The sequence below is a fragment of the Tamandua tetradactyla genome, chromosome 15, assembly GCF_023851605.1.
Source record: "Tamandua tetradactyla isolate mTamTet1 chromosome 15, mTamTet1.pri, whole genome shotgun sequence".
Lineage (NCBI taxonomy): Eukaryota > Metazoa > Chordata > Mammalia > Pilosa > Myrmecophagidae > Tamandua > Tamandua tetradactyla.
This window is the reverse complement of record NC_135341.1, coordinates 56,000,230-56,072,318: the sequence shown is the minus strand read 5'-3', so window position 1 is coordinate 56,072,318 and position 72,089 is coordinate 56,000,230. Positions and strand designations below refer to the sequence as shown.

General features: G+C 37.4%; 2 pseudogenes; both read left to right on the top strand.

Annotated features, from left to right (window-relative positions):
• Positions 1–12,447: 12,447 nt before the first annotated feature.
• LOC143657994 (zinc finger protein 350 pseudogene) lies at positions 12,448–13,982 on the top strand (annotated as a pseudogene).
• A 27,102-nt stretch (positions 13,983–41,084) lies between these two features.
• Positions 41,085–70,495, top strand: LOC143656829 (large ribosomal subunit protein eL24 pseudogene; annotated as a pseudogene).
• Positions 70,496–72,089: the final 1,594 nt, after the last annotated feature.

Genomic DNA, 72,089 nt, shown 5'->3' with positions numbered 1-72,089 from the left:
ACCAAAAAGACAGCGTACCCCATTCTGGAACGGCTGAACGGGCAGGGAGAATCCGCTGCGGTGAGATACCCGAAGGGCGCGCGTTTTCCCGGGCCGGGGCGGCTGACGACCGGGGTCCCTTCCACACACGTGGCTTCCCGGTCCGACTGGGAACGTTGGATAGCGGGGCCCTCCCATCAAGCTTGGCATCTCAGGCCAGCTGGGCAATTTGACCGGCACTCCCCCAAGCCGCGGTGGCCGGCGACCCCCCCTCCACGCGCGATTTCCCGGGCCGACTGTGAGATTCGGATTGGCAAGTTAAAGGAGCCACAGCATTTTTACTGGTGGGACCCGCAGACAGATGAGCGCCACGAGCGCCACCTACTGGGCAGGAAAAGAAAAACAGAGCCCAGAGATTTCACAGAAAAACCTTTCAACCAGCCGGGTCCCACACCCAGGGAAATCTGATCAAATGCCCAGACACCAGCAGAAAACAATGGATGACGCTCGGAAAATTGAAGATATGGCCCAGTCAAAGGAACAAACCAATAGTTCAAATGAGATACAGGAGCTGAGACAACTAATGCTGAATATACGAACAGAAATGGAAAAACTCTTCAAAAACCAAATCAATAAATTGAGGGAGGACATGAAGAAGACATGGGCTGAACAAAAAGAAGAAATAGAAAATCTGAAAAAACAAATCACAGAACTTATGGGAGTGAAGGACAAAGTAGAAAAGATGGAAAAAACAATGGATACCTACAATGGTAGATTTAAAGAGACAGAAGCTACAATTAGTGAACTGGAGGATGGAACATCTGAATCCCAAAAAGAAACAGAAACTATAGGGAAAAGAATGGAAAAACTTGAGCAGGGGATCAGGGAACTGAATGACAATGTGAAGCGCACAAATATACGTGTTGTGGGTGTCCCAGAAGGAGAAGAGAAGGGAAAAGGAGGAGAAAAACTAATGGAAGAAATTATCACTGAAAATTTCCCAACTCTTATGAAAGACCTAAAATTACAGATCCAAGAAGTGCAGCGCACCCCAAAGAGAATAGACCCAAATAGGCATTCTCCAAGACACTTACTAGTTAGAATGTCAGAGGTCAAAGAGAAAGAGAGGATCTTGAAAGCAGCAAGAGAAAAACAATCTGTCACATACAAGGGAAACCCAATAAGACTATGTGTAGATTTCTCAGCAGAAACCATGGAAGCTAGAAGACAGTGGGATGATATATTTAAAATACTAAAAGAGAAAAACTGCCAACCAAGACTCCTATATCCAGCAAAATTGTCCTTCAAAAATGAAGGAGAAATTAAAACTTTTATAGACAAAAAGTCACTGAGAGAATTTGTGACCAAGAGACCAGCTCTGCAAGAAATACTAAAGGGAGCACTAGAGTCAGATACGAAAAGACAGAAGAGAGAGGTATGGAGTAAAGTGTAGAAAGAAGGAAAATCAGATATGATATATATAATACAAAAGCCAAAATGGTAGAGGAAAATATTATCCAAACAGTAATAATACTAAAAGTTAATGGACTGAATTCCCCAATCAAAAGACATAGACTGGCAGAATGGATTACGATCCAGCAATACCACTGCTAGGTATCTATTCAAAGGACTTAAGGGCAAAGACACAGATGGACATTTGCACACCAGTGTTTATAGCAGCATTGTTTACAGTTGCAAAGAGATGGAGACGGCCAAAGTGTCCGTCGACGGATGAGTGGCTAAGCGAACTGTGGTGTGTACCTACAATAGAATATTATGCAGCTTTAAGACAGACTAAACTTATGAAGCATGTAATAACATGGATGGACCTAGAGAACATTATGCTGAGTGAGTCTAGCCAAAAACTAAAGGACAAATACTGTATGGTCCCACTGATGTGAACCGACATTCGAGAATCAACTTGGAATATATCACTGGTAACAGAAACCAGCAGGAGTTAGAAACAGGGTAAGATAATGGGTCATTGAAGCTGAAGGGATACAGACTGTGCAACAGGACTAGATACAAAAACTCAAAAATGGACAGCACAATAATACCTAATTGTAATGTAACTATGTTAAAACACTGAATGAAGCTGCACCTGAACTATAGTTTTTGTTTGTTTGTTTGTTTGTTTGTTTGTATCTTTTGTTTTTGTTTTTCTCTTTTTCCTTTTATATATATATATTTTATTATTATTATTATTTTAATTTTCTTCTCTATATTGACATTCTATATCTTTTTCTGCTGTTTTGCTAGTTCTTTTCCTAAATCGATGCAAATGTACTAGGAAATGATGATCATGCATCTATGTGATGATATTAAGAATTACTGAGTGCATATGTAGAATGGAATGATTTCTAAATGTTGTGTTAATTTCTTTTCTTCTTTTTAATTAATAAAAAAATACAAAAAAAATGTACTTGGAAATTTATTGCTTTTTTGTATATATGTCATATTTCACAATAAAAAAAACATTAAAAAATTAACTCAAGAATGGATCAAACACCTAAATATAAGAACCAGTACCATAGAACCCCTAGAAGAAAATGTCGGGAAACATCTTCAAGAACTAGTAATAGAAAGTAGCTTCTGAGGCTTTACATCCAAAGCACAAGCAATGAAAGAAAAAATAAATAAATGGGAACTCCTCAAAATCAAATGCTTTTGTGCCTCAAAGGACTTTGTCAAAAAAGCTCAAAGGCAGCCAACTCAATGAGAGAAAATATTTGGAAATCACATATCAGATAAAGGTATGATATCCCATAAACATAAAGAAATCATACAGCTCAATAACAAAAGAATAAACAGCCCAATTATAAAATGGGCTAAAGATATGAATAGACATTTTTCCAAAGAGCAAAAACAGATGGCTAAAAAGCACATAAAGAGACGCTCATTTTCATTAGCTACAAGGAAAATGCAAATCAAGATTGCAATGAGATAACACTTCACACCTGTAAGAATGGCTGCTATTAAAAAACAGAAGACTACAAATGTTGGAGAGGATGTGGAGAAATTGGGACACTTATTCACTGTTGGTGGGAATGCATAATGGTATAGCCACTGTGGAAGACAGTATGGTGATTCCTCAGAAAACTAAATATCAAGTTGCCTTAAAGCAATACCATTACTCAGTTATTACCTGGCAATACCATTACTCAATTATGTACCGGAAAACACTGAAAGCAGGGACACAAACAGACATTTGCACACCAATGCTCATAGTGGCACTATCCACAATTGCCAAAAGATGGAAACAATCCAAGTGCCCACCAACACGAGTGGATAAATAAAATGTGGCATAATCATACAATGGAATATTATTCAGCTGTAAGATTAAATGAGGCCCTGAAGCCTATGACAACATGGATGAACCTTGAGGACACAATGCTGAGTGAAATAAGGCAGACGCAAAAGGGTAGATACTCTATGATTTTGCTATTGTGACCTTGGTAAAGGTAAACTCAGAGGCTTCTAATGTAGAATATAGAGGACCTCGAGATACACAGAAGCTAGAGATGGGTGAATGATTAGTTAATGAGGTTGAACTTAAATGTAAGGGAATGGATAGAAATGAAGGCAGTTCATTAATGGGTTTATACATAATATTGCCATATTGAAAGTGAATGTGTTTGAAAGGGGTTGTATAAAGCCATGGATCCCACTGATTAACACTAAAAACATCAATAAGTTCTTGCATGCACTATTTCAAATGTATGAATCTTGTACAAGTTAATAATAGAGGGGTAGGGGGAAAACTACTTTTACATGCTATGGCCTATGTTTAACATGAAGACATCAACAGTACCACAGCAATACCAGGGGTTAATAATTGGGGGGAAAGGTTAAGAGTTAAGGGAAGGTTTGTTTTTTCTATTTGGTGATAGTGTGTTTATCTGTTGTTTTTCTCTTTGGAGTAATGAAAATTGTCTAAAATTGAGAGTGTTGATGATTGTACCACCAAGTGAGAATAACATGAGACATGGATTGTTTACTTTGGACATTATATACAATGCCCAATAGATGGAGGTGGCTGAAGGATACTTTCACTGAAAAGCAGAATGGAGAACTGTGGTGTATACATATGATGGAATATTGTGTGACTGCAGAAAGGAATGAAGTCATGATGCATGCAGTAAAGTGAATGAACCCTGGGGACATTACATGGTGCAAAATAAGCCAGAAACAAAAGACCAAACATTGTATGGTCTCTTTTAGAAAATACTTATAAGAAAATTGCAGCCTAGATTGTGGGCTGTAATAGCAGTTACGTTTAGTCCAGAGTTGTAAATATTATTTCTAGATTTTGAGATTATGTGCTAAATATATATAGCTTGGTATTTCCCTGGAACTTTGGGTACCTGTGTAACACCTAAGTCTCAGAGTTGGAGTTCTGCAGCTCTGAAAGTAAGCGTTACTACATACAACATCTGTTTAAAGACACCAAAAAGAGAGATTAGGCTTCAATTAGACATAAGAATGAAGCTGATGTGGTCAGGAATAAGGTAAATCAGAATACAGGCTAAAGGATGACATTGTCTATTTTAGAACTTCACCTACTGTATGAGACCAAAGGAAGAGGTTTATTTTGTCCAAAACCTAAATTTTCTGTAGCACATAATCAAAGTCAACCTGTCTGGATAGCTCACTTAAAACAATCCAAACACATGGGGCCCAGAATGGGAATGAGAACCTGTAATTCTGTATAGCTTAGTGCAATGCCTAGATGTATCCCAGAGTATATTGGGCAGATAATTTAAAAGTGTTTACAAAGTGCCTTGAGGGACTGGAGAAAAATATATGGAACTATTAAACTTTACCACCAGGGAAATCCCTGATGCTGTCTCAAACATTAGGGACTCCCAAGTCAATATTCCAAGTTCTTGATCTTGAGGTTTGCTCCTATGAAGCTTATTTCTGTAGCTGAGAAGCTAAGCCTAGTTATAGGTATGCCTAAGAAAACCTCTTTCATTGCTTATATGTGGCTTCTCTTTCTCTCTAAACCCAATTCTGCGAGGAAAATCATTATCCTCCCCTCTACAAGGGACATGGCATCCAAGGGTGAAAGTCTCCTGGAGAACATGGGACATGACTCCTAGGGATGAGCCTGGCCCTGGCACCATGAGATTGGCAACACCTTCCTGATCAAAAAGGAGAAAAGAAATGTAACAAAATAACGTATTAGTGGCTAAGAGAGCTCAAATAGAGTCAAGAGGCTATTCTGGAGGTACTCTTACACAAACTTTAACTAAATATTGCTAATTACCAAACCCTAACAAACACCATTCTGTTAACCCTAAACAACACCTAGGGCTCTATATGAGATTCTACAGATGTTTCAACCACTAAAGTTACTTCTAGAAACTTACAACATCCAGATGGTTCCTAAGCCAGATAATTCCTGAAACCCAGAGGGGCCAGCCTCTCCAAAACATCAACTAGTTCCATCCCTCTATTCCATATTGTCAATACCCCTTTCCAACATGAAAAAGTTAGAATGGGCATAGCCAAAATACCTCTAAAGATTGAGAGAAGGACCAAAGGAGAAGGAGGGGTTATAACAGAGAAAATGGATTTAACAAATGAATATGACTGCTGAATCAATATACCCATATTTCATTTAGTCTCCAATGTCTTGGAGCAGCTAGAAGGAAAAACCTAAAGTTGTGGAACTATAAATCTGAAAACCTTGAAATCTGTTCTATAACTACTTTTTATAATGTACTTAAACATTTATTGCTTTTTTGAATATATGCTATATTTCCCAGTAAAAAAAAAATGTCTTTTAAAAAGTGTGCTTGCTAATGTGAGGGAAGAAATCACTTTATCTCATTCCTGGGGGGAAATTTCTCTTTGAGCACATTTTGAGTGACTGTGAGCACTAAGGTTATTTCCATCTCCTGCTCAGACATGAGCAAGACCAAAGTAATGCAGTCCTTGGAATCATGAATCACTGTTATGTTCCTATAAAGGCCATTGGTTTATCCCACTACTGTAGTGCTTCCTCTTAAAGATTTCAGCTTGACTGCTGAGGAAGCTAATACTCATGGGAAGACATCCAATAAAAATAAGGTGAAAATGCATCATCTCAACTCTAATCAGTAGTCCATTCCCTAAAGGGGAAAATAATAGAGGTAGAGCCAGAGAAGTCATACCGAGACAGATAATGGAAGTGAGGGCAGTGGTTACTGCTTCTTTATGGCTCACATAGCTCCAAGGGCAACCACTGGCAATCAACAAATAATTTTTAATAACAATAATAATGTTATATCTGAGAACAATAAATACTCTAATAGTGCCCATTAAAAGTAGCCTATAAAGCATTTCTTGAAGTTCCTTTCCTGCTTAGTTTCAAACATTACTCTATTAAGCCATTAAACAAAACAAAGGGGACTGTGTCATAAAATGAGAATTGGGCTATCTCGAGGAAGGTTGGAGGTTAGATTTACAATATCTACATTTTCTTAAAGAAGCAAGTGATAAAATTTTACTAAGCAAACTCTTAAGCTTTTTAAATACTCTGGTTGGAATTGCATTTTGTTCAATAGCAATTCTTTCTCTCAAGGCAGTCATAAGATATGGGAAATATTCTAAAAAGGAAATAGAAAGATTGAAAATAATCGAGAATTTAAATGAATTTTAACTACAAAAAAAAGGTAAGATACTTTTAAATTTAACAACTTCAAGGAGAGCAACTGGGTTTGTCCTCTAAGAATTTTAATGTAACATAAGCTTATAGATGAAGCCATGGTAACTGGTATTTAACTAAAAATTCTCATATAATGGGCATTTAAAAATATATATATATATGATTTGGGTCAGAAGCTTACAAATTGCAAAAAAAACTAGATTGTCTTTGAATGTTTAATCTGAAAAGTTAGATAAAATTTTACTAAGCAAACTCTTAAGTTATTTAAATACTCTCTGGTTGGAATTACATTTTGTTCAATAGCAATTCTTTATCTCAAGGCAGTTAAGATATAGGAAATATTTTAACAAGGAAATAGAAAGATTGAAAATAATCAATAGTTTTTTTAACTTTTAACTATTTTTAAACTTTAAATAGTTAAAGACTAATCTTAGAATATACTAAAAGAAATCACAAAATTCTGTGTTTAACCTTTTTCTTATCATTAGAAAAGTTCTGGGTTTACAGAAATATCATGCATAAAATACTGGATTCCTGTATAATACCTGTGGTGGTTTGAAGCTGTTATATACCCAAGAAAAGACCATGTTCTTTTAATCCATTCCTGTGGGTATAGACCTACTGTAGCTTGGACCTTTTGATTAGGTTATTTCAAATGAGATGTGACCTGCCCCATTCAGGGTGTGTCTTGATCCTCTTGCTGGAGCCCTTTATAAGAGGATAAAACACACAGAGAAGCAAAGAAGTGAATTTAAGGGAAGTTCAGAGAAGAGGCCAGGAGAAGCTAGGAGAAGACCCACAGAAGCTCAGAGAGAAAGCCACAGATGGAGACACCAGCAGCTGACGGGGAAAAACCTGGGAAAGAAGGACCAGCAGATGCCAGCCATATACCCTTCCATGTGACAGAGGAATCCTAGATGTTGGCAGCCTGTCTTCAAAGTCCAGGTATCCATCCTGTTGATGCCTTGAGCTGGACATTTTCATTGCCTAAGAACTGTAAATTGTATGGTAATAAATCTTATTGTAAAATCCAACCCATTTCTGCTATATTGCATTCCAGCAACTTTAGTAAACCAAAACTCCACCCTATTATTAACACCTTGCATTGGATTGGTACGTTTGTTACAACTGATGAAAGCACTTTTAAATCTTACTATTAGCTATACTTCATGGTTTAACTTAGGGTTCATTGTGTAGTGCAGTTCCATGGATTTTTTTTTTAATTTATTTTTATACTATACATACATACATACATACAACCTAACATTTCCACTTTTAACCACATTCAGATATATATTTTGAAGCTGTTGATTATGTTCACAATACTTTGCTACCATCACCACCATCCATTGCCAAAATATTTCCATCATTCCATTAGGAGCTGTGTATATTTTAAACCTTAACTTCCCATTCCCTGTCCCTACCCCATCCCCTGAACCTAAATACCAAAATACCTAGCTTGGTATTTAGGTTCAGGTGTTAACTTGGCCAGGTGAAGGTGCCTAGTTCTATTGCTGTGGACATGAGCCAATGGCATATGAACCTCATCTGTTGCTGATTGCACCTGCAGTTGGCTAGGACGCATGCCTGCTGCAATGAATGATGTTTGATTTAATTGGCTGGAAGTTTAAATGAGAGAGCTCAACATAGCACAGCCAAAGCAGCTCAGCATACCTCATCTCAGCACTCATAGCTCAACCTAGGCCTTTGGAGATCCAGAAAGGAGGATTCAGAAGAGACAGGCTCTCTTCCTGCTTCAGCCTGTGAGCCTCTCCTGTGGAGTTTGTCCAGGCCCTCCATTGGAATTGTCAGCTTCACAGCCTACCCTATGGATTTTGGACTCTATATTCTCATGGTTATGTGAGACATTTTTATAAATTTTATATTTACATACATTTCCTATTGATTCTGTTTTTCTAGAGAACCCTAACTAATACACCTATATTCTAGATTCTGACTCTATGAGTTTGCTTATTCTAATTATTTCATATCAGTGAGATCATACAATATTTATCCTTTTGTATCTGGCTTATTTCACTCAACATGATGTCTTCAAGGGTCATCCATGTTGTCTTATGTATCAAAACTTCATTCCTTTTTACAGCTGAATACTATTCCATTGTATGCATATTTTGTTTATCCAGTCATTGATTGATGGACACTTGGGTAGCTTCCATCTTTTGGCAATTGTGAATAATGCCAGCATGAACATTAATGTGCAAATTATCTGTTCAAGTCCCTGCTTTCAATTCTTTTGGGTGTAAACCTAGTAGTGAGATTGCCAGGCTATAAGGTAGTTCTATACTTACCTTTCTGAGGAATGGTCCAACTGTCTTCCACAGAGACTGCCCCATTTTACATTGCCACCAACAGTGAATGAGTGTTCCTATTTCTCCACATCCTCTCCAACACCTGCAATTTACTGTTTTTTGAATAGTAGCCATTAAATTCTAGTGGGTGTGAAAGGTATCTCAATGTAGTTTGGGTTTGACTTTCCCTTTTGGCCAATAATGTTGAGGATTTTTCATGTGCTTATTGACCATTTGTATATCTTCTCTGGGAAACTGTCTATTCAAGTCTTTTTCCTGTTTTTTAAATTGAGCTGCTGTCTTTTTGTGGTTTAGAATTGAAGGATTTCTTTATACATTCTGGATATTAAGCCTTTACTGGATATGTGATTTCCAAATACTTTCCTCTATTAAGAAGGTTGTCATTTTGCTTTCATGATAAAGTCCTTTCTTGCACAAATATTTTAATTTTGAAGAGGTTCCACTTAGCTATTTTTCCTTTTGTTGCACATGCTTTGGGTGTAAGTCTAAGTAACCATTGCCTAACACAAACTCTTGCAGATGCTTCCTTATGTTTTCTTCTAGGAGTTTGATAGTTCTCATTCCTACATTTATGTCTTTGATTTTTATTTTTATCAAACCAAAACAACATACAAACAATAACATTTTTAACATACAAAGGTTCTATGCATTGTGTACAATCAATGGCTCACAATATCATCACATAGTAATATATTCATTTCCATGATCATTTTTTAGAACATTTGTATCACTCCAGAAAATGAGATAAAAAAGAAAATGCTCATACATACCATACTCCTTACCCCTCCCTCTCATTGACCACTAGTATTTCCATCTGCTCAATATATTTTAACTTTTGTTCCCACTATTTTTTTCTATACCCCTTACCACTCCCTTTCATTGTTCATTAATATTTCAATCTACTCTATATATTTTAACATTTATTCCCCTATTTTTTATTTCTTTTTAATCTGTATTTTTATTCTCTTCTGTCAATATCATAGGTAAAAGGAGCATCAGACACATGGTTTCCACACTCACATAGTCACATTGTGAAAGTAGTATCATTATACATTCATCTTCAAGAAACATGGCTACTGGAACACAGCTCTACAGTTTTAGGCACTTCCCTCTAGCCTCTCCAATACACCTTAAACTAAAAAGGGGATATCTGTAAAATGCATAAGAATAACCTCTAGGATAACCTCTTGACTCTGTTTGAAATCTCTCAGCCACTGACACCTCATTTTATCTCATTTCTCTCTTCCCCATTTTGGTCAAGAAGGTTTTCTCAGTCCCTTAATTCTGGGTCCCAGCTCATTCTAGGATTTCTGTTCCACATTGCCAGGGAGGTTTACACCCCTGGAAGTCATGTCCCACATAAAGAGGGGGAGGACAGTGAGTTTGCTTGCCATGTGGGCTGAGAGAGTGTTCACATCTGAGCAACAAAAGAGATTCTTTTGGGGTGATTCTTAGGCCTAATTTTAAGCAGGCTTAGTCTATCTTTTGCAGGGATAAGTTTCATATGAACAAACCCCAAAAATGAGAGCTTGGTCTATTGATTTGGTTGTCCCCACTGCTTGTGAGAATATCAGGAATTCTTCAAATGGGGAAGTTGAATTTTCACCCTTTCTCACTGTTCCCCCAAGGGGACTTTGCAAATACTTTTTAATTCAATGTTCAAATCAATCACCTCTCTTTCCTTCTGATTTCATTTGTGCCCCCAGCCCTCCTCCCTCTATCATTCTCACATTCAGCTTCATTCAGTGTACTAACATTTTGTATTATAGTTAGGTAGTATTGTGCTATTCATTTCTGAATTTTTACATTCAGTCCTGTTGCACAACCTGTGTCCCTTCAGCTCCAATTACCCAAAATTTACACTATTTCTATTTCCTGATGGCCTCTGTTCTAAACTGAAATTCTCCAAATTCATTCATTAAGGTTAGTTCATATCAATGAGACCACACAGTATTTGTCCTTTCGTTTCTGGTTAATCTCACTCAGCATAATGTCCTCAAGGTCCATCCATGCTGTTACATGCTTCATGACTTTCTTCTGTCTTACAGCTACATAATATCCATTGTTTGTATATACCACAGCTTGTTTAGCCACTCGTTTGTTGATGGACATTTGGGCTGTTCCATCTCTTGGCAATTGTAACTGATGCTGCTATAAACATTGAAGGGCAAATGTCCATTTGTGTCCTTGCCCGCATGTCCTCTGAGTAGATACCTAGCAATGGTATTACCAGATCATATGGCCCTTCTATACTTAGCTTCCTGAGGAGCCACCAAACTGCCCTCCATAGTAGTTGTATCATTTGACATTCCCACCAGTAATGGATAAGAGAGCCTCTTTCTCCACATCCTCTCCAGCACTTGTCATTTTCGGTTTTTTGTTTTGTTTTGTTTTGTTTTTATAATGGCCATTCTAGTGGATATTAGATGATATCTCATTGTGGTTTTGATTTGCATTTCCCTAATAGCCAGAGAAGTTGAGCATCTTTTCATGTGCCTTTTGGCCATTTGTATTTCCTCTTTTGAGAAGTATCTATTCATGTCTTTTGCCCATTTTTTTATTGGGTTGTTTGTCTTTTTGTTATTGAGTTAAAGGATCCCTTTATATATTCTGGATACTGAACACTTATCTGATATGTGGTTCCTATTGTCTGATATGTGGTTCCAAATATTGTCTCCTATTGCATAGGCTGCCTTTTTACTTTCTTAACAAAGCTTTTTGATGCACAAAAGTTTTAAATTTGAGGAGTTCTCATTTATCTATTTCTTTATTCAATGCTCATGCCTTTGGTGTAAGATCTAAGAGAGCACCTCCTATTACTAGTTTTTATAAGATATTTCCCTACATTTTCTTCTAAAAGCTGTATGGTCTTATCTCTAATGTTTAGGTCTTTGATCCCTTTTGAGTTAATTTTTGTAGGGTGTAAGATATGGATCTTCTTTCATTCTTTTGCATATGGATACCCAGTTCTCCAAGCACCATTTATTGAAGAGGGTGCTCTATCCCAGGTGGTTTGGCTTGACCACTTTATCAAAGATTAATTGTCCATAGGTGAGAGGGTCTGTATATGAACACTATTCAATTCCACTGGTCAATATGTCTGTCTTTATGCCAATATCATGCTGTTTTGACCACTGTAGCTTCATAATATGTTTTAAAGTCAGATATTGTGAGATCTCCCACTTCACTTTTCTTTCTCAAGATATTTTTAGCGGTCCCCGTCCAGTGCGATGGCGAAGAAAGGACTGTGGCGGGAAAGTGCCGGAATTCAAAGTCGTTTCAGACGTGGGTGATGTGGTCTCTGCCCGCAGAGTCTGGGGAGTCTCAGTATCCGCCCACAGATTCTGGCTTTCCAGGAGCAACAGAATCAAATGAAAGGAGGAGGAGGAGGAAGTTCTAGGATTTGGGTATCATCATATCTGGGAACACAGTTGACTGGAGAAATTTAGAGCAGATCTAGAAAGCACAAAGACAGAGCATCTCAGCTTCCACTATTGCCTGAGAACAGAAGAAAATGATGCGTGCCCAGGAATCCCTGGCATTTGACGATGTGGCTGTGCAGTTCACCTGGGAGGAATGGCAGTTGCTGAGCCCTGCTTATAAGAACCTCTTCCTGGATGTGATGTTGGAGAACTATAACAACCTGGTGTCACTGGGGTATCAAGGTAGCAAACCTGTTGCACTCTCCAGGTTGGAATGAGGAGAACAACCATGGATGATAGGAGAGGAAATCCATCGTGGGGCTCATGCAGAAATCTGGAAAGTTGATGATCATCAGCTGTCAAATTTGCAAAATGAAAGCATGGTATATGGAATGGAACAATGCCATGACTGTAATGCATTTGAAAATATTGTTCATCAGAGCAGCACTCATTTTTCTTTAAGAAAAAATCATGCTATGTCTCATTTACATGGAAAATCTTTGAAGTCACATTTAAATTTAGTCAACCAGAGCAGAAGCTATGAAACAGAGAACTCTGTTTCATTTAACAGAGATGAGAAGTCATTTCTCCATGCCAACAATGAACAATTTCATAATGAAATTAAATTCCATGAAAATCGAAAACCCATTGGTACTAAGTTCCAATTCATTAAGCAACAGAAAACCCACAAAATAGAGAAATCTCATGTATGCAATGAATGTGGCAAAGCCTTCGCCCGTAAGTCTTGGCTCACTGATCATCAGGTCATTCATACAGGAGCAAAACCTCATAGATGTGATCGGTGTGGGAAAGCATTCTCTAGGAAGTTCATGCTCACTGAACATCAGAAAATTCATACAGGAGAGAAGCCTTACATATGCTGTGAGTGTGGAAAAGGCTTCATCCAGAAGGGAAATCTAATTGTGCATGAACGCATTCACACAGGTGAGAAACCTTATATATGCAATGAATGTGGAAAAGGCTTCATCCAAAAGACATGCCTCATAGCACATCAGCGATTTCACTCCCTTTGTATGCAGTGAATGTGGTAAGTCTTGCTCTCAGAAGTCAGGTCTCATTAAACATCAACAAATTCACACAGGAGAGAAACCTTATAAATGTGGGGAATGTGGGAAAGCCTTTCCCACGAAGGAAAAACTCGTTGTTCATCAAAGAATTCATACAGGAGAGAGACCCTATGGCTGCAAGGAGTGTGGGAAAGCTTTTGCTTACATGTCTTGCCTTGTTAAACATAAGCGAATACATACTAGAGAGAAATGTGTAGATTCAGTGAAAGTGGATGATCCTTCCACAAAGAAACACAATTCATTGCCTACCAGTGATCTCAGACAGGAGAAAAACTCTGCTAATACAGTGAGTGTGCAACTGCCTTTGGTGTCCCCTCAGACATCATTAAACATGAGTGGGCTCCTGACAAATAGGAATGTCATTCTCATGGGACAACCTTTTGCCAGATGTACACCCTCAGGACATAACACAGAGTTTGCCCAGGAAAGAAACGTTATAAATGCCGTGAATGTGGTAGTGCCTTCAGTAATCAATTATGTCTTAATTTACATCATAGGAAACCACAGGTAAAACCCAAGATACATTCAGTGTAGAAAAGGTTTACTAGCTCATTATGGTTGAAAAGTGTATACCAAGAGGAATTGTATGAATGCAAAGACTGGGAAAGCCTTATACACTCATCCTCTAAACATATGCAATGATTCAGTGACATAATCCAATGTTAAACCAAACACCTACACTTCCATTGCTCTTTTATGCCAATCAAGTGAATGGACAAAGTCTGAATTCATCTAAGTGAAGGAGATAAGCAGTGTGAATTTTTAAAACTGATAAGACAATTGATATCTAGAATGTTGCTACAAATTAAAACTACATAGAATATGGTTGGTGGGAAAGGGGCAATATTATATTAGTGGGATTTGGGACACATATCAATTCAGTTTCCTCAGACCAGTGTGAAGGATTAATTGAAAACTGGGATATGTTCCATAAACTTTTAGGACTCTATATTATACAGAGAGACCTATGAAGTAATAGTCTCACATTTGATGAATATTTGTCAAATACTCCCATTGGACTTGGTCCTGTTCCAGAAGCTGAGAATACAATGATGAACAAAGAGAATCAACCCATACTCTCTTGGAGTGAACTTGAGTTTAGACTATATTTAAGTGGTATCTTTATATCCAGCTAATCTAGTCAGAGAATATAAATATCTACATTAGGTACAGTGGACAAGGAATGATTGGTTTAATGTTTGGTTAGAATTTGTAGAATTTTTAATCGTTTTTGATGATTTCTTGTTCAAGAGTCATATATTATTTCAAGGGTTGAGTGAAGGACGCCTGATGGTACTTAAGTGCCCTAGGATATAAACAAGTTTTTTTGTTTGTTTGTTTGTTTTTATTTTTTAAATGTCCAAGTGGATTATAAATGCCTTGATCATTTTGGTGGCTATTTAAATTTTAACATTTCAAAAAATTAAAAATGTACTTCCTCAGAAACAGTAGCCACATTTCAAGTGCTGAGTAGCCATATGTGATTATAAAATCAAAAGTGATTATATATTAATAATAAAGATGGAAAGTTAAAAGAAAATAGTGACTTGGAAAGTTAATGTGTAAGCTCAGGGGCTAATCAATCATAGTATTTTGTCATTGAACAGTATGAACTATTGGAAGTAGGTTCTAAAGAAGATAATTGTCCCCCAAACGTTTTTCAGGTGAGTGACTGAATATATAAGAGAGCAGTAAAGGAAAAAGATTTCCAGAGTAAGAATATAAAGGAGAATGGAACATTGAGTCTCTAAGAATGGATGAAGATACTGGAAATGTTTTGATCCTATCACCCTGAGAGAGGATGGTGAAGGAGATTAACCAAAGGAGAAGTTGGTTACTCTGGGATATTATGGTAGAAAACCTAGATATAGATGGTTTGGGTGCATGTGAGGGAGACTTGGCCTGCTCCCCACCCCACCCCCACCCCCCATCACCTCATCTTTGAAGGGCACATAGCTGAGAAATCAGAAGTAGTCACTGATGAAAATGACATGCTTGTTCTGGTGTATGGACTATCAGATGCAACAAGGAAGTCAGTGGACAATATGATTGTCCAAGGACATGCCATAATGACTGGTACGAGACAATTCATTGGTGTGGGCAGGGACTCCTAAGCTTGAATAGATAGAACTCCTATGATAGAATAAATAGGAATATTTTCATGAAATTTTACCTATTTTTATAATTATTTAAATGAGAACATGAATGAATGGCTTTATTTATTAAACTAGTTTTATTATAGTTCACCTTGTATAACTACTGAGTTTTGTGAAAGTATGCATCTTATTTTGGCTAAATTATAAATATATCAACCAAATAGAAAATAGTTAATACAATAAAACCTTACTTTTTTTTTTAAAAAAATATATTTTTAGCTATTCAGGGCACCCTTCCCTTCCAAATAAATTTGGTTATTGATTTTTTCTATTTTTGCAAAGTAAGTTGTTTGGATTTTAATTGGTATTGCATTGAATCTGTAAATCAATTTAAATCCTCTTAACTCTATTTAGTCTTCCAATCCATGAACAAAGTATGCTCTTCCATTTATTTAGGTCTTCCATGATTTATTTTAGCAACTTCTTGTAGTTTTCTGTGTATAGGTTTTTGGTATTCTTAGTTAAATTTATTCCTAAATATTTTATTCTTTGTTTGGTATTGTAAATGGATTTTTTTTCTTTTTCCCTCCTCAGATTGCTCATTACTAGTGTATAGGAACACTACTGATTTTTGGGTATTGATCTTGTAACCTGCCACTTTGCTGTACTCATTTATTAGCTCTAGTGGCTTTGCTGTAGATTTTTCAGGATTTTCAACCTATAGAATCATTTCATCTGCAAACAGTGAGCATTTTACTTCCTCCTTTCCAATTTGGATGCTTTTTATTTCTTTTTCTTGTCTAATTGCTTTGGCAAAACTTCCAGCACAATGTTGAATAACAATGGTGACAGTGGGCATCCTTGCTTTGCCCTTATCTTAGAGGGAAAGCTTTCAGTCTTTCCCCATTGAGGATGATGTTAGCTGTGAGTTTTTCATATATTCCCTTTATCATATTGAAGAAATTTCCTTTTATTCCTATCCTTTGAAGTGTTTTCATGAAGAAAAGATGTTGAATTTTGTCAAATGCCTTTCCTACATCAATTGAGATGGCCATGTGGTTTTTCTGCTTTGATTTGTCGATATGGTGTATTACATTAACTGATTTTCTTATGTTGAACCATCCTTGCATACCTGGAATAAACCACACTTGGTTATGATGTATAATTCTTCTATTGTGCTGCTGGATACAATTTGCAAGTATTTTATTGAGGATTTTTGCATCTGTTTTATTAAAGAGATTGGTCTGTAATTTTTTTTTCTTATAGTAACTTGTCTGGATTTCTTAAGAGGGATGTTGGCTTCAATGAGGTAGGTAGCTTTCTCTCTTCAATTTTTTTGAAGTTTGAGCAGGATTGGTACTAATTCTTTCTTGAATGCTTGGTAAAATTCACATGTGAAGGCATCTGGCCTGGACATTTCTTTTTGGGGAGCTTCTTGATGACTGATTCAATCTCTTTACTGGTGATTCGTTTGTTGAGGTCATCTATTTCTTCTCGAGTCAATGTTGGTTGTTCATGCCTTACTAGGAAGTTTTCCATTTCATCCACATTCACTAGTTTATTAGCATATAGTTGCTCCTAGTTTCCTCTCATTACCTCCTTTATTTCTGTGGGGTCAGTGGGATTATGTCTCCTCTTCCATTTAGGAAGAGCATCTCTCTCTCTCTCTCTCTCTCTCTCTCTCTCTCTCTCTCTCTCTCTTTCATCAACCTAGCTAAGGGCCCATTGATTTTTCTCAAAGAACTAACTTTTGGTTTTGTTGATTTTCTCGATTGTCTTCATGTTCTCAATTGCATTTATTTCTGTTCTAATCTTCATTATTTCTTTCCTTTTGTTTGCTTTGGGGTTAGTTTCCCATTCTTTCTATAGTTCTTCCAAGTGAACAGTAAATTCCTCAATTTTTGCTCTTTCTTCTTTCTTAATATAGGCATTTAAGGCATTAAATTTCCCTTTTAGCACAGCATTTGCTGCATCCCATAAATTTTGATATGTTGTGCTTTCATTTTTATTTGCCTTGAGATATTTACTGATTTCTCCTGTAATTTCTTCCTTGATCCACTGGTTGTTGTAAGAGTATGTTGTTGAGCCTCCACATATTTGTGAATTTTCTGGCCCTCTGCCTGTTGTTGATCCAACTTCATTCCATTATAATCCGAGATAGTGTTTTGTATTATTTTAATCTTTTTAAATTTATTAAGACTTGCTTTGTGACCCAGCATATGGTCTATCCTTGAGAATGATCCATGAGCACTTGAGAAAAATGTGTATCCTCCTGTTGTGTGGTTGAATGCTCTGTAAATTTCTGTGAACTCTAGTTCATTTATTGTATTATTCAAAAGCTCTGTTTCCTCACTGATTATGGTAGAGGTGTCTATTTTTCTCTTCAGGGTTGTCAATGTTTGCCTCATGTGCTTTGGAGCACTCTGGCTTGGTACATAAATATTTATGATCTGTTTCCTTCTTGAATTGTTCCTTTTATTAATACATAGTGTCCTTCTTTGTCTCTTTTAATTGTTTTACATTTGAAGTCTAATTTGTTGGATGTTAGTATAGCTACTCCTGCTCTTTTCTGATTATTTGCATGAAATATCTTTCCCCAACCTCTCACTTTCAACTTATTTTTGTCCTTGGGTCCAAAATGAGTCTCCTGTAGCTAGCATATAGATGGGTTCTTTTCAAATTCATTATGCCAGTCTATGTCTTTTGATTGGGCAGTTTAACGCATTAACTTCAGTGTTATTACTATAAGAGCAGTACTTTCTTCTACCATTTTGTCTTTTGGATTCTGTATGTCATATCTAATATTTTTTCTCTTTTAACCTTTACTGATATTCTTAATTTCTACACTCTTCTCCAGACCTCTCTCTCCTGCCTTTTCCTATCTGCCTGTAGTATTTCTTCAGTATTTCTTGCAGAGCTGGTCTCTTGGTCACAAATTCTCTCAGTGCTTGCTTGTCTGAAAATATTTTCATCTCCCCCTCATCTTTTTTTTTAACTTGGGCAGGCTCCAAGAATCAACTCCCAGTCTCTGGCATGCCAGGCAAGAATTCTGCCACTGAACCACCTCATTTTTGAAGGACGATTTTGCTGGATATATATAGAATTCTTGGTTGGCAGTTTTTCTTTTTATAATCTTAAATATATCATGTCACTGCCTTCTTGCCTTCATGGCTTCTGCTGAGAAATCCACAGAAAGTTTTATGGGCTTCTCTTTTATGTGATGGATTATTTTTCTCTTGCTTCTTTCAAAATTCTCTCTTTCTCTTTGACATCTGACAATCTAATTAGTAAGTGTCTTGAAGTATCTCTCTTTGAATCTATTCTGTTTGGAGTATGCTGCACTTCTTGGATCTGTAATTTTATGTCTTTCACAAGAGATGGGAAATTTTTAGTGATAATTTCTTCCATTAATCTTTCTCCTTTCCCCCCTCTCTTCTCCTTTCGGGACACCCACAACACGTATATTCATGTGTTTCATGTTATCATTCAATTCCCTGAGCCCCTGCTCATATTTTTCTATTCTTTTCCCTATATTCTCTTGTGTGTGTCAGATTTCAGATGTCCAGTCCTCTAGTTCACTAATCCTTTCTTCTGCCTCTTCAAATCTGTTGTAGGTTTCCATTTTTTTAATCTCTTCTTTGTGCCTTTTATACCCATAAGTTGTGTGATTTGTTTTTTCAAACTTTTGATTTCTTTTTGTTTGCTTAATATTTTCTTTATATTCTCCCTCAATCCATTGGTTTGAATTTTTTCTTTCTTTCTTTCTTTCTTTTTTTTTTTTTGCATGGGCTGGCTCCAGGAATCAAACCTGGGTCTCTGGCATGGCAGACAAGAATTTAATTTGATATTTATGAGATTTTCCATATCTGCTCAAACATCCCAAATCACCTGTTTTTAACTCCTGTATTTCATTTGGATTGCTTTTTTTTTTGTTCCTTTGGCTGGGCCATACTTTGATTTTCCTACTATGACTCCTTATTTTTTGCTGGCATCTAGGCATTTGATTTTCTTAATTAGTTTATTCTGGAGCTTGTTTTCACTCTTTTATCTAGGATTTTCTTGTGGTTGGCTTTGTTCTCTATCTATTCTTTGATATTCAGTTCAACTTATTCTAGACCTCTAGCATAGGTTCTGTTTAACTGATCAGAATTTTTCAGTTCTTGTTTTTCTTTTTCTTGCCATTCCTATATGGAGCCTTTTCTTTCTTTCTTTCTTTCTTTTTTTTTTTTTTTTTGAGGGTCTTCTCAGTTATTTTAGACTCCAGCAAGATTTTCCCATTTCAGACCAGCCCACATCTCAGGAGGAAATAGTCACTAGCATCTGTTTTCCCTGAGGGTGAGACACACAAGTTGTCAGATTTTTCTAAGAAGTTTCAAGACTCTGTGCTTTTCCTATCCTTCCAGCATGTAGTACTCTTCTGCCCTTGGCTTCCCACCAGGGTAGAATGATGTGACTTTACCTTCAGCAGATTCTCCCTACCAGGGGCGTGGTTGAGACAGAGGTGAGGTTACAGGTTGGCATTAATTGCTTCAATTTTCTGGTCCCTAAGACCTAAATTCCTTGAAGGAGGAATTCCACTTGAGCTGGGCCCTACCTTTTTCTTGGGGAAGATACAGCCTTTAGGAAATTAACTCCTTTCACCTGACTAGTTACTTTGTCTCTCAGACAAGCTTAATTCTGCCCTTGCCTGGGACACTGCTGGAGCCTGAGAAGGCTTCTAGTTTTATCTAATAAGCTGTTAAGTAGTAGAAAATAAGCACACACGCACACACACACACAAAGTCTTTTCAGAGTGGAACCCCTGCTTCTTGGGTTTGTCAATCAAGAGCTTAAGTTGGTATGTGGCTCTGTGTATCTCCAGGCTTTATGTGCCCCTTTTTCTTGGGTCCCAGCCCTTTTGCAACATTTTGTGCTGTCTGACTGAAAAAGCCTCTGGGTTTCATTTTTGTTATTGTTGTTGTTTTCCATCAGCCCCACCTCCTCTCTGCTGGGACAAAAATTCCTAGTACCTTTAGTGCTTATTCCAGGTTTATCTGTGCTGGGGGCCTATTTTCAGTAGTCAGAATTTCTTCATTAATTCCACAAGTGGAACATGGTTGAGCTAATCCCTTGATGCTAGTACAGTCTGTTTCCTTTCCCCTTGGAGAACCAGCCTGCCATGGCCAGGGGAGGCTTGGGCGACTTACAGTTCTGTGTGGGGTCTTAGCAGGTCCACTTGATCCAAACGTCCAGACTGGTGTACGCTTTGTGTCTGGTCACTAGTGTAGCCCCAGAAGTTGTTCTGTACTGTTCCTGGCTATTTACTAGCAGCTCTGGGGGATGAACTAAATTCCATACCTCAGTAAACTGTCATCTAGCTCTACCTTTTGATATTTGGTTATTTAAGTTGCTAATATAAGTGGAATTTTTTTGTGTGATTTATTCCCCCAGTTGTTCAATGCTTGTATATAGAAATATGACTGATTTTGGGTGTTGACCTTGTATCCTGCCACTTTGCTCAATTCATTTTTTGGCCATAGGGGCTTCGTTGTGAACTTTTCAGGACATTCTGTATATAGGATCATGTCATCTGTAATAGGGACAGTTTTACTTCTTCCTTTCCAATTTGGATACCTTTTATTTCTTTTCCTTACCTAATTGGCAAAAACTTTTGGCAGAATGTTGAATAACAGTGGTGACAATGGGCATTCTCTTGATTTTAGAGGGACAGGATCTTACAATCTAACATTTCCCTTTTTAATCACATTCAGACACATATTTCAGTGCTACTAATTGCATTTACAATGTTGTGTTACCATCACCACCATCCATGACCAAAACATTTCCATCATTCCAAATAGGAACCCAGTATAATTTAAACCTTAACTTCCCATTCCCTATCCCCATCCTATCCCCTGGTAAACTATATTCTGAATTCTGACTCTGGGTGTGTTCTGGGTGTGGCCTTTTGATTAGATGGAGATGTGACTCCATCCATTCTGGGTGGGTCTTAATTAGTTTACTGGAATCCTTTAAAAGAAGCAGCATTTTGGATAGGGTCAGAAATGACAGAGCTAACAGAGAGAATATTCTAATTTTCTCAAAACAGTGAGATCATACAATATTTGTCCTTTTGTGCATAGTTTATGTCACTCAACATGATGTCTTTAGGGTTCATCCATGTTGTTGCATGTACTCATTTTTTACAGCTGAGAAAATATTCCACTATATGTATATGCCACATTTTATTTATCCATTCATCAGTTGATGGGTGCACTGGTTTGAAAGTGTTATGTACCCCTGAAGAGCCATGTTTTAATCCTGATCCAATCTTGTGCAAGCAACCATTTCTTTTAATCCTGATTCAATAGCATAGAATGGAAAATTTTGATTGGATTGTCTCCACAGATATGTGATATGCCCTATTGTGCATGTGGCCTTTTGATTAGATGGAGATGTGACTCCATCCATTCTGAGTGGATCTTGATTAGTTTACTGGAATCCTTTAAAAGAAGAAGCATCTTGGATAGGGTCAGAAATGACAGAGCTAACAGAGAGAGCAGAGACATAGATGTCTGGAGAGGTATGGAGCCCAGAAGACATCACTGTGTATCTTCTCATGAGATATTAAAGCAATCCAGAACCTGGAAAGAGCCACAAGAAGCCAGGAGATGAAAGCCAGCCCCAGAGAAGCAAAGTGAGGAATCCCTACAAGAAAAGAGGCTGAAAGCAATGGATCGCAGGAGCAAGAGACCAGCAGAGCCTGCCACATGATTTCCTAGCTAACTGACCTGCTCCTGACTCATTGGCTTTCCTTGAATCAAGGTATTTTTCACTGGATGCCTTGGCTTGGACACTTTTATAGGCTTAGAGCTGTAAACATGCAACTTATTAAATTCCCCTTTTAAAAAGCCATTCCATTTCTGCTATACAGCAATCCAGTACCTTTTACGAACTAAAACCTTTGGGTTGCTTCCATCTTTTAGAAATGGTAAATAATGCTGCTTCAAACTTAAATGTGCAAATAAATGTTTGAGCTCCTGCATTCAATAATTTGGATATATATATCTAGTAGTGGGATTAATGGGTAATAAAGTAGTTTTATACTTAGCTTTCTGAGGAACAACCAAGCTATCTTCCACAGTAGCTGCACCATTTTACATTGCTACCAGCAATGAATGAGTATTTCTATTTCTCCACCTCCTTTCCAACACTTGTTATTTTGCATTTTTTAATAGCAGCCATTCTAAGGGGTATGAAATACTATTTCATTGTAGTCTGGATTTGTATTTCCCTGATGACTAATGATACTGAGTTTCTTTTCTGGTCATATATATCTTTTTTGGAGAGATTCTACTCAAGTCTTTTGCCCATTTTAAATTTAGATTGTTTTCTCTTTTTGTTGTTAAGTTAAAATTTAACTGGATATCAATCTTTTATTAGATATGTGGTCTCCAAAACTTTTTCTCATTGTGCATATCATTCTTATCTTTCATAATAAAGTCCTTTAAGTAATAAAGTTTTAAACTTTGATTCAATCCCATTTATCTATTTTTTTCTCTCATATTCACTTTTATTTCAGTTGGGCCAATGATAGTATTCCCCTTTACATTTCTGATTTTCATTATTTGAATCCTGTCTGCTTTTTTCTTTGTCAATATTATTGATCTTCTCAAAGAACAAACTTTTAGTTTTGTTGATTCTATTTTTTTCATTCTCTATTTCATTTATCTACATTTTAATCTTTATTTCCTTCCTTCTGCTTACTTTCGGTTTAGTTTTTTCTTTTTCCATATCCTCCAGTATTGATGTTACGTCCCTGATCTGAGATCTTTCTTATATTTTTATTAATTAAAAAAATTAACTAACACAACATTTAGAAATCATTCCATTCTACATATGCAATCAGTAATTCTTAATATCATCACATAGATGTATGATCATCATTTCTTAGTACATATGCATCGATTTAGAAAAAGAAATAGCAAGACAACAGAAAAAGAAATAAAATGATAATATAGAGAAAAAATAAAAATAAAAATAAAAAATACAAAAATATATAAGAAAAAAACAAAAACTATAGCTCAGATGCAGTTTCATTCAGTGTTTTAACATAATTACATTACAATTAGGTAGTATTGTGCTGTACTTTTTTTTTAGAAATCATACCATTCTACATATGCAATCAGTAATTCTTAACATCATCACATAGATGCATGATCATCGTTTCTTAGTACATTTGCATCGGTTTAGAAGAACTAGTAATATAACCGAAAAAGATACAGAATGTTAATATAGAGAAAAAAAAATAAAAGTAATAATAGTAAGAACAAAACAAAACAAAAGAAAGCAAAAACCTATAGCTTGGATGCAGCTTCATTCAGTGTTTTAACATGATTACTTTACAATTAGGTATTATTGTGCTGTCCATTTTTGAGTTATTGTATCTAGTCCTATTGCACAGTCTGTATCCCATCAGCTCCAATTACCCATTATCTTACCCTGTTTCTAACTCCTGCTGAACTCTGTTACCAATGACATATTCCAAGTTTATTCTCGAGTGTCGATTCACATCATTGGGACCATACAGTATTTGTCTTTTAGTTTTTGGCTAGACTCACTCAGCATAATGTTCTCTAGGTCCATCCATGTTATTACATGCTTCATAAGTTTATCCTGCCTTAAAGCTGCATAATATTCCATCGTATGTATATACCATAGTTTGTTTAGCCACTCGTCTGTTGATGGACATTTTGGCTGTTTCCATCTCTTTGCAATTGTAAATAACGCTGCTATAAACATTGGTGTGCAAATGTCCGTTTGAGTTTTTGCCCTTAATTCCTTTGAGTAGATTCCCAGCAATGGTATTGCTCGGTCGTATGGCAATTCTATATTCAGATTTTTGAGGAACTGCCAAACTGCCTTCCACAGTGGTTGCACCATTTGACATTCCCACCAACAGTGGATAAGTGTGCCTCTTTCACTGCATCCTCTCCAGCACTTGTCATTTTCTGTTTTGTTGATAATGGCCATTCTGTTCGGTGTGAGATGATATCTCATTGTGGTTTTGATTTGCATTTCTCTAATGGCCAGGGACATTGAGCATCTCTTCATGTGCCTTTTGGCAATTTGTATTTCCTCCTCTGAGAGGTGTCTATTCAAGTCTTTTTCCCATTTTGTAATTGGGTTGGCTGTCTTTTTGTTGTTGAGTTGAACAATCTCATAAATTCTGGATACTAGACCTTTATCTGATATGTCGTTTCCAAATATTGATTCCCATTGTGAAGGCTGTCTTTCTACTTTCTTGATGAAGTTCTTTGATGCACAAAAGTGTTTAATTTTGAGGAGTTCCCATTTATTTATTTCCTTCTTCAGTGCTCTTGCTTTAGGTTTAAGGTCCATAAAACTGCTACCAATTGTAAGATTCATAAGATATCTCCCTACATTTTCCTCTAACTGTTTTATGGTCTTAGACCTAATGTTCAGATCTTTGATCCATTTTGAGTTAACTTTTGTACAGGGTGTGAGATATGGGTCTTCTTTCATTCTTTTGCATATGGATATCCAGTTCTCTAGGCACCATTTATTGAAGAGACTGTTCTGTCCCAGGTGAGTTGGCTTGACTGCCTTATCAAAGATCAAATGTCCATAGATGAGAGGGTCTATATCTGAGCACTCTATTCGATTCCATTGGTCGATATATCTATCTTCATGCCAATACCATGCTGTTTTGACCACTGTGGCTTCATAATATGCCTTAAAGTCAGGCAGTGTAAGACCTCCAGCTTCGTTTTTTTCCCTCAAGATGTTTTTAGCAATTCGGGGCACCCTGCCCTTCCAGATAAATTTGCTTATTGGTTTTTCTATTTCTGAAAAATAAGTTGTTGGGATTTTGATTGGTATTGCATTGAATCTGTAGATCAATTTAGGTAGGATTGACATCTTAACTATATTTAGTCTTCCAATCCATGAACACGGTATGCCCTTCCATCTATTTAGGTCTTCTGTGATTTCCTTTAGCAGTTTTTTGTAGTTTTCTTTATATAGGTTTTTTGTCTCTTTAGTTAAATTTATTCCTAGGTATTTTATTCTTTTAGTTGCAATTGTAAATGGGATTCGTTTCTTGATTTCCCCCTCCACTTGTTCATTGCTAGTGTATAGAAATGCTACAGATTTTTGAATGTTGATCTTGTAACCTGCTACTTTGCTGTACTCATTTATTAGCTCTAGTAGTTTTGTTGTGGATTTTTCCGGGTTTTCGATGTATAGTATCATATCGTCTGCAAACAGTGATAGTTTTACTTCTTCCTTTCCTATTTTGATGCCTTGTATTTCTTTTTCTTGTCTAATTGCTCTGGCTAGAACCTCCAACACAATGTTGAATAATAGTGGTGATAGTGGACATCCTTGTCTTTTTCCTGATCTTAGGGGGAAAGTTTTCAATTTTTCCCCATTGAGGATGATATTAGCTGTGGGTTTTTCATATATTCCCTCTATCATTTTAAGGACGTTCCCTTGTATTCCTATCCTTTGAAGTGTTTTCAACAGGAAAGGATGTTGAATCTTGTCAAATGCCTTCTCTGCATCAATTGAGATGATCATGTGATTTTTCTGCTCTGATTTGTTGATATGGTGTATTACATTAATTGATTTTCTTATGTTGAACCATCCTTGCATACCTGGGATGAATCCTACTTGGTCATGATGAATAATTCTTTTAATGTGTTGTTGGATACGATTTGCTAGAATTTTATTGAGGATTTTTGCATCTATATTCATTAGAGAGATTGGCCTGTAGTTTTCTTTTTTTGTCATATCTTTGCCTGGTTTTGGTATGAGGGTGATGTTGGCTTCATAGAATGAATTAGGTAGTTTTCCCTCAACTTCGATTTTTTTGAAGAGTTTGAGGAGAGTTGGTACTAATTCTTTCTGGAATGTTTGATAGAATTCAGATGTGAAGCTGTCTGGTCCTGGACTTTTCTTTTTAGGAAGCTTTTGAATGACTGATTCAATTTCTTTACTTGTGATTGGTTTGTTGAGGTCATCTATGTCTTCTTGAGTCAAAGTTGGTTGTTCATGTCTTTCCAGGAACCCGTCCATTTCCTCTAAATTGTTGTATTTATTAGCATAAAGTTGTTCATAGTATCCTGTTATTACCTCCTTTATTTCTGTGAGGTCAGTAGTTATGTTTCCTCTTCCATTTCTGATCTTATTTATTTGCATCCTCTCTCTTCTTCTTTTTGTCAGTCTTGCTAAGGGCCCATCAATCTTATTGATTTTCTCATAGAACCAACTTCTGGCCTTATTGATTTTCTCTATTGTTTTCATGTTTTCAATTTCATTTATTTCTGCTCTAATCTTTGTTATTTCTTTCCTTTTGCTTGCTTTGGGATTAGTTTGCTGTTCTTTCTCCAGTTCTTCCAAGTGGACAGTTAATTCCCGAATTTTTGCCCTTTCTTCTTTTCTGATATAGGCATTTAGGGCAATAAATTTCCCTCTTAGCACTGCCTTTGCTGCGTCCCATAAGTTTTGATATGTTGTGTTTTCATTTTCATTCGCCTCGAGGTATTTGCTAATTTCTCTAGCAATTTCTTCTTTGACCCACTCGTTGTTTAGGAGTGTGTTGTTGAGCCTCCACGTATTTGTGAATTTTCTGGCACTCCACCTATTATTGATTTCCAACTTCATTCCTTTCTGATCCGAGAAAGTGTTGTGTATGATTTCAGTCTTTTAAAATTTGTTGAGACTTGCTTTGTGACCCAGCATATGGTCTATCTTTGAGAATGATCCATGAGCACTTGAGAAAAAGGTGTATCCTGCTGTTGTGGGATGTAATGTCCTATAAATGTCTGTTAAGTCTAGCTCATTCATAGTAATATTCAGATTCTCTATTTCTTTATTGATCCTGTGTCTAGATGTTCTGTCCATTGATGAGAGTGGGGAATTGAAGTCTCCAACTATTATGGTATATGAGTCTTTTTCCCTTTTCAGTGTTTGCAGTGTATTCCTCACGTATTTTGGGGCATTCTGGTTCGGTGCATAAATATTTATGATTGTTATGTCTTCTTGTTTAATTGTTCCTTTTATTAGTATATAGTGTCCTTCTTTGTCTCTTTTAACTGCTTTACATTTGAAGTCTAATTTGTTGGATATTAGTGTAGCCACTCCTGCTCTTTTCTGGTTGTTATTTGCATGAAATATCTTTTCCCAACCTTTCACTTTCAACCTATGTTTATCTTTGGGTCTAAGATGTATTTCCTGTAGACAGCATATCGAAGGATCCTGTTTTTTAATCCATTCTGCCAATCTATGTCTTTTGATTGGGGAATTCAGTCCATTGACATTTAGTGTTATTACTGTTTGGATAATATTTTCCTCTAACATTTTGCCTTTTGTATTATATATATCATATCTGATTTTCCTTCTTTCTACACTCTTCTCCATACCTCTCTCTTTTGTCTTTTTGTATCTGACTCTAGTGCTCCCTTTAGTATTTCTTGCAGAGCTGGTCTCTTGGTCACAAATTCTCTCAGTGACTTTTTGTCTGAGAATGTTTTAATTTCTCCCTCATTTTTGAAGGATAATTTTGCTGAATATAGGAGTCTTGGTTGGCAGTTTTTCTCTTTTAGTAATTTAAATATATCATCCCACTGTCTTCTAACTTCCATGTCTTCTGCTGAGAAATCTACACATAGTCTTATTGGGTTTCCCTTGTATGTGATGGATTGTTTTTCTCTTGCTGCTTTCAAGATCCTCTCTTTCTCTTTGACCTCTGACATTCTAACTAGTAAGTGTCTTGGAGAACGCCTATTTGGGTCTAATCTCTTTGGGGTGCGCTGCACCTCTTGGATCTGTAATTTTAGGTCTTTCATAAGAGTTGGGAAATTTTCAGTGAAAATTTCTTCCATTAGTTTTTCTCCTCCTTTTCCCTTTTCTTCTCCTTCTGGGACACCCACAACACGTATATTTGTGCGGTTCATATTGTCCTTGAGTTCCCTGATACCCTGTTCAAATTTTTCCATTCTTTTCCCGATAGTTTCTGTTTCTTTTTGGAATTCAGATGTTCCATCCTCCAAATCACTAATTCTATCTTCTGTCTCTTTAAATCTATCATTGTAGGTATCCATTGTTTTTTCCATCTTTTCTACTTTGTCCTTCACTTCCATAAGTTCTGTGATTTGTTTTTTCAGTTTTTCTATTTCTTCTTTATGTTCAGCCCATGTCCTCTTCATGTCCTCCCTCAATTTATCGATTTCATTTTTGAAGAGGTTTTCCATTTCTGTTCGTATATTCAGCATTAGTTGTCTCAGCTCTTGTATCTCATTTGATCTATTGGTTTGTTCCGTTGACTGGGCCATATTCTCAATCTTCTGAGCGTGGACAGTTATCTTCTGCTGCTGGCGTCTGGGCATTTAGTCAGATTTCCCTGGGTGTCGGACCCAACAAGGTTGTAAGATTTTTCTGTGAAATCTCTGGGTTCTGTTTTTCTTATCCTGCCCAGTAGGTGGCGCTCGTGGCACAGGTTTGCCTGCGGGTCCCACCGGTAAAAGGTGCTGTGGGTCCTTTAACTTTGGAAAACTCTCACCGTCCGGGAGGTTCGCTAGCCGAAGCGGCTTGGAAGAGTGCCAGCCGGCCCAGGGTCCGAACGCAGGGAGGGTCGCTGGCCGCCGCAGCCCAGGAAAGCGCCCGTCCGAATTCCCTAGTCGGCCCGGGGCGCCAAGCGTAGCGGGAGGGCGCCAGCCGCAGCGGCCCACCCGGGAGACTGCACGTTCCCGGGGAGTCACGGGTTTGGAAGGGCCACCCCCGTCACCGTTCTCCGCGGCCTGGGGATTTCCTATCCAATTCTCTCAGTTGGTCCGGGGGGCCGCGCGTGGTGTGGGCGCCAGCCGCCGCGGTTTGAGGGGACCGCCTGTCCAATTCTCCCAGCCGGCCCAGGAAGGGGGAAGGGAGGGACTCCGGCTGCTTGCCACCCCGCCCGGTGAAGCCCGCGCCCCTCGGTGATCTCACCAGAGCGGGTTCTCTCAGCCAGCCAGCCATTCCAGGATGGAGTACGCTGTCTTTTTTATCTCTGTCGTGGCTTTGGGAGCTGTTCTGTGTCATTTCTACTCCCATAGTAGCTGTCCTGGAGGAGAAACTAAGGTTCGCGCATCTTACTAAGCCGCCATCTTCTCCGGAAGTCCTCTTTCTTTTTTTTTAATGTAAGCATCTGGAGCTATAAATTTTCCTATCATCACTGCCTTTGTTGCTCCCATAAGTTTGGTGTGTTTATTTCATTTTCATTTGCCTCCAAGATATTTTCTACTTTCCCTTGTGATTTCCTATTTAACCTTTTGGTTGTTTAAGAGTATGTTGTTAATTTCCACATATTTGTGCATTTTCCATTTCTCCTTCTGTTATTGATTTGTAGCTTTATTTCATTGTGGTCAGTGAGGAATACATTGTATGATTTTAATATTTTTTATTTTATTGAGACTTGTTTTGTGACCTAAGATATGGTCTACCTTGGAGAATGGTCCATGTCCACTCAAGAAGAATGTGTATTCTGTTGTTGGGAAATATTCTATATATGTCCATTAGGTCTAGTTGGTTTACAGTATCATTCAAGTCTTATGTTTTCTTATTGATCTTCTGACTAGATGTTTTATTCATTATTAAGTGGTGTAATAAAGTCTCCTATATTAATGTAGAACTGTCAATTTCTCCCTTCAAATTTGTCCAGATTTGCTTCATGTATTTTGAAACTCTGCTGTTAGGTACATATTTTTTATAATTGTTATATCTTCTTACTGAATTGACCCTTTTATCGGTATATAATAACTATTTTTGTCACTCAGAACTGTTTTTTACTTTAAGTCTATTTTTTCTGATATTAATATAGCTACCCCAGCTCTTTTGGTTACTAAACGCATGGTATTTTTTTCCATCCTTTCACTTCAAACTACTTGTGTCTTTGAATTTAAGGTTAGTATCTTGCAGACAGCATATAGCTGGGTCATACTCTATTATCTATCCTGCCAATCACTGCCTTTTGACTGGAGAGTTTAATCCATTTACATTTCAAGTCTCTACTGATAAAGCAGGACTTTCTTCTGCCATTTTGTTATTTAACTTTGTAAATCATATCTTTTTTGTTTCTCAGTTTTTCTGTTCATTTCCTGAGGAAGTATAGCATTTTTAATTCTCCTCTGGCACCTTTGTCTGGGGCAGGTTGGGACAATGGCCACTTTCAGTGCTGGGACCACAGTGACCCAAATTTGCTAATCAAAAGCCATGATGCATAATCAGCTGTGCCCACCCCTGATCTTGGGGAAGACAATTTTTGTGTTCCTTTGTGTTAGCCAGGAACACATTGAGCTAGCCAGGGTCTAGACCACATGGCAGTCTGCCGTGAGTGTGAGGGATGATGAGTGCTGTTGACACCATGCAGGGAGAGCAATTTCCTGGTTTTCACTGTAATTTGCCAGTTTCTTCTTCCCACTCCTCCTTGGATGCTGTCCAGTGTTCTACTGGCCTCTGGAGTTGTCTCAGACAGTTCTTGCCTGTTTAATGGTGGAAACCATTGGAAAGACTGAATCCTCTAGCTTCATATTCTGTCATCTTCTGACAATTCCCTGAGTTTAATGACTTTTAAGGAATATTTGGAGATAGACTGAGGAGGAGCAAACTGACATAGTAAATGCATTTCCCCTTAGGTAAAGGCAAACAACGAGAAATAGGAAATATAAAGGCAACCAAAAAATGCATCTGAAATCTTAGAATATTTCAGAATCCAGCCCACATAGATAGGAAAGATGAATCATTGAGAATGTCTCCTTTATAGTCTTCAGCCAATCCATATTTTTTGTTTTCATGAAATATCATCTGGAGGGAGAATCCCTTTCTTCCTTTCTTCTTTTAGTGTAGTTGTAGGTTTGCAGAAAAATCATGCAAAAGTACAAAATTCCCATATACCTTTCTCACCTCACACACAGAGTTCTCCATATTATTAACATTTTGCATTAATGCGCTACCCTTGTTTCAATTGATGAAACAACTTTATTATAATTATGCTATAACTATAGCCTATTGTTTACATTAGGGCTCACTCTTTGTGTTGTACAGTTCTTTTTTTTCTTTTTATTCTATTATATAGGTTCTCTATATAAACTATATACAGCCTAAACTTTTAATCACTTTCAAGTGAACATTTCATTGGTCTTAATTATATGCATAATATTGTGCTATCATCACTGCCATCCATTACCACAACATATCCATCACCCCAAGCAGAATCTTTGTACTCATTAAGTACTAACTTCCCTTCCTGCCTCCTTCCTGGCCCCTGGCAACCTATATTCTAATTTCTGCCTCCTTTGAATTTCCATATTCTGATTATTTCATGTAAGTAAGATCATATAATATTTGTCTGAGAAATTGCTTTTTCCCTGATGCCTCTTCCCTACCCAAAAAATCGCAGGGAAAAAAAAATAATTAAATCCCAACTTCTTTAAATTAAAATTCCATCTAAACAGAATTCTTTCTTTTTTTTGTAGATATAGGAAGAAATGAGTACAAGATTTGTAACATCTCCAATTTTAAATTCTAGCGAAAAGCTCACTCAGAATAAGTGGATAATACTTAATTTCCATCTCTTTAATGTCTCTAGAATAGAGAATTGCATATTAACCTTCAATGCAATGAAAAAATATATCACATTCTTGTTAACAGAACAAGAAAACCAATAGGAAAAATTACCTCTGGCTAATTCACACATGAATGCTCCATGAACACAGAATTTTATAAAATAAAAGTTGCTGTGTTGGAAGTCCGCTGAAAGAAAATTCACATCTTTACTCAAGAATGTCCCCTGTGGGTGCACGGGTAGTTTAGTGGTTAGAATGCCTCCCTTTCATGTGGGAGACCTGGGTTCAATTCCCAGACCATGCACCCAGAAAAAAAGAATATCCCCTGTAATTATTAGTATTAAAATTTTAAAAACAGACAAACAGCCATCCAAATTATGAATGATTGTGGTCATTAATCATATTTAGGTGCTTTTCAAACCACAATGCCATGGACTTCTTAAAACGTACTTAGATTTTACAAACTACATATTACTCAATATTTTCCCTATTTCCAATACCATAAATCAATTTGAAATGCATAACAAAGTTCAATGTCGTTTTGTAGGACCATTTTGATCCGGCTTGTCAAAGTTGATGATCTTAAGAGCTGTTTCAATTCTATGAAGACTTTCAAATATCTGTAGTACTCTTGTAAGATTTATTTTCATTTTAAAAGGAAGTCTATTTTTTAGTACCTAGAGTTAATTAACTTGAACGTAATTGATCCAGTAGAATTTCAAATCTGGCAAATCATGAACGCCAGTCCTAAATTTAGTAATTTAATTATAAAATACCTGGCACCTTAAGATACTCAATAAATACTTGTTGAAGGGGGAAATGGGGTGGTGGGAAACCTCCCTGCTCATAAAAGGGTGATGTGACTGCATTGTAACCAATGAATACTATATTAGAAAATATCTATGTATATCCAGATTTACATTTCATTGGTCAGACACAAGTAAATCAACTTCAACAGCTATTATTAAATGTGGTAAAGATTCCACTAAAACTATTCATATCCTCTGCGATAGGCTTAATAGGATATTTAGCCCCAAAGTGAGGAGATTAGTTGTGCTCAAGATAGTACGACAATGGAAGCCATTGTTACACGGTTTTCTTTCGTCTTTAGTGCAAAAGAGAGGAGGTAGAAAGAAGAAGCCAAATCCCTACCATGTGCAAGACACTGCATTGGGTATTATATGAGGTACAGGATCCTTTACAAGGTCACTACCCTCTAGCTGCTAATGGTCTATGAGGAGTAGCTTAATATGAAAAGGACATAGTGGTTTTAAGCCATATACATAAATAATTACATATACATAAATAATTACAGTCACATGATGTGGTGGGAAGAAAATTAACTTGGGGTGGCTTGGAGTTATGTTTCCCAGAGAATCATGTTCCCAACTTTAATCCATTTATATGGGTGTGAACCCACTGTAAAAAGAATCTTTAATGAGGTTATTTTTACCTAAGGTGTGACAAAAGGAATCAGGGTGGGTCTTAATTCTACTACTGGACATATTATAGAGAAGGTGCCTGTGAAGCAAGGGGCTAGAAGTCAATGGAACACAGAAGGGAAAAGAGAAGATACCACAATGTGCATATGATAGAAAAGCTAAGGAACCCCAAGAATCACCATCAGTCAGCCCCAGATTGCCAGAGTTTTAGAGGAGAAAGCATCACCTTGCTGATGCCTAAATTTTTTTTTAATTCTGTACTGTGGGGGATCACATTTCATGTTTTCGATGTGAACATCCCATTATTATCATACCAATTGTTGAAATGCTTTTTTTCCTGGAGTGCATGAGCCAAGACTTGAACCCAGGTCTCCCACATGGCCAGCATGAATTCTACCACAGAACTACCCATGCATCCTTGATGCCTCAATTCTGTACTTCTCCTGACCTCAAGACAGTGAGCCAATAAATTCCCAGAGTTAAGCCAACCCACTGTATGGCATCTGTTTTAGCAATTGGGAAATTAAAACACTTGTTCTGTGCAAACCTGTGTTTGAATCCTGGGTTGACCATTGCGAGTTGTTTCACTTTGTTTCAACCCATCTCATCCTCAATGTTCCCTAATTAGAAATGAAGAAAAAATGACTATTTCCCAGGTTTCATTGTTTTTGTTTGGTTGGTTTTTTAACTTTTTTTTTTTTGTATAATATAGCATGTGCAAAACAAAGAAAGAAAAAAGCAATAGTTTTCAAAATACCCTTCACCAGATGGTTACAGGACAGATCCCAGAGTTTGTCATGGGCTACCATATGATCCTCTCAGATTTTTCCTTCTAGCTGTTCCAGAATACAGGAGACAAGAAGACATAAATATTTTTTATCATCGCAATAAACTTTTTTTTCTTTTTGTCTATGAAAAATAACATATACAAAAAAGCAATAAACTTCAAAGCACAGCACCACACTTAGTTGTAGAACATATTTCCGAGTTTGGCATAGGTAATTCCACAGTTTTAGGTTTTTACTTCTAGCTGCTCTAACATACTGGAGACTAAAAGAGATATCAATTTAATGATTCAGCAATCATATTCATTTGTTAAATCCTATCTTCTCTGTATAACTCCACCATCACCTTTGATCCTTCTGTCCCTCACTTTAGGGGTATTTAGGCTATGGGCATTTTAACCTTTTCATGTTGACTAACGCTGTCACTAATATGGGGTAGGGAGATGGAACTATCTGATGTTCTGGAAAGGCTGGGTCCTCTAGGTTTCAGGACTTATCTGGTCCAGGGACCCATGTGGAGGTTGTAGGTTTCTGGAAAGTTACTCTAGTGCATAGAACCCTTGTGGAATTTTATATATTTTATATATTGCCCTAATGTTCTTCAAGGTTGGCTGAAATCATCCTGGTTGGGGTTTGGCAAGTTATGATAGGTAGCAATGTCTAACTGCAGAGTGGCCTCTTGGCTCTATTTGAACTCTCTCTGCCACTGATACTTTATTTGTTGTACTTCTTTTACCCCTTTTGGTCAGGCTGGCATTGTTAATTCCATGGTGCCAGGGTTGGACTTATTCCTGGGAGTTATCTCTCATATTGCCAGGGAGACTTTCATCCATGGATGTCATGTCCCATGTAGAGGGGAGGGCAATGATTTCACTTTCAGAGTTGGGCCTAGAGAGAGTGAGGTCATATCTGAGCCACAAAAGAGGTCCTCCAGAAATAACTCTTAGGCACACCTATAGGTAGGCTAAGCTTCTCTGCTACCTACATAAGCTTCACAAGAGTAAACCTCAAGATCAAGGGCTTGGCCTATTGATTTAGGTGACCCTAAAGTTTGACACAGTATCAGGGGATTTCCTGATGGTAAGGTTTAATTACTCCATATTTTTCCTCCCATCCTTCAAGGGACTTTGCCAATACTTTTTGATTCTCTGCTTAATATACTCTAGGATGTATTCTGGCATTACATTAAGCAATATGGGATTAAAGGACCTCTTATTCTGGGCTGCCTGTCTTTCAGTTGTTTAAATGAGCTATACAGATAGGTTGAGTTAGATTATGTGCTATGGAAAATTTACGTTCCAGACACAGTAAACCTTTTTTCCTTTGATCTCAAAGAATATGTGTGGTTCTAAAATATAAACAATATCTTTGTTAACATTGTGTTCTGAGTTACTCTAACCCTGACCTGATCAACTTCATTCTTAGCGTTAAATATCAGGTTATATATATATATATAAAACCTCAAAATCCAGAAATAATAACTACCACTCTAGGCTAAATGTATCTACTATAAAAGCTTACAATCTAGACCCCTGTTTTCTTATAAGCATTTTCTAAAGGAGCCCATACCATAATTGTTCTTTCATTTCTGACTTATTTTGCCTCACCAAATGTCCCACAGCTTCATTCACGTTGTTGCGTGCCTCATGACTTCATTCCAGTTTGTAGGAGCACAGGATTCACTCACACATGAACACCATCATTCACCAATCTATCAGTCAGTGCTTCCTTCAGCCATCTGCATTCATCAGGGATCATGTACAGTGTCCAAAGTCCACAGTCCATCAACACGCTCAATTTTAGATAATCTCATTGTTCCAAAGAGAAAGATAACAATAAACACACCCTTACCAAATAGGAAATCTAAACTCCCCTTAACTCTTGTCCCTCCCTCTTTAATCACCTCTGCTGCTGCTGTGGTAGTTGATGTTTTCTTTTTAAGCATAACCCAGAGCAGGCATAGAAGTTTTTCCCCTGTACCCTGGCGTTAAACACTCTTTGTACATGAATCATAACTTTGAAGTAGTTCTTACAAGAACTAATTTATATTTCTAGTGTTAATCAGTAGGATACATAGGTCTATACAACCCCTTTCAATCTTGTTAATTTCAATATGGTAATATTACTTATAGACCCTCTAGAGAACCACCTTCACTTCTATCAATTCCCCTATTTCCTTACATTGAAATTTAACCTCGTTAGCAAACCATACACCCGTCTCTAGCTTCTGTGTATCTCTAAATCCCCTATATTCTGTATTATAAGCCTCTGATTTTACCTTTACTATGGTCATAAAAGTGGAATCATACAGTATCTATTCTTTTGCATCTGGCTGACTTCACTCAGCATTGTCCTCAAGGCTCATCCAACTTGTCATGTGATTCACAACATCATTTCGTCTTACTGCTGCATAGTCCATGGTATGTATATACCACATTTTGTTAATTCTCTCATCTGTTGATGGGCATTTGGTTTGTTTCCATCTTTTGGCAATTATAAAGAATGCTGCTATGTACATCAGTCTGCAAATGTCTGTTTATGTCGTTGCTTTCAACTCTTCTGGGTATATATCAAATAGTGCTATTGCTGGGTCATAGGACAACTTGATATTTAGTTTCCTAAGGAACTGTCAAACAGTCTTCCATTTGGCTGCACCATTATACATTCCCACCAGTACACGTAAGTGTCCCAATTTCTCCACATCCTCTCCAACATTTATAGTTTCCTGTTTGTTTAATAGCTGCCATTCTTATAGGTGTGAAGTGGTATCTTATTGTAGTCTTGATCTACACTTCCCTTATAGCCAATGAAAATGAGTATCTCTTCACATGCTTTTGAGTCATCTATATTTGCTCTTCAGAAAAATGCCTATTCATACTTTAGCCCATTCTATAACTAGGTTGTTTGTTCTTTTGTTGTTGAGTTGTATGATTTCTTTATTTATACAGGATATCAAACCTTTGTCCCAAATGTGATTTCCAAATATTTTCCCCCATTGAGTTAGCTGCCTCTTCACCTTTTTGGAAAAGTCTTTTGAGGTGCAGAAACGTTTGATCATGAGGCGTTTCCATTTATCTGTTTTTCTTTTGTTATTGTACTTTGCATGTAAAGTTTAGGAAACTACCTCCTATTAATAGGTCTTGAAGGTGTTTCCCTACATTTTCTTCTAGAAGGCTTATGGTGCTAGTTCTTATATTTAGGTGTTAGACCCATTTTGAGTTAATTTTTGTATAGGGTGTAAGTTAGGGGTCCTGTTTCATTCTTTTGGCTATTGATATCCAGTTCTCCCATGACCATTTACTGAAAAGACTATTTTGTCCCAGTTGAGAGGATTTGGGGACCTGGTCAAAAGTCTGTTGAGCATAGATTTGGTGGTCTATTTCTGCACTCTCAATTCAATTCCATTAGTCAATGCTTCTGTCTTTCTGCCTGTACCATGCTGTTTTGACCTCTGCGGCTTTATAATAGGTTTTGAAGTCAGGGAATGTTAATCCTCCCACTTCATTCTTCTTTGTTAGGATGCTTTTAGCTATTTGGGGTCTCTTTCCCAAGATGAATTTGGTAATTAGCTTTTCCAAGTCTTCAAAGAATGTTGTTGGGATTTTGACTAGTACTGCATTGAATCTGCAACTCAATTTGGATAGAATTGACATCTTAACTATATTTAACCTTCTTGTCTGTGGGCAGGAAATGTCTTTCCACCTATTTAGATCTTCTTTGATTTGTTTTAGCAACGTCATGTAGTTTTCTGTATACAAGTCCTTTACATCCCTAGTTAAGTTCATTCCTAAGTACTTGATTCTTCTAGTTGCTATTTTGAATGGAATTTTTTTCCCTTTTCTGGTCCCTCTGTTAGGTCATTGCTTGTGTATAGAAACGTTAGTGATTTTTGCACATTAATTTTATATCCTGTCACCTTGCTGAATTGTTTATTACCTCAAGTAGCTACAAATCTGCAAGTTGTAGATTTCTCAGGATTTTCCAAGTATAGTATCATGTCATCTGCAAATAATGAAAGTTTTACTTCTTCTTTTCCAATCTGGATGCCTTTTATTTCTTTGTCTTACCTGATTGCTCTAGCTAGAACCTCTAGCACAATATTGAGTAATAATGGTGACAGTGGGCTTCCTTATCTCATTCCTGATCTTAGGGGGAAAGCTTTCATTCTCTCTCCATTGAGTACAATGCTGGCTATTGGTTTTTCACATATGTCCTTCATCATATTGAAGAAGTTACCTTTGTTTTCTACCTTTTGAAGTGTTTTTATCAGAGAAGGACATTAAATTTTGTCAAATGCTTTTTCAGCATCAATTGAGATGTTCATGTGATTTTTTCCCTTTTGATTTGTTAATGTACAGTATTACATTAATTGATTTTTTTGTGTTGAATCATCCTTGCATTGCTGGTATGAACCCCATTTGGTCATGGTGTATAATCTTTCAGTGTATTATTGGGTTCGATTTGCTAATATTTTGTTGAGAATTTTTGCCTCTTTGTTCATTAGGGAGCTTTGCGCCTGTAGTTTTCCTATCTCATAGCATCTTTACTGGGTTTTGGTATTAAAATGATATCATCCTAAAGTGAATTAGGTAGGGTTCCTTTTTCCTCAATTTTTTTGAAAAGTTTGAGCAGGACTGGTGTTGGTTCTTTTTGGAATATTTGATAAAAGTCCCTGTGAAGCCATCTGGCCCTGGGCTTTTCTTTGTATGAAGATTTTGATGACTGATTGAATCTCTTTACATGTGATTGGTTTATTGAGATTTTCTATTTCTTCCTGAGTAGCTTGTTTGTATGTTTCCAGAAAGTTGTCCATTTCATCTAAGTTGTCTAGTTTGTTGGCATATAATTGTTCATGGTATCCTCTTATGATTTCTTTTATTTCTTCATGGTCTGTGGTAAAGTACCCCTTCTCATTTCTAATTTTGTCTATTTGCATCCTCTCTCTTTTTTTCTATGTCAGTCTTGCTAGTAGCCCATCAATTTCATTGAGTTTCTCAAAGAAATATTTTTTGGTTTTATTGGTTTTGTTGTTCTTTTGTTCTCCCATTCATTTAACTCTGCTTTAATTTTTGTTATTTCTTTTCTTCTATTTGCTGTGGGGTTAGTTTGCTGTTCTTTCTCAGTTTCCTCCAGGTGAGCAGTTAAGTCTTCGATTTTTGCTCTTTCTAGTTTATTAATATAAGCATTTATGTCAATAAATTTCCCTCTCGGTGTAGCCTTTGCCACATCCCATAATTTCTGATATGTTGTATTCTCATTTTCATTCATCTCCAGATAGCTACTGATTTCTCTAGCAATTTCTTCCTGATCCACTGGTTGTTTAAGAGTGTGTTATTTAATCTCCGTATATTTGTGAATGTTCTCATTCTTTGGTGGTTTTTGAGACCCAGCTTCATCCCATTCTGATCAGAGAAAATGCTTTTAATAATTTCAGTGTTTTTAAATTTATAAAGACCTGTTTTGTGTCCCAGCCTATGAGCTATCTTGGAGAATGTTCCATGAGCACTGGAGAAGAATGTATATCCTGGTGTTTTTGGGTGCAATGACCTATATACACTGTTAGGTCTAATTCATTTATCAAGTTTTTTCTTCTCTATTTACTTGTTGATCCTCTGTCTAGTTGTTCTATCTGTAGTGGAGAGTGGTGTATTGAAGTCTCCTAATATTATTGTAGAAATGTTTATCACTCCCTTCAGTTTTGCTGATGTCTGCCTCATATACTTTGGAGCTCCTTGATTGTGAGCATAAACATTTATGATTGTTTTTTCTTCTTGGTGAATTGTCCCTTTAATTAATATATAGTGTACCTCTTTGTCTCTTATGATGTCTTTATAGTTAAAGTCTATTTTGTCCTGTATTAGTCTAGCTATTTCTGCTTTCTTTTGGTTCCACCTTCATGGAAAATCTTTTTCCATCCTTTCACTTTCAATCTATTTTTGCCATTTGCTGTTTTTAGTGTATGAAATCAGTTATCCTATTCTCTAGTTCATTTATTCTTTCTTCTGCTTCTTCAAATCTGCTGTTGTGTGTCTCTAGGATGATTTCTATTTAGTCAATAGAATCTTTAATCTCTGTGAAATCTATTTTTCTATTTATTCTTTCAAATTCCTCTTTATTCTCTTCTACTCTCTTCTTTGATCTACTTATGTCATTAGCCATCCTGTTCATTTCCTTCAGTAGAGTTATATAAACATCTTTGATTAGTTGTTCCAACATCTGTATCTCTTCTGGTGTTTTAATTTGATTGTTAGGTGGGCTATGTCTGTCTGCATGGTAATATGCTTAGGTATCTTCTGTTGTTTTCGTCACATGTAAATACCTTGATTGATTTACTTTGGAAGTTGATGTCCTTCAGTAGTCTAATGCCTTGTGTTTGTGGGATGGATGTATAGCCGGATGTAGGGCATGGGGCAGGGCACAACAGTGCAGTGATACATTGCAATGCAGGTATAGGCGCAGGTTGGTGATGCTCCACTGGTGCCTATGAACGTGGGCTCCCAGTGGCCAGGGAGGATGTAGCTGTGAGGGTACCCAGGTCTGGAGGGTGTAACCCTGGTGTGTGCTGGTCTAGGGTGTGGGGTCCTTTGTGTGCATGCACAGAGCTATGGCAGCAGCTCATTATGCCTGAATGGGCTGGGAGCAGATGTGAGCTGGCTCTACATGTCAGCGCTTTCTCAGAGCTAGTTAGCATGACTGAGGGCCACGTGCATGCGCAGATCTGGGAGCATCATAAACTGAAGTTCCCAAAACTTAGAGGCATGACTGGGGGCCATGCACATATGTGAGTTGAGTGCCATAAACTAATGTTTACCATGAGGCTGTGTGACTATATGGACTAGGGGCGAGTGTAGCCTGGTTATGGAGATAAGCACCCGATAGCCTGCAGGGAACATGGAAGGCGAGGTAGTGTTTGGGAAGGGCACAGGAGAGGTGGGCTGGGCTGCATTTGTGGCGGGGGTGTGCACAGGTGTGCACTCTGGGAATTGGTGGGGTGAGGGCGCTTGGACCTTGGGGAATGTGTGTGGGTGATGTGGTTCAGGTGCGTGGAGTTTGGGGTGAGTCATGGGTAGTGGGGCTGTGCTAGTGAGGATAGTGTGTTCAAGGAACACAGCTTGGCTTAATTCCTAGTCCATGCACTCCTGGGGCCTCCAGGCTTCGGTATTAAGCTCCATTTCACTGCTTCTCAGTTCCTCAGCTTTTGCAACCAAGGCAGCCCTATGTGGTACAGAAGACTCTCCCAGGTGAGAAGTATTCTTGAATCACCCTCTCCCTTCTTTAAACTTTCCTGGGAGCAGGGCTGATCTCGATCTACCCTATTCTGGCATCTTACTGGAACTCCTTATGTGATTTTTAAATGAGAAAATATATATGGCAACTGTCCCACAGCCTGACACAAAGAAGATCATTCCTAACATTCATACTGGGCCCTTTGAACTAAGCCAGGTCTTTCTGGAATCACTCACAGTCCTCAGGTGGGGCCGAATCCCATTCTAACTCAATAGCAGTAATGCTAATGACTAATGCTTATTTGAGCACTTATTAGATGCTTGGTACTGTGTTATATGCTTTTCTAATATCACTTCATTTAATTTATATACAACATGAGTAGGGTACCTTAAAATAATCAATTTACAGATGAGGCACCTGAAGATCAGAGAGGTTAAGTAACTCCTTTAAATTCACATTGTATCCAAACCCAGGCTTTCTGACTCAGTAAGTCTGTGCGAGCTATTAGCCACAATTTATATATTTACTTTCCCAAGGTTTAAACCTCAGAAAGATCTAGTTGGACACCTGTAGATCTTGGAAGTCTGTCCCAATCTGTGATCTCACTCAGACAAGCCCTGAGGATGCCAGGAAGACTGGAAGTTCCCCAGAACCAGGAATTGGATCAGGGAAGGGATGTTTGATGGCCTGGGATTGTGGCTGCAGTGATCAACTGTGATTACATGTAAGGCACGTATAAGCTACTGCCTTGCATCCTGTCCCCGTACAAATGTGTACAACTCAGAAAATTCACTAGAAGATGGAACTTTCAGACACCATAATTCAGTGGAGATTTCATTTCCAATGCTTCAAAGAAGCCTAGCAATTCAGTGATAGCTTTAATTCTCTACTTCCTAAGCCCTGTGTTTTTCATTTGAGTTTGGTCCTTTCTGCAAGCAGACCATGTTGCAGGTCCAGTATTTTTGGATGAGGGATTAAATTCTTTATTTAATAAATTCTTGGTCCATCATTCTCACTCTGTTTCATAGTCATAGAACCATGATGGGAACACTGATAAATGTGTTCCTTTGGTCATGGTACTAGAGGGATGCATCTCATAAAACAGCACAGTCAGTCATCCTACTTGGAAAGAGAGCTCCAAATATCTTCACATACATAAGGAAGCACATATAAGCCCTTATAATTCTAGTTCTGAAATGTTCCTCTAATTCATGAGTCTTAGGGCCAAATTCAGCCCCATCATATTTTTGTAAATAGTTTTATTGGAATACAACCCAAAAGAGAACAAGAAAAAGAAGCCACTGCCAAAAAAAAAAAAAAAAAGAAAGAGACTTGTAGGACAAGGTCTGGGAGGGTCTCAATTCTAAGCTTCCTGTTCTCTCCATGTGGAATCAGAACATGCCTCCTCCTCCAGGCACAGTAATGCATCTTATCAATCATGGAAGCTGCCAGAGCTTGGAGTGTCCTGAGTTTATATGGCGTTTCATTATATAGGTATGATTGATGGAATCAATGCCCATGTGATTGAATTCAATCTCCAGTTCCATCTCCCCTCCCAGAGATCAGGAAGGTTGGGGCTGGCATGAAGTGGCTCAAAATGCCAACCCCCTATTCACATGGTTGGTCTTTCTGGTGTGACCAGCACATCATTTTAAAACTACAGGTGTGTCTTTGTCAACAATTTCATTCTACCCACTAATTGCCATGCAGGGTCAGCTAGACCGGGCACATCGCAAAGACTTCTTTTCATACATTGTCCACAGTGATGAAAGTGCCTGTGATCTGTGAAGCTACTGGCCTGAGGTGGACGGTCCCATTGGACAAAGAGAGAGGTAGTCCTCCTTCCTTGACCTTTTCCTCCTTCTTTAAGTTCAAATACCACCTCCCTTTTTCAGAACATGCACTTCTTAATGTTTAAAGCTTTTTTTCCAGCCCCTCCTACCAGAAGAGATGGCACCTTCTCCTTTCTCTTTTCCTTTTCACCCTGCTTCAGACATCTTGACTGTCAATCTCTGTTGTATACAATGATTTCTTTTATTTATTTCTAATCCCTTCCTAACTGCCCAAGGGTCTCAGAAACCCCAAAATCCCTTCCTTTCACTACGTTATTTTTTGGGGGGTAGATGGAGGGAACTGAAATTGTGTGGATATAGTAGGAGTCATAAATTGAAAAAAACACTACAGGTATGGCTCCAGGGCATTCCTGGGCCACCCTGGCTCAGCAGGCAGAGCTCTAGCCTGCCATGCCAGAGACCTAGGGTTCAATTTCCAGTGCCTGCACATATGCAAATAAATAAAATCAAAGATCATTTAAAAAACAAAAAAGCATTCCTATTCCAAAGCTATAAGTTTTGAACTAGGAATTAGGGACAAAGACCAACCAAGTTTTTATTATACCTATAGCAGCATACTAGAGATAAGGCAGTTGCACTGAGATAGAGTTCCAGAGATCTGTAAAGGACTCCAGGTACTTGCACAAGAAGAATCTCTTGAGACCAGGAAGGAGAAAATGCTCAGGATCTTAAGTCAGAAGACTGGTATGTGATACAACAGGAATGAAACTCAAAAACATTATGCCTAGCCAAAGAAGCCAGATGCAAAAGACTCATTCTTTTATCATGATTCTACTTATATGAAAAGTCCAGACAAAGCAAATCTGTAAATATAGAAAGCAGATCAGTGGTTGCCTGGGGCCAGAAATGGGAATGAGGATTGACTGAAAACAGGCCTTAACCTTTTAGAGTGATGCAAATGTTCTAAAACTGGACTTAGTTTTATACACAACTCTGTAAATCTACTAAAAATCACTAAATTGTACACTTAACATGAGTGAACTTTATGCTCAGTAAATTTGAACTCAATAAAGCTGTTCAGAACTAAAAATCCTAGTCAGGAAAAAAAGAGATCAATGGACAAAATGCCCCAAGTATAGAAGTTAAGATGGACTAAAAGACTAATCCACATATACTATAAAGATAAAATAAAAGTTAATTAAAAAGCTGGAAGATAGTAAAATTAATATAAATATTTAGGAACTATTAAACAATTTATAGAGACAAACTTCTGAAATGTATTCAGGAAAAAAAAAGAAAAAACAAGAGAATGAAAATTCTTAAGGGTTATAGCAATAAATAAGTAGAATTTTTTTAAAATTGGAAAACAGAAGGAACACCCTACCCACACAAAGTAAACAGCAATTTTTTCTCTGAATCAATGATAACCTTTTTTTATTTTTTATTTTCTGCTGACTTTTCCAAATTCCCTACAATTATCACAATTTTAATTCTAAAATAATATTATATGTAAATTGTAAAATATCAATGAAATTGATGACCCTTTAAAAAATTCAAATTACCCAGATTTTTCCAGAAGAAGCAGAAGGACCGTTGAAAGTTTACAATTCAAAATTCACATATATTAGTTTTATGCATTTTTTCACAACTATGCTCAGATTTTATTTCTTCAAAAGCACTTTATAAGAAAACATAAGCATGGCTTCTCAGAAGAATATTATACCTGGAATTGGTCCTGAGCTTACAGATTTAGGGTTGGAAGGAAAAACAGGCTTTCAAGTTAAATAACAATTTGAAACCAAAATCTTAATCCCAAGGATTCTCGAAAATCATATTACATATAACACCATGAAAAAATCGTGTACAATAACTCAAAGCTCCGTTCTACAGATACCCTTAAAGTGATAGAACATTGGTATTTCCAAGTGTCTCAAATTTCCATATACTCCTAGCACACACCATATACAAAAATCAACTCAAAATTATCAAAGACCTAAATATAAGATCCAGAACTATCAAAATCCCAGTGGGTAATGTAGAGAAGCATCTTCAGGCCCTTGCATTAGGCAATGATTTCTTAGATTTTTATACCAAAACAAAAGTGTAGCCATCATTGAATTCCTAGGTTTTTGGCCATGCCTCAAGAAAGAATCCAAGGGTAAGGCACAGATCGAGTAAGCAGGAAGGAAGTTTATTGCATACATATGTAAGAGGAGCATGCCAGTGTTCTCTCAAGAGAAGAGGCCAGAGGTAAGAGACATGCAACAATGGGGCAATCTGCTTTTATTGCTTGACTTTACTTACTCCCCTCCCCACTCTTTGTTATATCAAAGCTGTTTATTAACAAGCATTTTCTGCTACCTGTTCCATTAGGTCTTATCTTTGAAAAACGTATCTTACAACTCAGGAGCTGTTTCCCCTATACTCACTTCTCTCCAGGGTGGCACCTGGTGATAGATGGTACATTTGGATGGGTTGGCTGCCTCCTGGTGTTTTGCACAGGTGGGTAGCCCCAGGCAGGATGTCTGTGCAGGACAAGTTGTCCGGGCCTTGATCAGTGATCCTTGCTCAAGAGCGTCCTCATAGTAGCTTCTCTCCCCTTTCAGGTCCCTGATCTGGCTTACCTCACAAGCAACAAGAGAAAAAATAGATAAGTGGTACCTTACTAAAATAAAAAAAAAATTGTATCTCAAAGGGCTTGATTGTGAAAGTAAAGCAACAGCATACAAAATAGGAGAAAATATTTGGAAACCACAAAAATGATAAAGGTTTAATATCCAGAATATAAAAAGAAATCCTTCAACTCAATCACAAAAAGACAAATAACCCAATTAAAAAGTGGGCAAAAAACTTGAATAGAAATATTTCTAAAGAAGATATACAAATGGCCAAAAAGCGCATGAAAATATACAATCATCATTAGCAAACCAAAGCCACATGAGATATCATTTCACACTCACTAAAATGGCTACTATTAAACAAGTATTGGAGAAGATGCAGAGAAATAGGAACACTTTTGTTTTTGGTAGGAATATGAAATGGTGAAGCCACTATAGAAGACACAGAACTACCATTTGACCTGACAATGCCACTGCGAGGTATATAATCCAAAAAATTGAAAACAGGGATTTGAACAGATTATTTGCACACTGGTATTCATTGCAGCATTATTCACAATTGCCAAAAGATCAAAATAACCCCAGGTGTCCATTAACCACTGAATGGATGAACAAGATGTGGTATACAAATACAATGGAATAGTATTCAGCCACAAAGAGAAAGAAGTCTTGATACATGTGACAACATGGATGAACCTTGAAGATAGCATGTTGGGTAATATAAGCTAGACACAAAAGGGCAAATATTGTATGACCTCACTTATATGAAATAATTAGAATAAGCAAACTCAGAGAGTCAGAATCTAGAATATAGGTTATCAGTGGATGGGGTGGGGATAGTACCCGGGAAGTTAAGGAGTTCCTAATGAAATGATGGAAATATTTTGGTAATGGATGGTGGTGATGGTAGCAAAACACTATGAATGTAATTAACAGGTTTGAAATATATATCTGAATGTGGTTAAAAATGGAATGTTAAGTTATATATATATGTAAGAATAAAATTTTTAAAAAAAAACCCATGAAACTGCACTACACAATGAACCCTAAATTAAACCATGAAGTGCAGTAAATATTATAAATATAAAAATTTGCTTTCATCAATTGTAGCAAATGTGCAACACCAATGTACATTTTATCAGTGTTAATGATAGGGTGGTAAATTGGAATCCTGTATTTTATGCACAATTATTTTATAAACCCACAACTTGGCTAGTAAAATTATTTAAAATTTCCGAATAAAAGCTGTTATGAAACAACTATGTAATCATACACAGCAATCACAGAAGGCACATATAACCTAAAGCAAAGGTAAAAAATTAACTTTTTCAAAACATCAGATTCTACACCAAAGAGCAACTCTGCTCAGTGTGAATACAGTTGATATTTTTAAAACACTTTTTTCTAGTTTAATGGTACAGCTTTTATTTTTCCAAGCTGACTTGTGTTCATATCAGCTGTTAAAGATTGCTTGTTCAATTATAATTGCATACTTTATCCAGCTATGAACAAAACTGAGGGTCTTAATTAAATTTTTGTCAGTTTTGTTTCTGTACTATTAAAACATCACCTTTTAGCCAGGTAGGATTTAGAGGTTTATTATCAGTCTATGCAAGGCTAAATAAAATTCAAAGCAAATTCAATTTTATTTCAGGAAACATTGTAAGTAACAAATTTAGTATTCTATGCCTCATATGATCTATTTCAAACTATAGAGACTTACAGCTTCTTGGGTGTCACTGTTACAAGAGGCAATAAACAAATTTGAACAGATAAGACATCTTAAAAATGCATCAAACACATCCCAGAGTATATTAAGCAGATAATAAAAAAGTATTGGCAAAGTCCCTTGAAGGACAGGAGGAAAAATGTGAAACTATTAAACTTTACCACTGGGGAAACCCCTGATACTGTGTTAAACATTAGGGACACCCAAATCAATAGGCCAAGCCGTTGATCTTGAGGCTTGCTCTTTTAACGCTTATGTGTGTAGCAGAGAAGCTTAGCCTACCTGTACTTATGTCTAAGAGTTACTTCTGGAGGATGTCTTGTGTTGCTCAGATGTGGCCCCTCTCTCTCTAAGCCCAAATCTGCAGGTGAAATCATTGCCCTCCCTGCTACATGGGACATGACATCCAGGGGTGAAAGTCTCCCTGGTGGTGTGGGAGATGACTTCCAGGGATGAGTCTGGCCCTAGCACCGTGGGATCAACAATGTCATCCTGACAAAAATGGGGGAAAGAAGTGTAAGAAATAAGGTATCAGTGGCTGAGAGGGTTCAAATAGAGTCAAGAGGCTACTCTGGAGGTCACTGTTACGCAAGCTTCACTGAGACACTGCTACCTATCATAGCTTGCCAACCCCCAACCAATACCATTCCTGCCAATCCTAAAGAACACCTCAGGCCTTCTACAAAGGTCCATGCACTAGGGTAACTTTCCGGAAACTGCAACCTCCAGATGGGTCCCTGGACCAGATAAGTCCTGCAATACAAAGCGCCTATTCTCTCCAGAACATCAACTGTTCCATCCCCCTATCCCATATTATTGACAGCCCCTTCCAACATGAAAAAACAAGAATAAGCATAGCCCAAATATCCCTGGAGAGTGGGAGAAAGACCAAAAGTGATGGTGGAGTTATACAGAGAAGGTCGGGTTTAACAAACAAGTATGATTGCTGAATCATTGTATTGATATTTCTTTTAGTCTCCAGTACCTTAGTAAGCTTGAAGTAAAAACTTTAAATTGTGGAATTGTAAACCTAACTAAACTCTGAAATCTGCTCTATAACTAATTGTGATGTGCTTTGAAATTTATTGCTTTTTTGTATATATATATTATTTTTAAACAAAAAAGAAAAAAAGTAGAAGAAAAGCAGATAACCAAGCACAATAGGTGGTTCTCAACAAAAACTTGAAAGTAATATTTGTCTTCAAAGAGAGTGATCAAGAAATATTCATAAGTTAAAATGACTTTAATAAATAGATAAAAATTGAAAAATAAACATTCCTGCCAATCCTAAAGAAAACCTAGGGCAATATATAAGATTCCATAAAGGTTCCATGCACCAGGGTAACTTTCCAGAAAACTACAACCTCCAGTTGAGTCGCTGGACAAGATAAATCCTGCAATGCAAAGGGGCCAGCCTCTCCAGAACATCAACTAGTTGCATTTACCTATCCCATATTAGTGACAGCCCCTTCCAACATGAAAAAGCAAGAATGGGCATAGCCCAAATACCCCTAAAGAGAGAGGTAAAGATTAAAGGTGATGGTGGAGTTATACAGAGAAGGTAGAGTTTAACAAATGAGTATGATTGCTGAATCATTATATTGGTATTTCTTTTAGTATCAAGTATCTTAGAGCAACTAGAAGTAAAAACTGAAACTTGTGGAATTGTAATCCATATCAATCTTTGGAATCTGTTCTACAACTAATTGTTGTGATGTGCTTTGAAATTTATTGTTTTTTTGTATATATGTTATTTTTCACAAAAAAAGAGAAAAAATCTATTGTGATGGTAAATGCACAGCTATAATTATTTTTAATCGAAAAAAGTCAGATGGTGTAAGTTCTCTTTGTTCTGTTTTTTTTGTGTGTGGGGGGGAGCTCCTAAAACTTAATTTGATTATTCTATGTTCCTTATATGTCCATACAAAGTTTAGAATCAGCTTATCAATTCCTACAATAAAAAAAGAAAGCCTGCTGGGTTTTGCTGGGATTGTATTGAATATATATATAATCAATTTGCATTTTAACATTGTTGTGTTTTCTGAACCATAAATACAATATGTCCAGAGTGGGATTTAAAAAATTTCTCTCAGCAATGTGCAGATCTTGTATATATTTTGTTAAATTTATCCCTAAGTATTTCATGTTTTATAATGTTACTGTAAGTGGTACCGTTGTATATCTCTATGTGTATCACTATTTGATTCATTTTCATTTATATTAAAAATGTTACAATAAAAAAATGCATCAAGCTTCTAAAGTCTCAAAAGTTGAGTTTTGTGAACATACTGCTGTCAAATGAAGTTATTTCCTGGTATGTCACTCTTTTGCAAACTGATTTTCTATTTCCTTCTTTCATTGACCTAGAGAAGGATCAGGATAGCTTGTGATTTCCTCCCCTAGACAATGATTTCTCTCGTCTCCTGTCTCTAGAAGGGGCCCTACTTGGGCTGCTAGAGGACCCTCTTCTTTGAAATTGGTTTTGGATTTCACAAGCTAGAAATGGTGAGATAAGGCTGCCAGACTGATAGTCAGGAATAATTTGCTGAGAAGGTTTTGCCAGATTTTACCTTGAATTTAGTGGGTTAACAAAGGGGATCTTGTAGATTTTTCCTGCTTTTTGTTAGCTGAAGGCTGTTGCTGTAGTTTCTGTGAAGACATTTTGCAAATAAACAGATGAGTTGATTGACCAGGAATGTTTGGGCAGTAGAGGAGGCGGCTGCCCATTTGGTTAAGCTTGGAGAGAAGGCTGAGAGAAAACAGTTCGCTCAGGAACCAAAGGGCAGTGTAACCTGATGACTGGTCATGCTGGGTCATGTGAAATGACCCCAAAACTGCACTGGTTTGTTAAAGCTGCCAGAATGCAGTATAGCAGAAATGGAATGGTTTTTATAAAGGGAATGTAGGAAGTCGCAAGTTTATAGTTCTAAGTCCATAAAAATATCCAAACTAAGGCATCCAGGTATCTTGACTCAATAAGGGCCAATGTCTGTCACATTGGAAAGCATGTGGCTAGTATCTGCTGGTCCTTGTTCCTGGTACCATTGCTTCCAGCTTCTGATGCCAGTGGGTTTCCTCTCTAAGCATTTGTAGGCCTTTGCTTAGCTTCTCTAGGACCCAACTCTGTGTTCTGGCTTGCATAACATCTCATGGGAAGTCACATGGTGACATCTGATGGGCTCCAGGCATCTCTGTCAACTCTAAGCCCTCTCCAAAATGTTTCCCCTTTTGAAAGACTCCAGTGTACTAATCAGGCCCCACCTCAAGTGGGCAGAGTCACATCTCAACAGGCCACACCCACAACTGGGCACACCACATTGCCATGGAGATCATCCAATCAAAGGACATGCCCACCACTGGGAGGGTTACGTTTCTGTGGGGATAATCTAATCCAAAGGGCTTCCATCCCACAATATTGATTAAAGGATGTGGTTTTTCTTCATACAGAACTCTTTCAAACCAGCTCACTAGTGAAACAGAAAGGGGTATGCTAGTTGTATAATGCTGAAAGCACTAGTTGTATGGCTAATGGTATTATATATTTTTTTCAACTTTGGAAAAATAGATCATATCCATGATATATAGTGCTTTAGAGGATAGAAGCAGAAGGGAAACTACTCAATTTATGTTATGAAGCAAACATAATCCTTTTACCAAAGCCTGGCACAGTCAGCAAACAAAAGAACCATAGACCAGCCTAACCTATGAATATCAATGTGGTACCCTAAATAAAATCTTCAGATAAAATTCCACACTATCGTAAAAGAAAATGGATTCTGATCAGGTAAGGAAATGAGCCAATTTTGTTTTAAGAGGCCAGGGATGAGAATAAAAGCCAGCTTTGTTTTAAGAGTCAAAAATGGAACAGCCTAGCCCACACCATTTTCTACCTCTTAGTTCACTTACTCATCATCATCTTTCAATGCAATTTTTGCAATCCCTGACTAATGAGATTCTCCTCTACCTTTCTGCCTTCATGCTACTGGCAGTTTGCACCTTCTACAGCGAAAGCCCTTCTAAGCATCCTCTTTGCCTTCAGAGAAAAGGCCAACTTTATAGCTGGGTTGTCACATTCTGAAGCAGGCTGATGCTGAAAAGGAAAGCAAGTTACTGGAGAAGAACACCCGTGAAAGAAAAATAGGGCAAAAGAGATGTGGGCAGGGGGTGATCTCAGACACTGAAGTAGATCTAACACAGTCTGTGCCAGCCCAAGGGTTGTCTTTGGAGCGAAGGTCATGGTTAGAGGAGTCCTGTGTAGGACAGAAGTGATCAGGACGTCCTGCCACTGCTCTACTTAAACACTGACCAACTTAAAGTTGAAGCAGCTGTTTAGAATATACAAAAGAACCATTACAACTAAAAGACAAGCAAACCAAATAAAAAATGGGAAGAGTATTTAGGTAGGTATTTCTCCAAAGAAGATATACAAATGGCCAACAAACATATGAAAAGATGTTCAACACGATTAGCTATTAAGGAAATGCAAATTAAAACCATAATGAAATACTACTTCATACAGAATAGAGTGGTTTTAATCAAAACAAGGAAAATAACAAGTGCTGGCTATGATGTGAAGTGATTGGAACCCCATTTCATTGCTAGTGCAGCTGCTATGGAAAACAGTTTGGTGGTTCCTCCAAAAGTTAAATAATCTTGTTTGATTTCATACCAATTTAACGTCAATAGCTTGTTCAAACTGTTCTTATGCCTTGCCCCATCTGCCCATCTTTATGTTGGTCTTGTCATAAATTACATCTTTTTTTTACATTGTGTGTCCATACCCTAAGATTCATTACTTTTTCTGCGTTTGCATTTTAAATCTTAGAGAAAGTAAAAATGGAATTACAAACCAAAAATACAATAGCACTGGTGTTTATATTTATCCATATTATCTTGACTGGAGACTTATTTCTTTACGAAACTTCAATCTACTGTCTAATGCCCTTACCTTTCAATCAGAAAAACTCCCTTCAGCATTTCTTATAGGGCAAGTATAGTGGTGATGCACTGCCTCAGCTTTTGTTTATCTAGGAATGTCTTAATCTCTCTCTCATATTTGAAAACCAGTTGCCCCAAAGTAGAATTCTTGGTTGACAATTGTTTTTCATTAGCACTTTAAATATGTCACCCCCCTGCCTTCTCACTTTGATGGGAAATCAGCTTCGAATATTATTGTGGCTTCCTTGTTCATGAGCCACTGCTGCTCTTTTCCAGCTCTCAGGGCTCTCTCTGTCTTTAGTATTTGACAGTTTAATTATAATGTGGACTTGTTAGAGTTTATCCTGTTTGAAGTTCATAGATCTTGGATGTGTACATTTAGGCATTTCTTTCAATTTGGCAAGTTTTCAGGATTTTTTTTTTTCAGATATTCTTTCTGCCTACTTCTGTCTTTCTTCTCTTTCTGGGACTCCTATAATGTGTATATTGGTATGCTTGATGATGTCTCATAGGTCTCTTAGGCTCTGTTAACCTTTCTTCATTCTTTTCTTTTGCTGTATCTCAGCCTGAATAATTTCACTTGTCTTACCTTCCAATTTTCTGGTTCTTTCTTCTGAAAGCACCAATCTGCTGTTGAGCACTTTAGGTTCTTTAAAATTTCAGTTATCCTGGTATTCCACTCTAATATTTCTGTTTAGTTTCTTTTTATAATTTCTCTTTATAGAAATTGTCATTTTGTTTATTTATCATTTTCCTGATATTCTTTAATTCTTTGCCTGGTTTTGTCTTTAGCTCTTTGAGCATGTGTAAGCCTTTTTTTCTAGTCTTTATTTGGCATGTCCAAAATCTGATCATCTTCATTGATGGTTTCTGATGCTTTACCTTGTTCCTTTGTAAGATAGCTGTTTCCTAGTTGCACACCAGACAGGTTAATATTTTAAGGTATTAAATTTATTCAGTCCCTCAGGTGTCTATTCTTTAAGTCTGTATCCAGCTAGTGACACGAGAAAGTTTCTTGAATGTAGGACCTAACAATACAAGCAAACAAAAAATATCGTTCGCAGTATTTGCATCTTGGCTCAGTGTGGCTGGTACTCTCCTTCGGAGTTCAATCCACCTAACAATTAACCCCTTCCTACTTTTGCATACAGGGCAAGTTCTGGGATGGTGAGCCAGAGACAAGCATTCTGGCTCAGTCCTTTGGCTGTCACCAGATAAATTGGTACAGACATAAATGGACCCCAGTATGCATTTAGGGGTTGCTCTGCTCCTTCTAGAACCAGGATAATGAACCCACACTTGTGAAAGTGCCTGACTCCACATCAAGCTATGGAGGGGAGGGGAAAGGACCAGCAATGATCCCACAAGGATTTCCTACTATTTTTCAAAGCATTTTTTTTTTGTGAAATAAATACATATGCAGAAAAATGATAAATTTAATAGTACAGTTTAACAAGTAGTTATAGAGAAAATTTTAAAGTACAGTATGGGTTACAGTTGCAAAATTTCAAACATTTCCTTCTAGCTATTCTAAGACATTAGAAACTAAAAAGAAATATCTATATAATGATTCAGTAGTCATAATCATTTGTTAAATCCTATCTTCTCTGTTACAACTCCTCCCTCTCATTTGATCATTATCACAATCTTCAGGGATATTTGGACAATCACCATCCTAACTTCTTCATGTTGAAAAGGGGTGTCAACCTTAAGGGATAGGGGGTTGCAACTGGTTGATGTTCTTGGAGAGACTGGTAACTCTTGGTTTCAGGGTTTATCTGGCATAGGAACAATCTGGAAGTTTCAAGTTTCTGGAAAATAAACTTAATAAGTGAAACTTGTATAGAGTCTCAGATAGAGCCCTGGGTATTCTTTAGGGTTTTCAGGAATATGGTTATTTGGAGCTTGGCATACCATGACAATTTGTAATATCTAGCTGAAACTTGCGTAAGAGTAACCTCCAGAATAAGTTCTCAACTCTATTTGAAATCTCTTAGCCACTGAAACCTTATTGTGTAACATTTCTTTTATCCCCTTTGGTCAAAAAAGCACTGTCAATCTCATAATGCCAGGACCAGGCTCATCCCTGGGAGTCATGTCCCACATTGTTAGAGAGATATACACCCCTGGAAGTCATGTCCCATGTAGGAGGGAAGGTAATGAGGTTTTGTTTGTCCTTTGTTTGTTTTTTGTGGAACTGGGCTTAGAGAGAGAGAGGCCACATCTGAGCAACAAAGAGATTTTCTGAAAGTGGCTGTTAGGCATAATAATAGGTAGACTTAATTTCCCCATTACAGAAATAAGTTTCATAAAAGCAAGTGTGATGGTTAAGTTCTGGTGTCAATGTGGCCAAATGATGATGCCCAGTTGTCTGGTCAGGCAAGCACTGGCCTAACCATTGCTGCAAGGATATTTCATGGCTGGTGATAAACTGGAAGGCTGGTGTGTTAAGTCATCAGTCAGTTGATTACATCTGCAATCAACTAAGGCATGTCTCCCACAATGAGATAATCCAATCAGTTGAAGGCTTTTAAACAAGAAGAGATATTTCATTACTGCTTTTTCAGCCAGCAAGCCTCTCCTGTGGAGTTCTTCCAGACCCTTTATCACAGCTGCCAGCTTCACAGCCTGCCCTATGGATTTTGGGCTCTTTTATTCCCATGGTTGTGTGAGACACCTTTATATATCTTATATTTACAGATCTTTCCTGTTGATTCTCTCTAAAGAACCCTGACTAACACAGCTACCCTCAAGATTGAGGGTTGGCTTATTAAATTGGGAATCCCTAATACTTGAAAGAATATCAGAAATTTCCCAGGTGGGAAAGTTTAATAGTTCCATATTTTTTTTCTCTTAAGGGACTTTGCAAACACTTTTTTATTATCTGCCCAACATACACTGGAATATACCAGGGTATTACATTAAGCTATACAAAATTACAAGAACTCATTCTGTATTCTAGGCTCCAGGTATCTAGGTTGTTTAAGTAAACTGGTTGTACAGGTTAAGTTAGATAGTGTGCAACAGAAAATTTAAATTTTGGATCAAATAAACATCTCTTCCTTTTGTCTCACACAGAAATTGAAGTTTTAAAATATAAACAGTATCATGCTTTACCCTGTATTCTGATTTACCTTAGTCCCAGATCAGATTCATTCATATCTCTAATTGAAATCTGATCTCTTTTTCAACTTCTTTAACAACTGCTGCAACAGAGTAACACTGACTTTCAGAGCTGCAGAACTCTAACTCTTAGTCGTAAGTGACACACAGGGAACTAGCAGGTTGTACAGAAAGAGCACACAGCATCTCAGATTTAGAAATGACATTTAAAACTCAGGAATAAAGTTGATTGCTGTAAGAGCTTACAATCTAGGCCCAAATTTTCTTATAAGTGTTTTCTACATGCAACCATACAAATTTGTCATTTTGTTTCTGGCTTATTTTGCTCAACATAATGTCCTCAAGGTTCATTCACCTCATTGCATGCCTTGTGACTTCATTCCTTTCTGTAGCCATACAATATTCCATTATATATAAAACCACAGTTGCCCTTCCACTCATCAGGTGATGAACCCTTTGGCTACCTCCATCCATTGGCTGCTATGAATAAGGATGCCATAAACATCAGTATACAAATGTCTATTCAAGTTCCTGCTTTCAGTTCTTCTGGATATCTTCCCTAGTAACAGGATTACCTAATCATAAGGCAACTCTATATTTAGCCTCCTGTGGTTCTGCTACATTGCCCTCTGGAGGAGCTGAACCATTCTGCTCCTCTACCAACATTGAGCAGGTAAACCTCTCTCTCCACATTGTCTCTAGCATTTGACTCTTTCTGTTTATTTATTTATTTATTTAGAATCTGCAGATTTTTTTTAGATCTATCCACATAGCATATATTCTATCCAAAATATACAATCAGTGTCTCACAGAATCCTCAGTTGTACGTCCATCATCATTTTCAATTATAGACAATTTTCATTGATTCAAAGAGAAAAATAATAGATAGACACACCCTACCAAGAGAAAACCCCAAACACCCCATATCTCTTACCCCCCCATCTGATTATTTATTCCTGGTATTGATGTGGTACTAGTAAGGTATTCCTATTAAATAGAGTCCACAGCATGCAATAGGTAGTTTTCCCCATGTACCATGTTATTATCAACTCTTTGTACAAGTGTCACACATTTGAAATAGTTCATGCAAGAACTGACTTATATTCGCAGTGCTAATCAGTGAGATATGTGACTTTAAACACCCCTTTCAATCATTTTCACCTTCAATATGGCACTATTATAATCCCAATAAAAAATAACCATCACCTCTATCGATTCCCAAACATTTAAGTTCAACCTTATGTTCTATTCATGAACACAGAATGTCTTTCTACCTCTTTAGGTCTTCTTTGATTCCTTTTAGCAGAGTTTTATAATTTTAGGTGTACTGGTCTTTTACATCCTGGTTAAGTTTAGTCCTAGATACTTGATTCTTTTAGCTGCTATTGTGAATAGAATTATTTTTCTTAATCGCCTCCTTGGTTAGGTCATTAATAGTGTATAGAAACATTACTGATTTTTGCACATTAAGCATCTATCCTGCCATTTTGCTGAATTTATTAGCTCAAATAGCTTTGTCATAGATTTCTTGGGATTTTCCAAATATAAGATCATGCCATCTGCAACTAATCTGAGTTTTACTTCTTCCTTTCTAATTTGGATTCCTTTTATTTCTTTTTCTTGCCTAATTTCCCTAGCTAGAATTTCTAGCCCAGTGTTGAATAATAGTGGTAACAGTGGGCATCCTTGTTTCATTCCCAGTCCTAGGGGGAAAGATTTCAGTTTCTCACTGTTGAATATGATACTGCCTGTGGGTTTAGTCATATGTGCCCTCTATAATATTGAGGAAGTTTCCTTCAATTCTTACCTGTTGAAGTGTTTTTATTAGAAAAGGATGCTGAATTTTGTTGAGTACTTTTTCAGCACCAGTCAAGATGATCATGTGGTTTTTCTTTTGCAATTTGTTAATGTGTTGCGTTAAATTAATTTATTTTCTTGTATTGAACCACTCTTGCATGCCTGGTATAAACCCCACTTGGTCATGTTGCATAGTTCTATGAATGTGCCTTTGGATTTGATTTGCAAGTATTTTACTGAGAATTTTTGCGTCTATTTCATTAGGGAGATTCCTATAGTTTTCCTTTCTTATAGTATCTTTATCAGGTTTTGGTATTAGAGTGATGTTGGCTTCATAAAATGAGTAAGGTAGTGTTCCTTTTTCTTCAAATTTTTGGAAGAGTTTGAGCAGAATTGGTGTTAGTTCTTTTTGTCATGTTTGGTAAAGTTCCCCTGTGAAGCCATCTGACCCTGGGCTTTTCTTTGTGGGAAGGTTTTTCATGGCTGATTGAATCTCTTTACTTGTGATTGGTACGTTGAGGTCTTCTATTTCCTCTCTAGTCAGTATAGTTTATTTATGTGTTTCTAGGAAATTGTCCATTTCCTATAAGTTGTCTAGTTTGTTGGCATGCGGTTGTTCATAGTAATCACTTATGATTTTTTAAATTTCTGTGGGGTCCATGGTAATGACCCCCTCCTCTCACATTTCTGAGTTTTCAAATTTGCATTTTTCTCTCCTTTTGACTTTGTCAGTCTAGCTAAGGGTTTGTAAATATTGTTGATCTCAAAGAACCAACTTTTAGTTTCATTGATTATCTCTATTGTTTTTTTTGGGGGGTCTCCATTCCATTTATTTCTGCTTTAGTCTTTGCTATTTATTTTCTTCTGCTTGCTTTAGGGTTAGTTTGCTGTTCTTTTCTCTAGATTCTTCAGTTGTGCAGTTAGATCTTTGGTTTTAGCTTCTTCTTCCTTTTTAATATAGGCATTTGGAGCTATAAATTTCCCTCTCAGCACCACTTTCACTGCATCCCATAGGTTTTGATATGTTGTATTCTCATTTTCATTCATCTCCAGGTATTTACTGATTTCTTTTGCAATTTCTTCTTTGAACCACTGATTGTCTAAGAGTGTGCAGAAAAAAATATTTGCTGAAAAAGTATTATTTCTCTAACTTTACTTGAAAGAGTAGCTCAATGTAGCCTCTGCTTGAAATTTTCAGGGAAAGCAGCTGAGTTTAGAGAGTAAATAAGGTCTACCTAGAAATGAATGCCCTGCTTTGAAAGGTTCCAGTGTAACACAATTATATCTTCCTTTTAGAATTAATTGCAGTGTGAGACAACATACAATATACAGCATTTAATTTTGCCTACCTCACATTTTGTTGCATGTTTTCAAAATAAAAAACACCTCTCTCTTTTAAACAAATTATGAACTAGAGTCCTTATTTTATACATTGGGGTCACTGTCTGTGTTATACAGTTTTATGTGTGTTTGTTTTTTGAATTTTCATTGTGATAACAGATCTATAACACAAACACTCCCATTTTAACCATTTTCAAGTATACAATTCAGTGATGTTAATTATGGTCACAATGTTGTATTTCTGTTTGGAGTGATGGAAATAATGGGTGGTGGCGATGGAGACCTGTTGTTTCAAAAATGACATGATGAGTGGGGCTGTGGGCTAGTGTGAATAAGAAGCCCTCTGGATGGAGCACAGAGTGGTTTTTTGTTAAAGGCAATTTAGACAATGGTTCCCATATGTGTGTAGGCTTTCTTCCAGGGTAAATTCCAAGTCCCTTGCATGTAGTGTTATCTGGACTTCTCACAATACAGGAAAATACTTGTAAGCCACTAGGAGTCAGACTACACTAATGTTGACTGTAAATTTTAATAGCTGCTGTTATGGTGATTATGCTAAGAATTAACTAATAGTTGGATTTATACTAACAGATCAGTCAGCAAAAAAACACCACAAAGACTGTTGGGGAAGAGCCTGAGAGAAGGTGTAAAAAGTGAAATGTTGTTTACATATGGAAAGTCATCAGGAAATAAGGAAAAATAGAATTAAAAAAAATAAAATGATTGTATGCTTGACTCTACCACTGAGGATGTCCAAAACGATAAGCATTTTTAAAGGAGGTAGCCCACTCCCTGCTCTACCCTCCTCTTAAAAAACATGCCAACCTCTCAGATTTCTCACAAAATCTTCCAAGAAATGAAACTTGTGAGGCTGACTAACAAAGTGAAGCTAAGCTCTAGCTCTCTCTCCTTCTTTCTAAACACGTGAGTCTGGCATAGCAGCATTATACAGAAATGCAGGAAGGGATATGTATGGGTGTGTACCAGGTGTGGACAAATGAAATCTAAGAATACATTTGTGTGATTACTCAATTTTCTGAAAACACAGAACCCTGGCTCTTTTTTTTTTGGTCCTGGAAGAAATTGGTACTCTCAGCAAATTCTCTCCTGGAGATCCGCAATCTTTCCCTTTTACTCATACCCCATCCCTAGTTCTCCTTTACACTCCCTGTGTTGGTTTGAAAGTATGTATGCCCCCAAGAAAAGCCATGTTTTAATCAAAATCCCATTTATAAAGGTAGAATAATCCTTATTCAATACTGTATGTTTGAAACTGTAATCAGATCATCTTCCTGGAGATGTGACTTAATCAAGAGTGGTTGTTAAACTGAATTAGGTGATGACATGTCTCCACCGTTTAGACAGGTCTTAATAAGTTTCTGAAGGCCTATAAAAGAGGAATTTTGGAGAAAGAAGGAGATTCAGAGAGAGCAGAGAATGCTGCAGCACCACGAAGCAGAGAGTCCACCAGCCAGCGACCTTTGGAGATTGGAAAATGCCTCCCAAGGAGCTTCATGAAACTGGAACCCAGGAGAGAAAGCTAGCAGATGACACCGTGTTCGCCATGTGCCCTTCCAGCTGAGAGAGAAGCCCTGTGTTCACCATGTGCCTTCTCACTTGAGAGAGAAACCCTGAACTTCATTGGCCTTCTTGAATCAAAATATCTTTTCCTGGATGCCTTAGATTGGACATTTCTATCAACTTGTTTTAATCGGGACATCTTCTCGGCCTTAGAACTGTAAATGTGCAACTTATTAAATTCCCCTTTTAAAAAGCCATTCCGTTTTTGGTATATTGCATTCCGGCAGCTGGCAAACTAGAACACTCCCAGTTCTCTCTTCCTTTCCATTTCAAAACAAAAAAGATCAGAGATCACTACTATACTTTAAAGAAAATCCACCTACGCTAATATAGTTACTCTCCAAGATATTTACAATTTAAAGACTCTTGCAAAATGTGTGGTTTTATTTCCCATTAAAATAGTGTTTCTGCCACAGCAGAACATAGAAAGGAAACAAGAGACTTTCCTTGGTCTAAACTATATACATCTAAGACTGCCCCCAAAGCTAAACCTATCAACAATCCATTCATCCATTCAGCAAACAAGTGTCACACACCTATCAGGAGGAACAGTAGTCCTCTTGCATTATTTCACGTACTTCTCACAAGAATCTAATGGAATTAGATACTGTTATTATTCCTATTTTACAGACGAAGACAATGAGACATAGAGAGTTAAATTAAAAAAAAACACACACACACAGCTAATAAGTGGCAGAACAGGGACATGAAGACAGCAGTCTGACACCACACCTGTCCCTCTAACCGCCGCACCAAGTAGCACCTATCAGTTTTCCTACATTTCTTCTGAGGCGGATCAAAAGCAGTGAGTCTCCACCCAATGTGGAGACCAATTCTTGAGACACCAGCGTTTCAAAGAGAGAAAGTTTATTGCTATGTGTGAAATAGAGATCAGATGGCCTATCATCCTAAAAGTTTATCTCCCTGAACTGCAGTAATTCTTACAGTTTCATGTACCAAAAGATGGGCAGGTTTTAGGATAATGAGCACAAAATGGCTCCAGATGATGTAATTAGAGGTAGTTCCTCCAGGTGTGGTATATTGAAGTGGCTAGAGAGAAGTACCTGAAACTGTAGAGCTGTGTTCTAGTAACCTTGTTTCTTGAAGATAACTGTATAATGATATAACTTTACAACATGATTGTGTGATTGTGGAAAACTTTGTGTCTGATGCTCCTTTTATCTAGGGTATGGACAGATGAGTAAAAGAATGGATACAAAATAAACAAATAACAGTGGGGACAAAGGCTAAAATAAATTGGGTAGGTGGAAATACTAGTGGTCAATGAAAGAGAACGGTAAGGGGTATGGTGTGTATGAGTTTTTTCCTTTTTCCTTTTTTTTATTTCTTTTTCTGGAGTGATGCAAATATTCAAAAAAGTGTCCAGGGTGATGATACACACTATGTGATGATAATTGTGAGACATTAATTGTACACCATGTATGTAATTTTTGTATGTTAAGAATATTTGTATGTTTGTATGTTTTAATCAATAAAAATTTAAAAAAAAAAAGATGCCTGGAGATAAAGCTAGTGGAATTTCCATGTGCCTTTCCAGCTAAGAGAGAAACCCTGAATGTCATCAGCCTTCTTGAACCAATGTATCTCTCCCTGGATGCCTTAGTTGGGCATTTTTATAGCCTTGCCTTAATATGGACATTTTCATGGCCTTGCAACTTAATAAAATCCCCTTTTAAAAAGCCATTCCATTTCTGATATATTGCATTCTGACAGCTTTTACAAACTAAAACAATAGGCTTGTGTGGTGGGTCACCTTATCAGTACCCCTATTTATATGACTAACCAGAATGTATCCAATTGTCCCTGGGAAAGTAGCAGTCTTTTCTCTTGGTGCCAGGTGCCATTTCATGTTGTATCTGGTAAACCTTTGGCCTAGTCAGAACTTATTTGATTGTTTTCTTAAGGTGTTTTGGCATCCTACTAAGTGTTAAGTAAAGAGCAGATTCTGGATCCAGGAGAGACAGAGACCAGTGTCCTGGTTCAATTCTTCAGGTCATCACCTGACAGACTGGTACAGACATACATGTGCCCCACCCCAATATACTACTTACTCTCTTCCTGCCAGAGCCTGGGATCAGGCACCCACACTGGGAATGCTGACTGGCAATGTGCCATGCCAGAGAGGAGGTGAGGAAGAGCCAGTAAATGCTCTACAAGATTTTCTTCCATTTTTTTTCTTTTTCTTTCTTTTTTTGGAGTGGGGGGTGGAGTGTGCATGGTCTGGGAATTGAACTCTGGTCTGCTGCATGGAAAGCAAGCATTCTACCAACAAACCACCCACGTACCCGGTTTTCTTCCATTTTTAAGTTCCCTTTTCTTGATTCTTAAACTACTGTACCTACCATTAACTGTGGTCTTAAACACTGAGAAACTTGGTTCTACCAGTTTCTGCTGTTACTGTGGGGGAACAGAACTCTGGAACTTCTTACTCTGTCATCTTGCTGATCAATGAATGCTTCCTTAATTATTCACAGTAAAATTAAGGTTACTTACCTATCATAATCAGATACTTAGTGGATGCTAACCAAGAGAAGGCCTGGAGGAAAACTTGGACATCCTCTAAAACTTAGTCTTTTTAATGAATTCATTCTCCATTTAGTTGTCAAATTTTCCCACTGCACACCAGAAGAGGGTGCAGATATTGCAAAAGTTGCTGCATCTAGCAATTTAGAGAGCTATGTTGTCTACTTAGAGACAGAGTGTGTGGTTCAAAGTATTGTCTGGCCTTATTTGGAAATGGGTCCTTGTAGATGTAGTCGAGTTAGGATGAGGTCAGATTGGATTAGGGTGGGCCCTGGTTCAAAGACTAGTATCCTTAGAAGAAGAGAGAAATTTGTAACACGGGCACATGGAGAGGGAAGATGGCCATATGAAGATGGAGACAGAAATTGGAGCAGTGTAGCAATAAGCCAAGGAATTTGAAGGATCATAGGCAACCACCAGAAGCTGTGAGAGGCAAGGAAGAGAGCCTGGCCTTGCTAACACCACGATTTTGGACTTCTATTTGCCAGAACTGTGAGGAAATAAATTTCTGCGTTTTTTTTTTTAAAGTATTGTCTGGCAGGGTGGAGCAGTAGAGTTTCATGATTTCTAGTCATGATACCAGACAAAGTTGGTGAATTCTTTGCTCAGTGTACTCAAACATCCAATTCCCGAGACACAGGAGTTTCAGAGAGTTTATTGCCAATCATGAAGTAGGAGATCAGATGGCCTATCAGCCCAAAAATCTGTCTCCCTGAGTCTAGGGTATTCAAGGTTTATAGGGATTCTAACAAGAGGAGATGAAGTCATTAACAATTTCAATAGCAAGTGTAAGCAGAAAAGAAGAGAGACAGGGTTATCATTTCAATATTAAGTATACATAGGGCTGAGACTAGGCTAGAATAACCATTATAACAGTAAGTGTAAACAAGGGTGAGAACAGTTGAGTTTCAGTAATTTCAGGTATTAACTATTGGCTATTTTATAAAATAGAAAGAAAAAATATATAATGATTCATTAATCATAATCATTTGTTAATTCTTAACTTCTCGATTACAATCAGATTAGAAAATAGAATGTGTGACATGAAAGGAGGGGAATCAATATTGTGTGGCTAATACATACCTGGCTAAATGCCAGTTTGGAAGGGCAAAAGGTAGGGCAAACATAGAGTTGGGAGAAGAAAGGAGGAAGTGAGCAGGAGTGATCTTAGAGGAAATTTGTAAACTAAAGGAAACCAGGGTAGAAATCTGGAGTGGTCATGATACCCCATTTGGAAATATGGAGGGAGGCAGTGCAAACAAAGACTAAATGAGTTTTCACAGAAAGAACACTGAGTTTTTTGGGAGCCCTGGGCTCTTGACTCAGACTTGATACTAACTAGTTGTGTGGACTTGGTTGAATCACTTAGTCTCACTGGGTCTTAGGCTCCCCATTTGTGAAATGAATGGTTTAATCTAGACTAGAGATACTCTTAACTCAGAACTTTTATAAATGCTATTGCTGAATGACTTTATCAAAAGTCAAAAACAAAAAAAAATATCATGGGAGAATTAAACCATTCAAATTAGTGATGCCTACTAATAATTTAGTAATCCTTATCTCGGGTAAATAGCTTTTTCTTCTCTAATCTAGAGTGTGTTTTTATCTGGTATGAATTTCCCTATTGGATTTCAGATGCACTTTCTATCACAGTAGCTGATGTTTGTATAATATAAATTGGCTTTAGTATTTCGCAATTTGTCCAAACAAAAGCTCTGAATACAGCTGTCAAAACTTGCCCAAGGAGACAGAGCTCATAAAGAGAGAGTAAAGACTAGAAATGTGGGCATTTTTACTTTAGGTCCTGGGATTTACTGCTAATGTGTCCAACAGCCTGGCATACTTACTTAAATACCTTGTTTCCAGCAAAAGACTTGCAGATATATATTATGGACTCCCAGACAGAACAGGACAGTAGCATTTTTCATGTGTAAAACCTTTAATCTCTTGCCTTTATTCCCTATATTTTACAAATATTTGAAATTAAAAAATAAAGGCCAGTCATTCTATTTTTACAAGGTTTTCTCAGGAGCATGGGATATAATCAATCTTTTCAAGTAGAAAGACTTCCCTTTGCAAGTATTTTTTATCTTTAATATACTGCTACTGTACAAATTCTGATATTATTCATGTTTCTTAGGTAATCTCAATTCACAATAATTTATATACTAAAAAGTTTATGTATTCCCTCTTCTTGATGAGCAGCACAATCTCTCAAAAACCTTACAGTGGGATGTAAAAAAACTTGAGTTGCAACCCCAAATCATTTCTCATTTCAACTGTGTCTCTTAGTTGCTGACAACTTGGGAATGTTTCAAGAGTAGAATAACAGAACATTGTATTCCCTCCAGAGGATGTTAGGGGTGATATTAATCTACTTTCCAGAGAAGAGGCTACTGCCTATTTTTAGCCCCAGGAATGAATGACCACTTCTTCATTTAGTCCTAGGGTAGAGTGGGGGTGGGAGGTGGGATAACAAAAGAGTTTAGAGCATTATGTTGAAGATTAGGAAGGCTTCTCAGTAGAAGTTAAAGTTCAGGTTCTTGGCTCCACAACTCAGAAAGTTTGTACCTTAACACAATGAAGAGTGACTGTGCCCACTTGGCATGTCTTCACAGTCAGAAAAAGAAAGGCAAGTTTTATCCCATGCTACCAGGAAGACAGTGTCCTTAAGTACTCTGCACACAGTCCCCTCCTCCATAAAAAAATGAATACAAGTTATCTCTTGGGATTGCTTTGAAGATCAAATTCTTAGTGTATAAATTCTCTGAGGACAAGACCTATGTCCTATTCACCTTGCATTCTGCCTGGTTTTCAGTGAAAAATCATGAAACGAATGAGTAAACATGTAGCAGAGGCTGACTCATGGCAGATAATTAATGAAAATGTGCTGCATGAATGGTTTATGTAAAGAGTCAGGAACTGGACTGACATGGAGTGCCCAATATGTCTGGTAAATATTTGTAAGAGAACTCTAAATCGACCTTCAGATCCTGGGTTACAAAATGGCTCCAGGCAAAGTGATACTGATCAAAGGCAGGGTTCTCCATCCTGTGCACATAATAGCTGATCTATGACACCAGGTGTTCTAGTTTGCAAGCTGCTGGAATGTTATATACCAGAAACAGAATGGCTTTTTGTAAAAAGGGGAATTTATTAAGTTGTAAGCTTACAGTTATAAGGCCATGAAAATGTTCAAATTAAAGCAAGATAATAAAATGTCCAATCTAAGGCATCCAGGGAAAGATATCTTGGTTCAAGAAACCAATGATGCTCAGGGTTTCTCTCTCAGCTGGAAAGTCACATGGTGAGATCTGCAAGCTTTTTCTTCAATGGCTTCCCCGGGACTCTGTCCATTCTGTTGACTCAGTCAGTTCTGGTGGCTCTAGTGGCTCTCAAACTTTTTCCAAAATGGTTCCTTCCCAGTGCCTGCCCATGCGAAAAAAAAAAACTCCCTCCCAAAGAGCTCCAGCAAACAACCTCATTCTGAATGGGTGGAGGCATGTCTCCATAGAAACCATCCAAACAAAGTTACCACCGAAGGTGCATGGGTGGTTCACTGGTAGAATGCTCACCTTTCATGCAGGAGTCCTGGGTTCAATTCCTGGACTATGCAACACCCCCCCCCACAAAGAAAAAGTTACCACCCATAATTGGGGGGGCCACATCTCCATGGAAACAACCAAACAACTCCCACCCAGCAATACTGAATGAGGATTAAAGAACTTGTCTTTTCTGAGATACACAATAGATTCAAACCAGTACACCAGGGTTTCAAAAGGAGAAATAATTTATTGATAAGGGAAGCAAAGAGAATAGCTGATCTATCTGCTTAGAATTTGCCTCTTGAAGTCTAAAGAGTTTAGGGTTTTTATGGATTCAAACAAGGGGAGGTAGAGTTGTCACCATTACAATAAAAAGTAAAAACAACTGCAATTTATAAATGTAAAGGAGTGGAGCTAAGCTAGAACTAAGCTAGAATACCATTACAATAACAAATGTGAACACCATAGGCAGCAGTTTATTCTGGGCTGACTCAGGTTCCTTCATTAATATTAAAGGGATTGTCTTTATGATCATAAGACTCTAAAGTTGTAAAATAGGATAAGAAGATACAAGGGGAGCCAGTCAGGAGTTTTTACAATTTGCAATTCAATGGGTTTCTGTAATTTCAGGTATTCCCTTTTGGCACTATCACAGTATACTAGAAAGTAAGAAAAGGCATCTGACACAGACTTCAAGAATGTACAGATTGGAAACTTAAAGGAAATAGGACGATAAAAAGAGGCCTAAGCTCTGACCATTCTGTTTCAGGCATGCTCCCTCTGTCTCAATGTTCCAATAAGCCCCTAGAACAGAACTCACCTGAATCCACCATTTCCCTTTTTTGTTTTAGATAAGAAATTCCAATTTCTCATCTAAATTTGTTAGTTGGTATTTTACTGCATTTGTATTGGTCAAGTGTTCCTAACTGGTTATTGACTATGGAAATTCTTTAAAATGAGAACACCTTTGGGTTTTATTGAGAATTTGAAAAGATTTCAGCTACGAGGCTACAAGAAAAAGATTTATTTTTATAACAGAGTCTGGCCTCAATATGATATAAAATTGGGGGAGAAATAGCCTGAGAATGGTCCTAAAATTGTCCTATAGAAAGGCAGAAATTGGATAAGATAATGTACATTCAATCCTTTATTTGTCCCTGTCAAAAGTATTTCTGTTGGTTTTTTGTTTTTTGTAACTTTCTATTTTTGTCTATGTATTTTCTCATACCTCCAGATGGTAATAGCAAATTAAAAAAAAAATAATGAGTTCTATTAAAGTTGCTTAAAATAGACACTCTACATAAATATATAAATTAGTACTTCTAAAGGAAAGAATGAAAAAAATTAAAAAAGAAACAAGAAAGTAGAAAAAGAAAAGAAATTAGTACTTCTAAAGTGGAAAAAAAAAGAAAGAAAAAGAAAAACACTCTGGGCAACAGAGTTCAACCCTTAGTTTTGTAATTACTTTAAACAAGCCTGGACATTACAAAGAAACTGCCCCTGGAATTTCCTTAAGGCAGTAGAAGACTTCCAGAGGGCTGCCACTGGAAAAAGCAAAGACATTTTCAATTTTCCAGGTCACTGTTTCATTTTTTAGTAAGCTGCCAGTGTGCAATATACCAGAAAAGGAAAGGCTTTTAAAAAGGGGAATTTATTGGTTACAAGTTAAAGTTCTAAGGTCATGAAAATGTCCAAATTAAGGCACCAACAAGAGGTTACCTTCACTCAAGAAAGGCTGGTGAAGTTTGGGGTTTCTCTCTCAGTTGGGATGGCACATGGTGACATCTACTAGCTTTCTCTCTGGCTTCTTGTTTCACGAAGCTCCCCTGGGGGCATTTTCATCTTCAAATGTCTCAGGCTGTGTGGACTTTGTTGGTTCTGGTTGCTCTGCTGGTTCTGGTGGTTCTAAAGCTTCTTCCAAAATGGTTCCCTCTTAAAGGGCCCGAATGGGTGGAGACACATCTCCATGGAAACCGTCTAATCAAAAGTTACCACCCACAAATGGGGAGTCACATGTCCATGGAATCAATCAAAAATCTCCCATCCAGCAATACTGAACGAGGATTAAAGAACTTGGCTTTTCTGGGTACATGACAAATTCAAACTGGCACATCTCACCCTTTGGACCCCCAAAAGAAATGTTCTTTCCAAATGCAAAATACGTTCATTCCATAACAATATCATAAAGGCTTAAACCATTTCAGTAGTGAAACAAATACAATATAAAGTACAAAATCTCATCAAAGTCAGCTACAGGCATGATCTGCCCTAAGACAAAATTCTCCTCAGGCTCTGGGCCTGTAAAACTCAGAGCAAGTTATTTGCTGCCAACATACAAAGGAGGGACAGTCATAGGATGCATATTCCCATTTCCATAGGAAGAAATTGGAATGAACACAGGAGTCACCAGACCTAAGCAGTTTCAAAAACCTACAGGGCAAACTCTATTAGATTTCAAAGTCTGAGAATGATTTATCTTTGGGCTTTAGAAAGCAGCATTCCCATCTTTTCCGAAGGCCTATGCAGTGGCCCACCTCTCTCTGAATGAGACCTTGGGGGACATTGGGGAGACCACCGTTTTCTTGGCTTCACTCTCTCCAAGCATCAGGGCTGTACCTGGGCTCTCTGCCATCTCTGGGAAACTCGTTTGACCCATCCAGAAAAACATGGTGGCATCCAGGCTCTTCCCAATCACCAAGGAATGTGCTTCATGCTCTCCAAGGCCTGAGGTAACACACAACTTTTCCACTGCAATGAGGTGGAAGGCCCATCCTCTGCCTTTAGGGCAAACTCACCCTCTCCAAGTGCTTGGGTGGGTCTGCTCTCCTGGCCCGAGGTTTCCTGGCTCCAGATTTTAACTTCCATGGTTCTGCCTCTGAAGACATTTTACCTTCACTTTATCTCTTTTCTGAGCCTTTTAGTCCAGACTGGCAATGGTTCAACTTATACAGATCCCATAACACTCTTGTTGGTTTTCTATGCAGTATGCTTGGATCATGCCCATCAGACAAAAGGAGCTTCCACAAATCCTTCCTGGATAACTCCATTTCCAATCCTTGCTTTTTCTGAAATGGCTTAATTGTTCCATGTTTGGTTAAATCCTCACATGGGGTCTTATTTTCTGGGGTCTCACTTCCTGGAAGCCCAGAATTTTCCAAACCATCAATTTCTGGTTTCTTTGTACCCAAGAGTTCAGTTCTCAACATATCTCTTTCCTGTCACATTTCACTATAAACTGCAAGGAGAAACTAGACTGCATTTTCCACATTTAGTTTGGAAATTTCTTCTGTTAAATTTCCAAATTCATCACACTCAAATTCTGCCTTCTGCTCTTCTTTGCCATCTTCCTGGTCTCCCAGTATCAGCAGCCACTGTAGGTGGAGCTCTGAAGTCTCATACAAGATCTATCCTGGACACTACACCAGAGCAGATGGGAAAGTTTTCCAATTTCTTAATGCAAAATGTGAGTCAGCATTCTTTTCCAAGAGGAACCCTTGGCAAATAAACTGGACTGTCCTCTATAGAAGAAAGCATCAAAAGGGACAGTCAGAAGAAATTCAAAAGAAAATAACCCACTGTGCAGTTAAATTCTAGAAGACTATCACCGGTGTATCTCTTGCTGATATCATGGCCAAGAAGAACCAGAAACCCAAAGTTAGAAGAGTTCAATGAGAACAAGCTCTCAGAGTTGCCAAGGAAGCAAAAAAAAAGGCTAAGCAATCATCTACAAAGACAGCAATGGCTGCTGCTAAGGCTCCCACAAAGTCAGCACCTAAACAAAAGGCTGTGAAGCCCATGAAGGTTTCTTCTCACCAAGTTGGTGGAAAACTTAAGTTGGCAGATCAGATTTTATTAAAAATCTGACTCAGACATGTGCTGGCTTTTTATACTTTAAACCAGGAGTATTTGAACTGCATGGTATAGTTGAACTACATAGTTAATAGGTCTTTTTTTTTTAAGTCATAGCATTATTCAAGAGTTTGTATCAAACTTTTAAATAAATTATGTTCTTGTTAAATAGCTTTAACTATTTTAAACTTTAAATATACTTTTCCATGAAATGGGAATACTTGCTAAATCCAAATTAATAGATCAGAAATAGGATCATTACTTTGATAATAAGCATTTATTCTGTTTTAGATTTGCTTTGCATTCCTTGGCATCTTATGTCTTACCATTAGCTGATACCTGGGCTAGAAAGTGCTTAAAACTTACAGCTATATCTATCTGCTCTTGTTTCCAGAAAACAAACAACACTATTCTTTTGAGAAGGGAGCTATTTTACCAATCCCAGAATAGCTTGTTGAGATGGGGATATGACAGAGCTATAGGTAAATTACAAAAGTGTCTGAGTAGTAGTCTGTTTATATTCAAGAGATTCAAGAGATGTATATATATATATACACATCTCTTGAATCTCTTATCATATATATATATATATATATATATATATATGATAAGGAAAATATTAATCATTATCATTATATAAAGAATAGGCTTATGCTTCTGCAGAAGGTAAATGGTCTTTATCATAGACCATTTGTTACTTGCCAAGCTGTACCAGATAACAAAAATACAACAAATAAACTATAGTCCCCTATTAGAAAAAAGAAATTCTACTTTATCTGCAAAGAATGCCTTCCTTCCAATTTGGAATGACACGTTCATCATTTCTGTCTAAAGTCTTATCAGAAGTATCCTTAGAGTTCACATTTCTACCAACAGTCTATTCAAAGTAATTCAGGCCTTCTCTATCAAAATCCTCAAAATTCTTTCAGAATCTTCCTCTTATCCATTTAAAAAACTGTTCCAACATGTTTGGTATTTGCAGACCACAGCACCCCACTTCTCTGGTGCAAAAATCTGTTCCAATTTGCAAAAGTAACCAGAATGCAATATGCCAGAAATGGAACAGCTTTTAAAAAGGGGAAGTTATTAAGTTCCAAGTTTAGAGTTTGAAAGACATGAAAATGTCCAAATTAAGGCACCAACAAGAGGTTACCTTCACTCAAGAAAGCCAATGAAGTTTCAGGTTTTTCTCTCAGTTGGGAGGGCACATGGTGACATTAGCTAGCTTTCTCTCCAGGCTTCTTGTTTCATTAAGCTCCCCCAGGGGCATTTTCCTTCTTCATCTCCAAAGATCTCTGGTTGTGTGGGCTCTGGTTGCTCTGCCAGTTCTGGTGGCTCTAAAGCTTTTTTTCAAAATGGTTCCCTCTTAAAGAGCTCCAACAAGCAACTCCACCTTGAATGAGTGGAGACATATCTCCATGGAAACTGCCTAATCAAAAGTTACCACCCACAATTGGGTACGTCACATTGCCATGGAAACCTCAAAAAAAGCTCCCACCCAGTAATGAGGATTAAAGAACTTGGCTTTATTGGGTACACAACAGATTCAAACCATCATACCGCTTTAAATAGAATAGAACCAATAATTGAAAATTGTTAAAAGAGAGGC